At 39.6% G+C, this 72,089-nt stretch overlaps 3 protein-coding genes across 11 annotated transcripts in view; 2 read left to right on the top strand and 1 right to left on the bottom strand.

Annotated features, from left to right (window-relative positions):
- LOC109479705 overlaps positions 1–8,411 on the top strand; it is a 33,471-nt gene extending 25,060 nt beyond the window's left edge. The window contains 11 exon segments of the mRNA XM_019781696.1: positions 292–384; positions 1,220–1,282; positions 2,189–2,371; positions 2,846–2,927; positions 3,427–3,494; positions 4,066–4,320; positions 4,807–4,977; positions 5,545–5,637; positions 6,048–6,165; positions 7,066–7,291; positions 8,025–8,411. Coding sequence (XP_019637255.1) covers positions 292–384; positions 1,220–1,282; positions 2,189–2,371; positions 2,846–2,927; positions 3,427–3,494; positions 4,066–4,320; positions 4,807–4,977; positions 5,545–5,637; positions 6,048–6,165; positions 7,066–7,280 — 1,341 coding nt within the window. The 3' untranslated portion in view covers positions 7,281–7,291; positions 8,025–8,411.
- A 3,286-nt stretch (positions 8,412–11,697) lies between these two features.
- LOC109480017 (segment polarity protein dishevelled homolog DVL-3-like) lies at positions 11,698–68,031 on the bottom strand. Of its 8 annotated transcripts, none has more exons than XM_019782146.1 (19): positions 67,747–68,031; positions 65,148–65,217; positions 57,732–57,853; positions 56,879–56,961; positions 56,300–56,335; positions 42,299–42,428; positions 38,862–38,961; positions 33,835–33,864; positions 32,995–33,064; positions 30,949–31,027; positions 29,685–29,813; positions 28,917–28,984; positions 28,011–28,073; positions 25,682–25,777; positions 18,688–18,819; positions 17,925–18,101; positions 17,057–17,314; positions 15,355–15,410; positions 11,698–14,342 (listed from the first exon to the last, which is right to left on the bottom strand). In XM_019782146.1, the coding sequence occupies exons 1-19, from the start codon at positions 67,905–67,907 to the stop codon at positions 14,073–14,075; spliced, it is 2,130 nt and encodes a 709-aa protein (XP_019637705.1). In that variant the 5' UTR covers positions 67,908–68,031; the 3' UTR covers positions 11,698–14,072. The 8 variants fall into 8 exon arrangements, with proteins under 8 accessions (XP_019637705.1, XP_019637707.1, XP_019637709.1 ...); XM_019782148.1 differs by having other exon boundaries at positions 56,888–56,961; XM_019782147.1 differs by lacking the exon at positions 28,011–28,073 and adding an exon at positions 28,456–28,515 and having other exon boundaries at positions 11,714–14,342.
- Positions 68,032–70,387: 2,356 nt separating this feature from the next.
- LOC109480010 (E3 ubiquitin-protein ligase MIB2-like) overlaps positions 70,388–72,089 on the top strand; it is a 24,460-nt gene continuing 22,758 nt past the window's right edge. The window contains exons 1-2 of one of the 2 annotated variants that reach the window (XM_019782137.1): positions 70,388–70,552; positions 71,540–71,960. In XM_019782137.1, the coding sequence (XP_019637696.1) occupies positions 71,566–71,960 (395 nt within the window). In that variant the 5' untranslated portion in view covers positions 70,388–70,552; positions 71,540–71,565. The remainder of the gene's footprint in view (positions 70,553–71,539; positions 71,961–72,089) is intronic. The other variant, XM_019782135.1, reaches the window with a different exon arrangement.

The following is a 72,089-nucleotide window of genomic DNA, read 5'->3' as shown; positions in this document are numbered from 1 at the left end:
ATAGAAAACAGTCCATGATCAAACCATAAGAGTTTAACCATTCAAGTGTTACAACTGGCTAGATTAGACCCTGGCACATGACTGTCTTGAAGGGTTAAAAGTAGAATTAATGTTGTTGTTGTTGTCCTTGTTTAACGTCTAATATTTTGCTAGACATGGTCTCTTGCTGTTGGTTTACACTCGGTTCAGTTCAGAGTCAATTGTCTCTCTCTAGGTATTTAACACATTTAACACTAAATCAATCAAGAATTAATACTTAGGGTTTCTTTTCATTTTGGTTTGCCTCGATAGCGGTATGTGCCAGGTGCAGCTGGAGCATGGCAGCGGCAGCAGTGGCAGCCACAGGTGCAGGCGTTGCCAAGGCAACAGCTGCAGGTGCCGCAGGTGATGCAGCTGCCGACCATGACATACTTTTTTTCTCAGCTCCTTCATGTACAGCCTTGCAGACACTTAGTATTTAATGTTTTTCCTTGTGTGTAAAAATTCTTTTTTTTTTCAAACTCACCTGTCTTCATTCTTGTTTCAGTGTTATATCTAGGTAACAAGAGTTCAGTGTTATGCCAACCACTTTGGTTTAATACTCATATCAATATGACACAACAAGTGTCTGCAGGGCTGTGTTGTAGTATTAGCTGTCTCTAACAGCATGTATTCCAACAGCATGAGCTACTCAGCTAGTCAACGTGGAAAGTGATCTTCAAATGCACGGCTACAATGTAGATGATATCAGATATAGATAATGTACCACATTGAAAGGCTCTCTTTGTCAGATTTTGGCTGTAGAATCTTACAGCAACATTTTTGTATCAAAAAAAGTTTTGGAATTTCTCAAAACTTAATTATTTATCAAATATGTTACAAGTTTTGCCAGACATTCTATGCCACTTGAAACTTTCAATTTTTCTCTCTTTACTGTAAAATACAACAATATTTGACAATTACAAAGTACAACAATTGTCGATTTCATAGCCTGGTTACTAAACCTATTGTAGCTACTGATCGTCTTTGACTTTGCAGAAAGGAAAGCTAAAATTCGGGCCAAATTCGGTACTTGGTAACCAGGCTATCAATTTCAAACTATTCTAAATTACAATCTTACAAAATTGGCCTTTATATGAGTGTGGTAGGTTTGAAGTGTTATACACCTAATTCATGAATTGTGCAGTGCTTGTTTCACATTGACATGGACTGAAAGAGCGTTCTTGTATTGCGCTGGTAGAAGCATGTAGCAGCTCCGTACATGAGAAGGCAGCCGGTACGGAGGCAGCAGCTACTGCAGAAGGTAGGTGTGGCAGCAGAGCTGCATGTAAGGATGGCAGAACATTACACAACTAACACACTAACCCATAACTTTCCTCTACATTCAACAAGGTGTTAAATAACAGACATTTCATCTACTCTCTTCCTGGAACAAGCAATTCCGAGGGGCAATATGCCATTAAAAGTTATGGATCCTCTACTGAGACTTTTTGAAAATTTGTGCTTTTTGAAAAGTACATTCTATTTAAGTATAGACACTGTAGTTACTGCAGTGCTAGTTACATCAAAATAGAAAGGATAACTAATTTGATCATTGATTGTATAAACTCATAGTTTAACAGTGTTTCTAACACTTTAACACTTTTATTGTCTTACATAACTAACTATATTTTTTTTATCTTTCATACTAACCACTTTATGTCTTTCATGACTAACTAAATATTTTTTTCTTTCATACTAACCAATGATATTGTGACTGTACTAACCATAGTTCATTCTTTATGATAGTTTATCCCACACTATATGGCTCTTCTACAAAATTATCAGCGACGTAGACCAGATTAGCCCTATGGAGTTGTAGTTATGTACTACTACTAGATGCCATACTTGTTTGTAGTTGTGCAATAAAGTTTATCTGTATTTATCCCTCGACATAACACATAATCTAACACATGTTATATACTACTAGATGCCATACTTGTTTGTAGTTGTGCAATAAAGTTTATCTGTATTTATCCCTCGACATAACACATAATCTAACACATGTTATATACAATGTACTACTAGATGCCATACTTGTTTGTAGTTGTGCAATAAAGTTTATCTGTATTTGTCCCTCGGCATAACACATCATCTAACACATGTTATATACTACTAGATGCCATACTTGTGAATAGTTGTGCAATAAACTTTGTGTGTTCTGTTCCAGGAGACTGTGGACCTGCCAGGTGCGCAGCAGCCGTTGTTTGTGCAGGTGCCAGGTGCAGGTGGTGATGACACTGATCTGGGAGTGGGAGGGGGGCTCCACCCTGGTCTGGACGAGACACACAAACAACTGCTGGAGGCTCAGAAAAGACGACAGGAGCTACAGAACCAGTTTAGGGACGGCTTGGTAGGCGCTATTTCTTACTCAGTGTAGTTGTCCATAGCACATCGACAGAACGTACTACGCCTGCGCAAAACCCCCATTTTTCATGGTTTTCGTTGGATTTTTGGCCAACATTGCATCAAAATTTTGCCTGTTGCAGACGATATTTTTTTCGACATGGCATTTGGAAACTTCAGACAGGATGTTAACTTCATATGTAAGAATATGACCTTATATGAGACATTCTGTCAAAGTGCTATGCTGCAGGTGCAGTACGTTCTGCTGACGTGCTGTTGCATGCCCATGCCATACTTTAGAATCAAATTCTTTTGCTAATGATTGAATTTGGCCCATTATATAAAAGAGTGAATGGAAGATATTTGATTTTTAAGTAATAAATAATACAAAGTTTGTCACTGTCAGCTACATGTACTATAATTCATTATTGTTGCTGCAATAAACTTCAAACATTTCAAGTAATGTACCTTTGTTCTTTAGGGATTGCCAGATGAAAATGCCATCCAGAAAGACAAACTAGGAGACAAGAAAGACAAAGATGACAATCAAATTATACACCAAGGTTTGCCACTTTTCTTCCAGTGTGTTACATGATGCTCATATCTGTCATTGAATAATTATACGTCATTTACCTTTTTTATTGACTCTCCAGCTTCAAACTGTTGATCATGTACAGATAAATGCAACTACATTCTCAGGGGAGATAACCAATACAGTGTTCAAATAGGAAAATATATTAAAGAATGTTTTGATCTTAGAGAACACATGTTAGAGAATAGTTAACCTTTATTGTTACATCATACATATACTCTGTATGTAAGATGACGTTATCCACACATGTATTTACTAATTTAGCTTTGTTAGATCTTTAGTTAAGTTGTAGAAGACCATACAAAAGTCTCTGTACTTTTTTTGATGTGTCAATAAAGAATCTCTCTTTGTATGCAAACAGCAGCGGTGACAGAAACGTGTATGCTCTAATAACTTTTTGGCAACACCTCAGGTGTGAAGCGGATATATATTATAATATACATGTACTTACGCTGTACATTCCTTGCCAGATGCATGGCAGGTTGGAAAGGTGGGAAATGGAGATGGAAAAGACCTTGATGACCAGGACAGCATACAGGTTAGGCATCTCTCTTACTTTGGCATCAACAAACTAAAACTATGGGATGAATAGTTTCATCGGGTTGTTAAGTCACTGAACAAAATGTTTTTACACAACCAAGACTCAGTCTACTGAGGAAGACCAGAGTGACTGGTCGAAAGCTCTAGGTGAGAGAATTTTTTGTGTTGGAACAAAAGTTTTAACTTTAAACATGTAACTACCAACACAGATAAACTTTCATGATAGTACAACCAAGACTCGTTAGTGTTTTATTCAGGTGACGTTTCGGTGACCGTCTGTCACCTTCCTCAGGGCAATTCTGACTGGTCCACTGTGCACAATACATTGGTGTCACTGTACAATGTGCAACAAGTCTATTTTTGCTCTAAATAAAGACTAGGGGTGTTTAGAGAAAGCAAATGTTGTGTATCATGATTGTGTATAAATTATTATCATAAACATTTTTCGAATTAAAATGTTAACTGTGTTTAGTGTTGGCCTATCAGTCCAGTGATAACTTTTGTCTGTAACTATTTTTTCATCAGACTTTCTTAATATGATAATTTATTTTTCATATTTTTCATCATAGAATATGCGAGGACGATCAAACTTCATTGGTCAGCAGCTCGCAGGTGACAAGCAGGATGGAGCAGACCAACTGCTGGGAGGGGGGGACAGGTTACACCCACTTGGGGATGACCCAGACAAACAGCTGAATCTGCAGCTGCATCAGGTGGCCGGAGGGAACCAGGTGCAGCCAGATGACAACCTGCCTCACCCGCTGGATGCTGGGGATGAAGATGACACTCAGCACAAAGATGAGGATGCCCGAGTGTTAGATCAGGTATATAAAGCACGTCTGCAGAATGTAATGCGCCTGCCCAAAACCCTGATTTTTCATGATTTCTGTTGGATTTTTGGTCAGCGTTGCATCAGAATTTTTGCGCGTGAAGGACACCCTGAACAGGCATGGCCTTACACTAACAACGGCTTCCAGACTCGCCATCAGCCGCCAACTGTCCCTTCCACGACACCCCAGATGGTAGAAGTGGATGGATAAAGTAAAGCAAAGCAGACAACATCTTTTCTGACACTTAGGAACTACAGACGGGATGTTCTGTATGAAAAAAAACAAAACAAATCAAATCAACTTTATTGCTCAACAACTGTGACTGGTAAAACGTATGGCAAAGAAGAAATAACAAGGATAGATACATAAACTATACTAGGATACAATTTTAACAGAGCTAATTCTTAATGATTCTCGCAATACGAATTTACAATTTTACCAAAGCTAATCTATTGATTATGTCCCATTTCCGCCCCCCAGGATGACCTTGAGGCGCGGGGTCTGCAGCCGCTGGGTCAGGCCGGGGAGGAGGGTCAGGGTGGACAGGATGCCCAGCCTGGACATCAGGGGCCGTTTGCCCTGGGACAGGACATGGACCAGGAAGAACCAGAACAACAGGGGGCCGCACCCATCGGGATAGACCAACCACTGGTAGGGAGGGTCAAAAACCGGTTGATGGAAAGTTTCCGCCAATATGTAACGGGGGGTTTTAAGGTCCTGGACCTAACGGTTAGTGCGCAGGGGCCTTTTGCTCTGGGACAGGACATGGACCAGGACCAGCCAGAACAGCAGGGGGCTGCACCCTATCTATCGGGATAGACCAATCACTGGTAGGGAGGGTAGAAAACTAGTTGATGGCAAGTTTCTGTCAAAATGTACATGTATCAGTGGCGTTTAAAGTGCTACATACTGACTGTTCCTGGACCTTATGGCCTAACGGTTAACACACTGGGGTCATGGGAGCATCCTGGGAGTCTGGGTTTTCCTGTTTCTATTCGCCTCTAGTGTTTCAATATATAATTTTGTATCAAGTACATGTATGTGAATGCCCTTTTGCAGGCAGTTCCATTGATTGCCATATTCTGATTGAAATTTCCTGCCCCAAAATATTTGGGAAATAACAATGATACATGGGTTGGCTCAAAGTGACAGAGGTAAAAGGTGTGATACTAACATGTTCCTGTATGATGGAATAATTGTGTTTGTTGCTGTCTCCAGGTGAAACATGAGGTGGAAGTTCTGGTGCCTGGTGGTCAGGAAAGTGACCAACAGATGATGCAGGTGGAGAGGCCTGACCAGAACTTACCACAGGTCAGAACATCCATTCCATATCTCTGCTGCTTACTCTGTCAAAATAACTGCAAGTTGTGAGAGATTTGGAAATGACAACTGATGTCAAGCCTATAAAAACACTTAATGCATTGTTTCTTGTTGTTGCTTTGTACAATGTTCAAATTAGAAGACTGTGGTAAAACAAAAAATGTCTTTTATCCATTTTATGACAGTAATTCATCATCATCATCGTCATTACATATGATTATGATGAAGATGATGATTATACATGTACATGATTATGATGATGATTACAGTCTTCAACAGCAAATAGACTTTAGTCATTTCAGTCACAGCCTCGCAAAAACTCTTGCACCAAAAAATGGTTATACAACATGTGTGAGTGTAACTTTAACCAGATAGGCCTAATCTTATCCTGACATCATCAGGTGGCAGTTGACCATGAGGTGCAGGTGGACCACCCGTTGGCAGGTGGCGGGCAGGTGGCAGATAACAACATCCAGCCTGTGGTCCAGCTCCCCGACCTCATGCCAGTACACAACAGAGGTGAGTCTGTAGCTAACCCTGGAAGCCAGAGTACTGTGGGACTTGGATGGTTTCTACTCAGTCAGCTAGAACTATAGCCCAGCCGGTTGGGCACTGTCTGCTGGCCAGATTCGATTTTGGTCCTATAGCACTACCTGGCTGTTTAGAAATCAGTGAGGTCCAGTGGTACTCTGGCTTCAAGAGTAGTTTATAGACAGATTAAACTTTTATTGTACATTCATGCCCTACCGGGCTAAGGACAGGACAGATGAAAAGGTATATAAATGTTTGTAGTACAAACAGGACTACTGATACTAATCTTACTACACCAGCTCTAAAACTACTCAAATACAGAGGTTCTGCTTCTTCTTTTTTCTTTGTGATGTTAGAAATATAATTTAAAATGGGTTTGTTTAATACAGGATGATCAAAGCACATAAGCATAAGAAAGATGAATTTTTCAATATAAGTCAAGGATTGGAAGTATGGAAATGTAATATGTTTAAAAAGACTATTTCTATCATTACTATATAAACTACAATCTACGACAAAGTGGAGTTCATCTTCATCCACAAATTTTTTGCTCCAGAAGTGTGGGGTAATGTGCCTTCCTATTTCAAACACTTAGCCAAATTTCACACTGACATTTTTGTCTGCTACTTTAGCCTTAGATATACTAGTATTCAATTTTAGATCTTTCTGACAGTCTTGCTAATGTTGATTACATTTGAATATGCTAACGTACTCCTGGGAGATTCACAAGAAATAGAAAAATATAGCTGTATGTCCTGTACTGTGCATGCCACACCTACAGTACCCTGACTGTAATACCTTTTAGCAGGAATGATTGACAATGTTTAAGTCCTTTGCTTCACAATGCATGCTACATGTAATAACACTGTGCTCACACTGTACTGGCAGATGCCGATAACATGGCGGACCCGGTAAATGACGAGAACCACGGCATGCAAGACGTGGACAAGGACTTTGATGATGGTAACGAGGATCAGGCTAACGAAGATCAGGCTAACGAAGATCAGGCTAACGATCAGGAGGAGGGGGGGGTGTGGGTGACGGACATGGTGACGAGGATGATGATGATGATGATGATGATAGAGAGCCTGGTGATGGGATAGGCCAGGTCAAGGTGCACGGCTTTCTTAAACTGCAAACCTTAAAGCGATATTATGTAAGATTTTTGCACCAAAACTGTAAATTTAAGTAATTGAAATTTTCTCATCTCGATTGTCATTTTTAATAACTTTCAACATATTAGCGTCACTATTTCGCTTTTCTGGCGAATCAGCACAGCACGAGAATAAGTTGCACCAGGCCCGCTGTATTTTTAGGAGGCTCCTAAAAAGAATGTAAACAAACAGCTTTTTACGTTCGTTTATCTTTGGCAGCTTCCAACGCATTTTTGTGGCGCAATGACGTTGATCTTTTACTTCCTCAGTGTAGCGCAAGGAAACATGTAAAAAGTACTAAAACAATGATGTTCAAAATAGTGAAAATCTTACATAATATTGCTTTAAGTCTCTGGATAAAGTGCATGTCTGTGGAGGGAGACTTTGGTGGCTTTTTGTATTGTAATTTTGCCACTGCTCTTGTGGTTTTAGCCAAGGATTATGTATCTAGTTCCTTGGCATCTCTGATGTTCCCTGGTTGTTGTGTACATCTATCTTCCTTGCCAATCTGAATCATTCATTAACCACAGTAATAAACTAATGATAGTCTGGCAAAAAAGTTAGGATCTGTTTTCTTCTAAGTGTTTTCTGTAGTTTGTAGACCTGTATAACTTCCACTGTAGCGAAATTGTGAAATTGTTTGAACAGTAACGTTACATATAGTACAATTTTGGAATGTCTCTTTTTTTCCAGGCTGGCGGTGACATCAGGCAAAGAGAAAACCAAGTTGAGTTTCAAAACGACCAGGGATTTGGGAGGAGACAACCACTTTCACAACATCTTAACAGACATATGAGATGATGGCATTCCACCCAGTAGCCACTTCTTCTCCAATCACCCCTGTATCAAAAGTCTTTTAGTCCAAATCAGTCCATATTTGGTATAATTGGGTAGTAACCATTCTCTGCATAGGGGTTGCATTTTATAGAGTTATTAAGCATTCTAAGCATTAGAGATGCGTTAAATGCTGAGAGCATTATTGGGCATGGACAGTGCAACATCATGCTTGAAAAAACGTATAAAACATTCAACCAAAAAGAATGCAGTAGCAAAGCAACATACATGTATATTAATTAAGCTATGCACTAATCATCATTTTAAAAATTTCATCACATAATATACATTGAGCTTGTAAGTGTTACTACATGTACATGTTGGTATTGTTACAATCATGAAAATGTTCAAGACAAGACAATGTTGTAAATGTACATATGTTATAAGCTAGTAATAGTACTCTTAAATAGATGCTTGCCAATGGACAAGTCTGCTTACCCAATAGAAATTTCAGTTGATGGTGCTCATGAAGAAATTTTCAGTTCTGTGTCTTTATTAGTTTATTGTTTTAGGCCACACCGACTTAATTTTATGGATGACATCCTCTGAAGACACCCAAACTAGTGCGGGCGGGCGAAAAAAACGGCCAAAAATAAAAATGCTATTAAACCGCAAAGCTGTTATTGTGAATTTGTGGCATTACTTAGCGACGTATACGACAAGCCGGCACATGCAGGCTTTTTCGGAATTTATAAATCGGCACTGTACGTATGTACTGAGTTCTTCAGTCGTGGAGCTTGGGTGCCCGGCTCCCTATTGTCGCTAACTACCATGGACTGGCCTAGAGCCAGGCCAGAACCTCGGTGGACGTGATCTTTTTTTTTTTTTTGAGAACAGGCGAAAATCAACGCGCGCGCGGATGTCATCAATAAAATTAAGTCGGTGTGGCCTTACTTTCAAAGGATGTTTCAGACCCATGTGACCATCAGAATTAGCAGTGCAAGTTTAAATTTCTACCATCTTATTTGGCATTTTAAAGTTTTTGTTGAGGTATGTAGGGTTTAATATGGGATGGGTTGTATTGTTTCTCATAATTCCATGATCTGTTATAAGGACGGTGAATACTTAATGGACTTAGTGATGCTCACATGTAATTTTACACCTTATAGTTCCTATGGAACCCCTTGTTGTTTTTCGAGTGCAAGATACTTTGAAGAGGTGTAGGGGAGTGCAGTTGTGTAACAAAATTTCTAGCAGTATTCAATAGAGGGCCTTGTAAATGGATTATTGTAGATTACAGCAAAAAAAAATGAGAAAAAGTCTAGATGAATAAGCAATAGTATAAAGATGATAAAGTATTTAATCAATATAAATTGTCCAACTCAGAGGGATTCAGACTGATACAAAGTTGAAAGATTTCTCTATCATAATGTGTCTTGATTCTTCACTGTCTTCATCATTTAATTCTTTTATTTTATTTAGTATCAAGTTCTTGGCTCTTCTCTTGTTCATCTAATTTTAGTTGCATGCTACATGATGCATACATGTATATGTGATATCAGCATATCTGTGTAGTCTCCCTTTTTTCTGTCTCAACCGTTTTGTGTTATGAACTGTTTTTCTTAGCCACTAGTAGACTCTTTTTTTTGACTGGTTGTTCACTTTTCCCACTATGTTATCATGATATATATAATGCCGCTTCATGTAAAAGACTGAATCATTATACAGTATTCTCCAACATAGCACAATCTCAGAAAACATGCAACAAATGCTGCTTTGCAACATGACAAACATAAAATGCTGTACAGTATCAATTTAGGCTGTTAAGACAGGTTGTAGTATGATGTAAAATGTTGAAGATGACTCTGCAAAACATACTATCTCCTTGTGCAATGAACTATCCGTATCTGTATAGCCAGTATATAAATGGTTACCGCCTTTTGGTGTAACACACTGGCTCGTTACATTGTCAAAATGTACATAATCAGTATGCTCACATGATCTTGTCACAGTTAGCCCATGACAGCTATCATAAGAGATCTTTTGTGTAGTACTACTCAAAATATATACTCATTTAAGAGGTTGTGGTTATTATTAATTAAGAAAGGCACACTTTTCAGTTTTCAGTTAATGAGCTCTTGATGGTGTTTTTAAAGCAACTGGATTATTTGCTTTTACGTGTTCATTATCATTGCAATCATTGCTTTTTGTATTTTTGATTTTGCTGCATTATAACCAAAGCACCAGATTAGAAGATATTACAACATCCTTTCCTTTAGGCCACACCAATTTAATTTCTTGGTTAACGGATTCGCCCGCTTAATTTTTTTCTGATTTGCAAATAAAAATAAAAATTCAGAATCAACTGCAAAATGTTCATATTTTGCCCTGAACAGTTGAAAACAGTCCTTTCAATCCTAGTTGTTACAGTTATTCCATCTTTCAATGCAATGGTATCATTAAATTAAAAGTTCAAAATTCATTGTCTAAATTTTGACTACTATCGTACCATTTGGGGCCATAATAGGATGCCTAGGCCTGTTTTTTTTTCGCCCGCCCGCTCCATTATTTTTCTTGAAAAATCCTTTAACCAAGGAATTAAATTTGTGTGGCCTTAGAAGATATTACAACATCCTTTTCTTTAGTACTACTATAGAGTCTTTGGTCTTAAGACTGTTATTAATATAAGTTTAAAATTTCCTACTGTAAGGTTTATAGACCTACATTTTTGTGGATGAAAGTTTTCTAGGGGAGGTTATATGTACGTAATGTTGGGTATGAGTTGTGGAAATGCCACTAGTACATACATGGTACATACATGTAGGACAAACATGAAATAAACTGTTTACTTTCTGTGCCCGGTTATTTGAGTTCATTTGAGACAATAGACCAGATGTTACTTTACCTTAAATTTCGTCTTTTACACTGCAGTAACTGTAAATTTAGGGTCATTTATTGAAGCCTTTAATACTAGTACGCATTGTAAAGTGTATTAATACACACTTCAGTCAGTGGGGACCCCTAGCGATCCAAATTAGTTTTGCCCCTCATTGATTCATGGTTTCTTGCAATGAAATCTACCGCCGCTTGGTGGCGCCGTTTTTGGACAGTGTGCAGGATGCCCTTTCTTTCAGAGTAATTAGGGCTCCAAATAGATGTTTCATCCAAGTTGTACTGAACACAAAATCGTTATGATAGTAAAATGTATTCTAAGACACTGCTGTTACCATTTTTTGACATAAATAATGCCATGTTTGCTCATTTCGAAGCTGCTTTGTATGATATACAATATGGTGGCAATTTTTTGCAAAATTTTCTCCTGCTAGGAACGTCTTACAATGTATTTGACCAAATCCTAATTTTAATGAACAGAAGGAAAGGCATTGTCTGACTCCTGCTTATCTAGCACAACTAAACTACAAGTTCTCTTTTTTTTTCAACCTGTATTCAAATAAGCATCTCTTCGATAATTATATTCCTTGAGGTCCTAAACTAATAGGACATGTAACTAGCATTACTAAATCCACTGCTGAAAAACATACATTTGTAGACACAGAAGAAGCAAGACCACACACCTGAAGTATTCTGTGAGTTTTCCTTTTATTGTATTAATAAAGGCCTCACAGCATTGGAAAGGCATAAGGCAGATATGGTTGGAGTCCACTCCCCCCCTCCCCCATTACATTGCTAGGCTGGGTGTACAAATGCTTTACCTCTAACAAAGGTTGCAGACTATTTGTCCACTGAAGTCAAAGAGTGAAATAAAGTGGCAGTAAGAACAGCAATTACAAATGTGTGATTTGTTTTAAAGTTACAGGCTTGTTAAGTTGTTCTGTACATAATCTACAAGGAAGTATGAACATGTCTTGAACTTCAGGAAGAATAGTCTTACATGTCTTGTAAGAAAGTTGTGTAAGGTCTAGAGCAACGAAATGTCCTAAGAAGACAGTTTCATTACTTGTGCTACTACTTTACCTCAACTTTTCATTGAGACTGTGATAATGGTATGGGGAGGGCAAGGCAAAACAAAAACCCAGAAAACACTACCCTTGAAGGAGGGCCTGTCCTGCAAAAAATGGGTTTGACGAAATAACTACATGTTTGTACTGACATTCACTTTTCATCTACAAAGGAGACTTTCCAGAAATAATACTACAAATGAAGTCAAAATATACTAATAACAGTTACAGAATCTAAATGAGTGCAAATCTGAAGTGCATTATACATACAATTGCTAAAACAACTCTTGACAAAAACAAGACATATTGGAATCAATAATACAGTAAATTGGGAGAACTAGTCTCCCTGACATACGCTGAGGCATGTATTGTTGAGAAACAGTGGCCGTGCTACCATACACTACCAACAAATCATAGGCACAAACTGTACAGGTATAAACATAGGCTTCAAATGTGGCTTTCTCTTGGCGGCAAGAGAAGATACAAAGGTACCAAAAGAGAATTATGTCGACCACATATACATGTACAGGAACCAGACAGAAACATTTGTTACACAAAAAAAAATGTTGGCACTAACATTGGGGATCCTCCACTGGTAAAACACTGTCTGACCGTTACATGTCGACAGTGATAGTGTGGGCACGTCATGTACACGTCAAACATACCCACTCCCGAAACAACCGGGCTTGTCTTCTACAATATTACAACAGTTTACTACTGGTATTGCATGCCTGCTTACAAAAAGGCTCTGAGAGAAATGATAGAACACCACCCTTAACTCTTAGCACTCTAACTTACCGGCATTTTATCTTTTCGAGGTGAATGTAGAATGCTAAGAGTTAATACAACAGAATCGAGGTGGTGCCGTTTTGCCAAAGGATGCCACAGAGAAGAAGCAGTTGTATCATCCCCTACATATAGCACTGGTCATTTCACACTTAGGAGCCAATACTGATATTTTGGTAGCTCAAATGTTGACACTAAATTTGTTAAGATCTTAAATTGTCAGCATCTCTGTAAATGTAAAATGTCTAGTGCTACATCTTAGCATGACAAATATTGGCAAAACTTTACAAAAATCAAAAGTTTCTGAACAGAGCAGTGTGTAGCTGGCATTCATGGTTAAAACAAAACCATACAAACTCCTCTGTATTCCTAAAATCATCAATAACAAATAAATTGGCTGGTTTGAGAGAGATATACTAGCTAGTTACATAAATATTAATCTCTTGGTACAAAGGTGAATGGTGTTGCTGAATGCGCTCCTAACTTCACTGCTCTACATTGCTGTTGTGCACTTCTTTCAAGCCCAACAACATTTTAACTCTGAGCTCAAAAGTGCTCAACTTCACAAACTGCCACTACATAGATATCAATACAAAAATTTCTCTTAATTACATGATTTTTTTTTTGCAAAAAGGATTTCCTTTGTACAATAAGCACTGGACGTCTTGCAAGCACTGTTTAGGTAGAGGCTAGTGGCAAAGTCCTTTTCTTGTAAGTTGTAGGGCACACTGAGTAGTGCATAGAACCTACGGCAAATCACTCCTCCGCTTTCTCCATTCTTGACATCAAGAATATGTCTACAACTCCCCAGTCATTCTTGTTCCTATAAGTTCTGTGTATTAAGAAGTCTTGGTACCTCCCTGCTGACAACAAAGCACTTTCTTCTTGGCAATGGTGAATAAGAAACCCTGTTTAACCTTCTACCTGCTGAGACACCCAAACTCCAGTACAAGTTTGGTACCAAAAGGTTACTACAGCAGAGAGAAGGTTAACTGCACACTGGACGGTAAGATATTGTAGAATATGGAGTAAAACAGCCATTTTGCTGGCTTTCATGAAGAAGTAGTCGCAAAAAAGTATTACAGCGGGTGCATATTGTTTCTCAAAATTTTAAAACTTGTTCTTTTGTCAACAGAAAAATCAGGACTCACAGCCTTTTTGTAAGAAAGACTACCAGGTCCTTGTCAAAGATTCTCTACCATACAAAACGTCCAGTCTGGTTTCACATGACGTCCACGAAGAATTCACACGGGTTGCCCATGGCCATGCGGAAGGACTGTCTACTGCCGCTGAGGTCTGCCGGCATGGCCGCTAGCTGGCCAGGTTTTGGAGGGAGGGGGAGGGGGGAGCGGGGGGAGAGGGGGGAGGCTTCTTTCGCTGGGGGCTCGACTTCGCTTGCTGGTGCTGTCGGATTCACTTCCACTTCCGCCTGACTTGTTGCCTCCGTCTCCTTTTGTGCTTCTCTTTCCACTTCGGTTGGATCCGCTGCTTCCTGCGTACAACAACGACAAACGTTAATCCTCGCCACGGTCACGGCGCTGAGAGCAACCTGACACCAGAGATGAATCTTCACTTTTTTCTTAGTCTTAACAAACAGCAAACTCAGTTCTACTGTGACTCAAATCTACATTTAGTGAAACTAAAGACAGGTGCTGTGGTAACTACATATCCTACATTAGTAATAGTACCCAATGCTAGGTGACTTCTATACTAAGCACAGTACATTCTTTCTTTTCAGTGAGATTATTTTTTACTACAAGTTGTGTTTACTATTTGTGGTTTAAAGAGTGTATATGGATGCAAGTAATCATGATGCGTGCTTCGTCTAAAGGCAGCTGTTATGTGATACGAGAAAGTTGTAAGTGAGTCTGCGGCAGCTATGAACTCAGAGCAAAATTAGTTGAACACATGTAAATGTATTGAAAACATGAGAACTTCTATGCCACACAAAACAAAATGCCACTGGGAAAACAGGTCGACAGATGAAGCAAAGAAGCACTAGAAGTGGTAACAACACAATGGACAATTAAAAACAGGGTAAAAGGCAAGAAAACACAAAGAATGTTGCGTACAGAATGGTTGAAACATACAAAAGATGTAGAAACTAAGATTGAGACACACAAAGACACTGATTATGCAGAATGACAAGCATCACCTGACCACAAGACTACTGGGTCAAAGGCGACAATTTCTTAACAAATTCATCTCTGGCTCTTTTGCTTATCTCATTTAGACAGAACTGCCCAATTGTACAGATTTAAAAATTAAAAAAAAATTACGAAATAAAATCAAAGATATGGCTGCCAAGCCTTTTAACATACGGTTGCGTATTCAAAGAACCATCATGCATCAGACACACGATATATATATATATCGTTCAATATGCGAGCGGCCCAATGGTCAGGATACGCATACGTGCGGTCCACCATGCATTACTACTGACCGTGCCAAGCATGCATTAGACAAGGAAAGTGCAAACCATGCAAGTGAGGAAGTTTTCGTACATCATTAGGTTTGAAGGTAACGAAGGTGGGAGTGGGTCTCTTACAACACTGCTCCTCTATAGCATGGGTGCAGACAGAGAGAACAGACGTTATTGTCAGACAGTGCAAGACAAGCATGGTTCTCCCCTCGCTGGGCAAACTGCTGCAACACCCCTCCCTTCATCATGGAACGATCCAACAATGCATCAACTTTGACAACTGAGGTAAAATGGATAGTTCCAAAGTGGGGGTCATGACTACATTTGATTCTGAAAGATCATATTCCATGACCCCCCTTTGGTATACAATGTTGGTTGCATCCTCTGCATTAAATGTGGTACTGTTGGACTACTACACTGCTCCTGGAGGGGTGTGCAGGTCAGAATGCTCAGGTTGTAGGAGATAGTAAAAGATGAGAACAAGTACAAGGCAACAACGCATTCACAAGCGAAAAAAACACGCAACTCTGCGCCATGGAGTAACACAGTCCACACAGTAGTAAGGGGCACAGGGAATCATTCAGTATACTGACAACTTTTTTCTTAAGAGGCAACTTTTTTCAGAAGCTTTTGTAACATTCCATGTCATTTCCATCATATTTGGACTTGTGAATGTAAGCTGTTTATTGTGGAAAATGTTGGCTGCTTTTGTAAAATACGAGCCAGTTTTTGGCTACAAAATAGCAAGCTGACAAGATCTTGGCATGTGTAGACTCTAAATTTCTTTGCACTTTCAAACTCGTACTTGCAAACTTCACAAGGTTTGAATGTATGTCGAAGCACAGTTGGGTTAACTCCTTGTCAAGTCAGGATTTAACACACTGTTGTCATTTTTAAACAGTGTTATTTTGGACGCCCCCGTCACAGACCAACATTTTCCCACTCTGGATAAACAGCTGCAGTCGGCAAACATGCCAGATGCGTGGAGCAAGCGAAAAACGGGGGGAAAAAGAAGGAAGGATTTGCCTGGCAAATAGAGCGACCTGATTCTAGTGAGTGCGAGCCAGTGTCCACCGAGACGCATGTGTCTGTAAGAAACCGGACAAGCCGGGGAAGAGGTTGTCGTTAAAAAGAGAAAAAATCCTTGACAGTTTGCAGTCCCCAAGGCACGGCTGATCCAGGTAGCAATGTTTCCACCAGATGAAGGTTCAACTCACACGTATCGGATGGCCTTTTAAGGAAGGTGGTAGGCTGCTGACACGAAGGCAAGGGAGGCTGGTCAAGAAGGAGTAACATGCTGAGGCAGCTGCTTTATCTTTGAGGACGTAACCATGCTTTGTCATCGACGTCTGAAATTTGGATACCCCTACAGGAAAATTTTCTCTGTGAATGACTTGGGTTTCTACATTTCTTTCCCTCATAAAATGTCTAACACCATCCAGTTGTTGTTATTAGCAAAGCAGAGTGTTTTTGGTTAAAAAAAGGCCCAGCTCCATTAAAAAACCCTCTTCATGCAGTTTTCCTTGCCCTTGTGAGAGAACCACCACCTTCCTTTTAACAGCGCCACTGAAAACACTTCAACCAGAAACCTGGTCCTCTATTTTGCCAGAATAATTCTCAGAATATTTCAGTTTGAATATTTCTTTCAAACTTTAAACTTGCTGAGGAAATGATAGACTACAGCATTTTATTTCAAAGGTAAGAAATCACCATGGGCTTTCCCATACAACAATGCTAATCAAATTCAATGATTTGACACATTTTTCGCTACACCGAAGCCTTACCGGGACTGCCGCTATGCTGGCTTGTCGTTCCTTCCCTGTAGTTTGGAGCGTACGGAGGTGCGTCGATGGAGTACGGCCCGGGCGGGACTGCGTACCCCGCAGTTTTGGGCTGGTAGACACCTGTGTAAGGCAGGTGGCTGCCAGGGATGGGCATGTGGGGACCGACCAACGCCCAGGGTGCCCCGGGAAGGGGAGCCAGAGTGTCCTGGTCAGTTTCACTGCTTCCTTCCCGGTCCTCTAGTGACAAGTTGGCCATGTCTGAAAGGCAGAAATAAAATGAAACTTTCACCATGGTTTCATTCAAATGTATGAAAAAAAATAACTCTTGTTTCCACGATGATCCATACACAGCAACAGTTCTTTTTGTGATTCTTATATGCCTACTTTTATCTAGGAATACTTTGTCAAGTAAGTCACCTATTTCCTCTATGTATAGTTGAAGCTGATACGATGCATGTAGTTATTAGGTCCATCACACGTTTTATTCACAGACCAGGAAAAATCACAGCAAATAATTTTTTCCCAGCATTTCTTAGTACAGAAATGTAGAAAAAAAATAATGGCTGGGCTGAGATGGTCCTTTAACCATCAGCACACTGAAGTACCCATCTGACTAAGCACGTCGGCAGAACGTACTGCACCTGCACGAAACCCTGATTTTTCACGTTTTTTGTTGGATGTTTGGTCAACATAGCATTAGAATTTTTCCTGTTACAGACAATATTTTTCTGACATAACATTTGGAAACTACAGAGGGGATGTTAATGCATTACGGGTTCAAGCAGGTGCATTCTGCCGATGTGCCATCTGACTACAAATTCTCTCATTACGAGATTGAGAAGCAGGGAGAAGTTAACTCCAAACCTACCCCTGTTGACCTGCGAGAGGTCACCGAAGATGTAGTAGCACTGCTCTGAGAAGGTGATTTTGTTGACGGTGTGCCTGATGTAGCCTGCCTTCAGCATCTGAGAGGCATATCTCCTGGCCTCTCTCCGATCATTGAACCCTTCCACATGTGTGTGTAACCAGTCTACTACATCTGAACCTACAGACATACAAAAGTGGGGAAAAATTAATTCACAAAGGCATTTGAAGATGGTTACTACGTAACTGTAGAAGTAGCTTTTTACACAGAACAAATGAAGTGTTGCCAAATGAGGTGCTAGGTTTTACCTGGGTGTGCACAGGTATGGAAAGGAAATAAACATGTTAATCCTGTGCTACTACATGTATTTGTTTACTTCAGGTAGCACAAAGATTTCACATTTTCACACTGATAGAGTTAAAAGTTGCTACTACACATGTAGGGATTTTTTTTCAGAAGCCCAACCTACAAATTATTAAAGATTTCCCCACAAGAAAAGTGAGAGAAGATTGTCTCACCTATGAAGGCATTTGGTATGGTTATTTTCAGCCACATTCTAGAACCACACTCAAAGCTATTTTTTTCAAGTGCTCAACCTATTGTTGAATGTTTCCCCACAAGAAAAGTGAGAGAAGATTGTCTCACCTATGAAGGCGTTTGGTATGGTTATTTTCAGCCACATTTTGGAACCAAACTCAACATTTTTTCAGAAGCTCAACCTACAAACTTTAAAAGATTACCCAGAAGTGACAGAAGATTGTCTCACCTATGAAGGCGTTTGGTATGGTTATTTTCAGCCACATTCTGTCCCGGATGTCCAGTCCTGAGTCTGGCGAGGCCATGACCTTGACGATGGTGGACATGTCCGTGTTGATGGTCAGCGGCATCTCATCGTACCCTGCAGGGACAACAAGTTTTCACGTTAGACAGTCCAACCACACTCAACTCTTTTTTTCCGATTTTTAAAAAGAATTCCCGAATATTAACTCACCTATGAAGGCATTTGGTATTGGTATGGTTATTTTCAGCCACATTCTATTAAATATCATATTACCAGAGTTCTTATTTACATTCATTTTTTGAGGATTAGGCAGAAAATAAGAAGTTACTTCCCAAAGCCCCCTCCCCACACAATTTGACACAAATAAATTAACATCAACAAAAAACAAGGTACATTTGTAGTAACAACAATGAAGAGAAAAGAAAGAAGTACATAAAAAAAATGGTGTCACTAGAGTTGCACCATAAAGTTATACCAACATGGGTCAATAATACATTGCTTCATTTATGCTGCTTCCAAGCTGACCAGAGTAGACTTTCTACTGATGATAAACAACAACTTGTTGTTCCAGAGATATCTCAATGCCCCCCTCCCCATCCCTACCTCCAATGGTAGCCTCTGTAGTTTCCACTGAAAACTCAGCTCCCATTATCCAACCCTCAGTACCATTTCTGGAAACCCAGGCTTTGCCTTGCTCTCCTAATATGCTGCTGCACACTCATCTATGCACCCAAAGTTGCATTTGTAACAGCAGAAGTTGGCAGTACGAGGGTTAAAAATCTGCTCACGATCCAGTTTACAGACTATCCGAAGTACGATCATGGTGGTAAACTTTAGTCCATAGCTATCCAAGCCTGGTCCTTCTTCTCCTGCTTCTTTTTGGAGCTAAGACTTTTCAAGTGACAGCTCAAGAATGCCTGGAATGGGACGTGTTTGCTCGTTTGCTTAGAAGACTGCCAATCAACGCACGCGGGATGAACACTGTATGGAAGATCCCAAACCTTCTCGGGAAACCAGAATTACAACCTTCCTGCAACTTTTTCAGCCAAAATGACAGTACCTTGATACCAGTAATCAAAAATACGTCAGAATGTAGGAGACACTGGGTAGTTGGTTGCCTATCAGATTTTGGTTTCTTCACACCTGATTGAAGCCTTGTGAGAGTCCAAACCTTCTCGGAAAACCAGAATTAAAACCTTCTCGCAACTTCATTTGGTTTCAGCCAAAATGATGGTACGATCATACAAATATGTCAGAATATTATTAATGTAGAGAACACTGGGTAGTTGGTTGCTTGTAAGGTTCCGGTTACTTCACACCAGATCTAAGCCTTGTAAGAGTCCAAACCTTCTCGGAAAACCAAAATTGAAACCTTCCCACAACTTCTACATTTGGTTTCAGCTAAAATGACAGTACGATCATACAAATATGTCAGAATGTAGAGAACACTGGGTACTTGGTTGCCTGTAAGGATCCGGTTTCTTCACACCAGATCGAAGCCTTGTAAGAGTCCAAACATTCTCGGAAAACGAGAATTGAAACCTTCTTGCAACTTCATTTGGTTTCAGCCAAAATGACTGTACAATCGTCCAAATAAGAGAGAATGTAGAGAACACTGGGTAGTTGGTTGCCTGTAAGATTCTGGTTTCTTCACACCAGATCGAAGCCTTGTAAGAGTCCAAACCTTCTCGGAAAACCAAAATTGAAACCTTCTCACAAGTTCTTCAATTGGTTTCTGCCAAAATGATGGTACGATCATACAAATATGTCAGAATGTAGAGAACACTGGGTGGTTGGTTGCCTGTAAGATTCCGGTTTCTTCACACCAGATCTAAGCCTTGTGAGAGTCCATAAAAGTCCAGATTGTGGGATCGGCGACTTCCTGTGAAGAAGGCTTGAGTAACCACAGTGCTGGATCCCCTGCTAAGTTATGTGCAGCAAAGACAAACAGACATGACCCTAAGGAAACAACAGAGGTGAGGAACCTCCCTAAACACCAAGACGACACCACAAGAACGTCTTAGAGAGGATTGTCAGCTTGAAGTTCAAACTCAAGGAACAACATGCTAGATATCAATCTGGTAACACAACTTTCCCCTACATTAAAGTTGAATAGGCAATAGACATTACTCATCACCATCGTAACTGATTGTACAAAATTTCTTGGAAATGCTTTTACGTTTCACGAGGCTTGGATACCCTTTCCTTTCAAGAAAAATCGTGGACAAATATCTGGCTCTATTTTTCAACATAATACACACACATGGGCTTTAGGTCTTTAGTTGCAGTCAGTCATGTATAACCAATCTAATCCAAGACAATTCACTTGTAGACAAAGGGGCAACTCGTCAATTAGTTTTTCACACCTTTCCCAACAATTAACGATTCATTACAAGGTGCTAATAGTAATTTCCCCCACCCACTCCTGTATAAATGAGCCAAAGACAACACCTCAGAAAATGAGGTAGTCAGCGACAAAAGAAACTGCCCCTCCCCTCTCATTACGAGTGTACAATAGGGGCATATTTTCCTCTAAACTTGTATAAACTGTCTAGTGTGCAGGTATCTTCAATATACATTTTGACCCCTCCCAATGTCACAACTGATTGAATGTGGGTCTTGTGGACACCCAACAACACTGCTTGAAAACCTAGCTCTTCTTTTTCTGTTTAAAGTTAAACAATTATTCTGCCAATGCTAACTCAAACTCACTTCAATCGAACTTACAATGACCACAATAAAATTATTTGTGACCTAAAATTGTCAAAATCATATTTTAGAGACTGGAACTCCCCAAACATGACCAGCTTCTATACTGTAATTGTCAGACTGTTTATGTCACCGAAGACTGCACCAAAGAATGATCTCTATAAACACATCCACAGCTGCAGACATGGGCTGTGCCTAAGTACTTGCTTACACAGAAATAGGTTCTACCTCACTTGGTTTGTCCAGTAACTACTTAAACGTTACAACCCAAACACTAAACAACTACACATCAGACAGGAGTTTGGACAGAGGCCTACCTTTGCAAAGCATCTTCCCATGAAACCGTAACGCTTAGAGTAACCCGCGGGCGACCATCTGAGGAAGAGACTCCCAGCGATGCTCATTCATGTGCAAATTGACAAGTATTTGTCTAATCCTCCTGTACAAGACCACAGGGCCCCCGTGTATGGGAGAACAGTTTTCTTACCTTTGTGTGCGCCCCTTGTGAGGTGACCTGCTCGCCCCATGGGAACAAAACACCCCTATCAGGTGGGCACACGGATTATGGGGGAGGGGGGCAGGGCAACAGTGGGCCAGTCATGAGGGACCAGGTGTGGCCCTTTAAAAACCTAGATGTACAGCCCCACCATAGACTTTTGAAGTGGAGAGGGCACAGTACTGCTGCTAGTCAAGGGACTATGTGTGCTACTTTCAACTCTGATGCAGAACCTAACCACTGATTTCTGAGGAGTACAGAGAGTTATTTGCACAGGGCTCAAAATACTGGGTGCATATGCATTTCAATGCAGGTAAAATTGGAGCTGTGTAGGTACTTCTGATATCTACCTACACCTAACTGACACTGGTACTGAGTGGTACATGGGTTTATAGATACGTGTAGGTGTATTCTGAGTTTTATTTGCTGTACTGACTATTACCAACTACGAAATATAAAAGAAATGATTGCAAAGGTTTTGAACATTATTTTCAGTATGATCCATACTTCTCAAAGTCTGAGTGGTACAGATAAACTTGTCTGGTGCAGGTAATTATGGGTTCACCACAAAGTGGTGAAACCATATTGCTTTTTCTCATGATTCTCCTCCTTCTTCTTCTCCTCCTGCCATTTCTTTAAATGGATTCAGCTTCTTCATTTTAGGGCCTAAGGTCCTGAAATTTGGTATGGAGGTACAGTGGGCAAATACCCCTAGGCGTTTTTTAAATTTTTGTGATACAAGCTTTTACAATCGTTTTATTTGCTTTTTTAGCGGTCCCCATAGGAAAGTACTGTGCGGGGGCGTACGCGCGTGACGTAATAAGAAAGAAATTCGGCGGCATGCCCATATATGGGCATGCAAGCATGAACCTGACGCAGCCTAATCTTTTCTTCTTGCTGATTGGCTGTTGGATTTGATTGGATTAACTCAATTAACACCTGTTCAAAGCCATTCCATTTTGACAGTATGAACTCAAGTGTTTTGGTAGGTACAGCACAGGCCACGAAATACGCATCAATTTTCGAGGGACGTTCTGCGGGAGAGTGCAGGACGCTGTGCGGGACTTCCCTCGGGAGAGTGCGGGACGTCCTCCGGGAGAGTGCGATACGTTCTGCGGGAGAGTGCGGTACGTCCAGCGGGAGAGTGCGGTACGTTCTGCGGGAGCCAGACATTTTGCTCTTCTCTGTTGGAACAACGCAAGTTGGAGGTCAATGACCTGCGCCCGGCGTGTAAACAAGATTGGACAGGGAGCGGCTGTAATATCAAAGGAGCCGGCGGCTTCTGCTAGCCGGGTTGATAGTTAAGTAACATCAAGGTGGTTCAAAAGCAAACCTGATAAAGAAGGAAACCCCGTAGTTAATAGTTGAAAGTCTTGGTGGCTTGAGGCGATCGATACCGCCATGCTGTTTACTTTTTATGACATACAATGCAGTGAGTGATGTGTATCGCACCGAGTTAGCTCGGTTGGAAACGCGCAAGGCGGCAATCCCAGGCATTGCAAGTTCGAACCCAGTGCAGTCGGACATAAATATTTTTAGCAATTTAACATTTTTAACAATTTTATAATTTTTAACAATTTTATCAGTTTTAACGATTTTAACAATTCTGCATTTTAACAATTTCAACATTTTTTTTATTTTCGTTGTTTTGCTTTTAACATTCAAAAACTGATTGTTCTTACTCAAGAATGTCAATAACTTAGAATGTTAGTCTTTTGTGTTTTTCCAACATACAAACTAAAATCACTTTGATGTTGTCACAAAAGTATTGAGCTGACAAGAGAGAAGGAGTACGGTACTCTGCCAGTGTGAAGAATCTACAGAGGTATTACCAGTCACTAGTAGCAAGAGATAGACCACATTGAATAATGACGATGAGGACGAATCATATGAAGTACTATCATAGCTAGTACAGAAATTCTACTGCTTTACTTTACTTTCTTTCACTCTGTACATGCAATTAGCTCACTGGCATGATTTTAAAAATAAAGGTTATGATAATCATATTATATGTATAGCTTATTCAATGTATGGCTTCATAGTTTATGTGATTGTTAATAACACCTGCACAGAGCATTTCCATACTGACAGTATATGTCTTTATTCAAGTGTTTTGGTAGGTATTTTCAAGCTTTTCTGCTCCAGCATTGGAATGCGGGGCATTGAACGTTTTTTTTTTATTTTTAAAATCAACAGTTTGCATTATGCAATTAAAAATCCTAACCAATAAAGTAGGGAATAGCTATCCAACTGTTGTTTTAGTTGTATGTTACTTCATATTATAGTTATATCAATGTAAATCATTGTTTTCCCTTGTGTTTCTCATTCTTTCCCTGCCATGTCGTAAAATGTGGTGAACCCATCGCTGTATTTGCTCCAAAGCAAATATTGGCCTTTCTAGTTTTCAATGTTACCTGTACCAATGCAGAAAAAAAAAGTATTTTGAGCCCTGTCACATCAGCAGGTGTGAGCTGTTCAGAACTATACCACAGACTGCATGAGAGGCAGGCCCACGGCCCAGTGACAGGGCCAGGCAGTCTCACATCACTAGCAGCCTAGAAACTGTTTATTCCCAAGTACTTTGACCTGACCCTGAAGTGGCGCTAAGACTGGAGAAAAGAAGACTTTCTCCCGCTCTCACTGACAAAGGGTAACTCCACGGATTTCCCAGCACGCTGAGAATCAAAAACCACAAGGGCTGCTCAACAATCCAGCATTTAATAAGTCCACTCCTGCTGCGTTTAGCAACGTGAAAACTGGAGAAAAGCAGACTTTCTCCCACTCTTACTGACAAAGGGTAACTCCACGGATTTCCCAGCACGCTGAGAACTCAAAAACCACAAGGGCTGCCCTACAATCCAGCATTTAATAAGTCCACTCCTGCTGTGTTTTAAGAGCAAGGTGACAAAAAGACTATGGACAGCTAGTAGACTCTCATTCAGTTTTCCATGCACAACACTTGCTGATGGTTCTACAGTCAGACACCACAACACCACTTTTTTTGCTAAATATCGGTGGGAAGCTTAAGGATTTTGGTTGTGATGATCTAATTAAAAAAAAGCAGACTTAAAATATACATCCTTCTCATCTCTTTTGACAGCTCATTTTGTCAGCTCTTACTTTTTTTTAGACATCTCAATGTGGCATATAAAACAAAGCAATACTGCGAAAACATTTTAGCTCGAAGCTTCAAGTTGTAATATTTCGCATATGTGAATACTCTAGTTTGAGACTGTCAGGGATGTCAAATTAATTAAAATTTTTGTCTGACATGAGCAACATAATTCTCCCAACTGCCATAGGGTTGGGCAACGGAGGAAACTCTGATTCTAAACATTTGCTGGCATGACACAAGTCTTGAATTAGAGCAGTGTTCCAGCCAGCCTGAATTTTTTTCATGCTCCCCTAAGAAAGTTTTGAAATCTTGACCCTCTGAAATGCTATTTCCTGCATTTTGAGGGGCAAATTTTGCTGGACAGATAGATTTTAAGTTTAGTTTAATCATCTCTGTCTATATCTTCACACCCCGATTTTTGTCTGTTAAAGACAATGGATTGGGAAAAAGTTTTGTCCACCATGAGTGGCAAAGTCGAATCAAGGATGTTCTATAGGATGTCCTTGGTCGAATGTAGGGGCATGCCCCGGTGTGCAATGATCCAAATACTTATCTGATTATTCAGTACGGACTCCAGGAAGAGTAGTGTGAAATTCACACTAATGGAGATCTTAAACAAACAAACAAAAAAACAAACAAATGCCATCCTAAAGACTTACTTTCCGACTCCGGGATGGAAGAGGTGATGGAGGATGATGTTGATGTCATCGTGCTCATGGAGGGACTGATGGCAGGACGCCCACCCGGGTAGTCTTCTGTAGAAAACAACATGCAACAGGGTCATGTAGGGGAAATTTGTGGATGTGAAATTATTAGTGCAGTAAAGACACACTATCAGGGTTCTTGTTTAAGTCGATGAAGCTCCAATCAGTCAGACACTCACAGAAAAATATCATAGTATGATATAGAGTAGAAAAAAAGCCAGTTTTAACTTTATACTTACCATTTGTCAAAAATAATGTAGCATGAAAGGAGAACAAACGTTTTTTTTAAATATCAAGTTTAACAAGTTTTACATCTAATATCTGTGTCCATAATATCACCAGGGTCCATAATATCACCACCTTGAGAAATAGTGTGCTTAAAGATATTTTTACTGCGACACTATTTCTAAAGGTGGCGATATTATGGACCCTGGTGATATTATGGACACAGATGTTATGTCAAACACAATCATTAATCTTATGAACCTAGAGCCTAACCTTACAAAACCAAAAAAGATTGCCTCAATCCATATTTGTTTTCCATGATAACTTGTAAAAGACAAAATGAAATGAATGAAAGAAAAAAAAACAGTAAAATCTAAAGACCACTTTGGAGACACAGCATCATACACATCACAATTGCAAAACCAACAGAAGTTTAAATCTATCACCAAACATCTGCAGTCCTCACGCCTTCCTATCAGTACAAGTTCTTAGACTATCAAACAGTTAGGCAAAGGAGAGAAGTTAGGGAAAGATGACAAGACTGTTCTCAGAAAGTAGTATGATAAGGTCAGAGTTCCCCAGGGGTTCTGTTGTTAGAGAGGAGAAGACTGGCAAAGTTTCTGTGCGTACAAAGACGTAACTAAACAACACCCGTTTTTGTCTGCAATGTTTTGATCATAAGGGTGAGGCCACACCGACTTAATTTTATGGATGACATACTCAGAAGACTCCCAAACTAGTGCGCGCAGGCAAACAAAAAAAAATCCGGCCAAAAATAAAAATGCTACTAAACCACAGGAATACAAACCTGGTATTGTGAATTTGCGGCAGTACTTAGCGACGTATACGACAAGCCGGCATATGGGTCAATTTATGAATTGGCACTGAAGCTTCAGTATAGCCTGGGTGCCATCCTCAAGAGTATACCATCGACTCCGTATTGTCGCTAACTACCATGGACTACCCAGGCCTATAGCCTCAGAGCCTCGGAGGACGTGATCTTTTTTTTTTAAAAGAGGGGAAAATCAATGCGAGTGCAGATGTCATCCATAAAATTAAGTCAGTGTGGCCTGATGATAAATAATAGTGTAACCCTTGTATTGTTTTGGACTCTTCTACACACCACTTTGCAACTCAGGCCAACAGACACTTGGAAACTAGTAAGGGACTGCAGAGGTGAGTCCACCTCTATTTTGAGAATGGTATGTTCCATCTGAGTAGATTTGTGACATAATGGAACTCGCTATTCGTCATGTAGGGGTGGCTGTGAAAGAATCAGCCTCATTTGAATGTTTTGATAACACTCGAACATACTGTGACATATTTCAGTTGGTATACCACAGTTTGTATACGTCTTCTAACGCAGCCAATCTTTGCCCCAAATTGGGTGGTGGTGTGAAAGTTACGTCTCGTACGTACGTACCAGCCCGGCACGAGTCATACGTCAATGATCGATGGGGACCAATGCTGATTTGTGTGTGGCAACACAGACAGTTACACTGAGTCTGAAACAGGGCGGGCAACTGTTTTTGGACTTTAGGTGTACCGTAGTAACAGGAACCGGCTGGAAGAACAAGAGAAGGCAAGCAGAGAGGGGGGAGACATCGAAAAGTGAGATCTACAAAAAGTATCCTAATGGGATAGAGATGGATCAGGCACTAGTTTGAAGAACTACATGTACTTGGAAACAGAACAGCTTTGACTACCATGAAACTACTCAAGTCTTGATTGAAAGAATAGAAGTTAAAAATGTACATGGGGGAGGGGTACTATGGTTCGGCAAATGGTTTTAATGTAGCCAAGATATTGAGTCCAAACCACCACTTCACTACTCTGTATGACCACCCCCTCTGCCAAGTTCAGTTATCCAAAACTCTGGAATCTGTACTACAAATTGGAACAAACCACTCAAACTAGTTGGTAGGAACAGGCTTGTTTTTAGCTTTTGGTGTTTTACTACTTTCAAAGGGAGTAGCCACACGCTAGGTGACAAAAAAAAAAGATGAAGAAAAAGCTGCACCAACACACGGACATGGAGCTTGGGAATGAGAGTACTTACGCCTCATAGCAGCCGTATGAGACACCCATGCAGCAGGGTCTATCGGCCTTATGGGTTCCGCTGCTGGGAAAATGATAACGCGTGTAAAGCCACAGTTTTATATGAGTACTACATGTCAACTGGCAAGTCAACAGGCTGGCCACGGAACACTGCGCGCTGACAAGGATTGAATGTTTCTTTTGGCTTGAAGTTTTTTTGGCAACACCACAGGGGTGAGCCATTTTTCTTGTCTAATCAGTGGGTCAGAAATGTTCCATACAGGGTATAGAGGATTTATGAAGTGTGCCTTCTAGGCAGATGCGTTCCACATTTTGATAGTCTTTCATGTAGAGAATGTCAAAATGCTGGAACACATTTTTTAAACCTTTATTACAGCACACAAATGCACACAGCCTGCTCCATGGAGCCACTGACTTCCCTTGTTGTGAGTGTGTCCAAAACTTACGTGTCAAAGCTGCAGTGTGAGTAATCCAAGCGGCAGGGTCTAAAGGTCTGACTGGCTCCGCTACGGATTCAACGAAAACAACATGACCATCTGTACATGTCATCCCTGGCTGTAGATTTTCCCCACCAAGTTACAGTCACATTATTTTCCAAAAACTACAACAGCAAGATTTGAATTAGTCTTGGACAAGCATTGGTTTTGGAGATTGTTCAAATGTCAAGGATCAGTAACGTTATAGATTTCAAAGATTTGATTGGTTATCATTCAAATTCAATGATCATGCCATTTTCAAACTTTCAAGAATGGTCATTTCAAAATTCTAACTTCGCCATCTTTTAAAAATTCAGTGGGTCATCATTTTCTAAATTCTAAAGATTGATTTGTGAATTTGTGAATGTTAAAGATCAAGTTGTGTTGGAGCATTGATTGGTGGATGATGGTGACATGTGTGTAATACTTACATCTCGGTATTGTGAAGTATCCTCTTGGTTCAGGATTCCAACATTTGGCAACCACTAGTTTGATAGGACTGAAAAACAAAGTAACAACAATTTAATTCTTGAGGATTCTTTCGTAATTTTGTAAGATTGTGTACTTGGTATAAAGAAACATGTACACCAAAATTCATCCTGTCCTTTTCTCACCTTCTGTATTACATCACAGCAGCAAATGACAGACAGCAGAAAGAAAGTGAGATAGAAACAATTCATCACCTTAGAAATATGAACAATATAACAACTAGTAGCCTAGTTTGAATGAAAGCTCATCTGTGTTGGTAGAATCCATAGCTATAGAGTTCAAGCTTTGTTACAACACAAGAAGGAAACTCAACATAAATTTTTGGTCAATCTTGTCAACCTTCGTTACATTTTTTTTTTATTTTGTTGAAATTGCAACAACGCAATACACGCGGAGCAGAGGCAGCTGTTGCTGGTGTTTTGTCCCGCACATAGAAACGGATACCGGACAGACAATACTAATTTTCACTTGTATGGTGGGGAAAGTCGTGTTAAGTGCCTTTTTCCAAGGGCACAAGATCGGTGGCATGTCAGGACTCGAACCTGGACCTCTTGATTCCGAGTCGCGCACGCTGCCATTGCGCCACGCGACCCCACGACTTTTGTCAGAGGTATGATGCACTCATTGATTCTCCAGAATGAGTTTCCTTCTTGTGTTAGAACAAAGCCTAGTTTGATTTTCTCCTGTTGGAAACTCGAGGTTTGTCTTACCCTGGTTTATGTACAATCTCGCGTAATACCCTGACAGCGTCGTCGTTGCTCATGTTTTCAAAGTTGACGTCGTTGACCTGAAGAAGCATGTCTCCTGGCTCGATCCGCCCATCTAATGCAACAGCTCCTCTGCAAAAATCAAAGTCAAACTTTCATGACTTCCATCACAGAATGCAATAGCACGTCGGCAGAACATACTGCAACTGCATAAAAATTTTCATGGTTTTCGTTGGACGTTTGGTCAACGTTGTATCAAAATTTTGCCTGTTGCAGATGATATCTTATCCTAACATTTGAAAACTACAGACAAGACGTCAACCGTATATACGCAAATACGTCCTTATATGAGACGTTCTGCTGAAATGCTATGCACAATACACTATGATTTTCGCGCAGGTGCAGTATGTTCTGCCAACATGCTGAATGCAATGAGCATAAGCATACCTAGAACTACTCTGGGAAAGTACAAGCATCTGTAGTGCAAAAAAATGCCTTCCTTGCTGTATAAAAGTACAAGCGTGTACATGTACTTTAAGTACATCAACTTGCATGTACATGTAGTATATACCTAAATGTATAACTGAATGCAAGCATACTGGGGCCAACTGAAATTCATCTTTCATGGTACACATTAGAGATATTCAACTACAAGTGGAGAAAGCAACCAGCATGCATCGCAAACTACCAAACTGACAACTGCAAGGTCTCCTATTTCATGGCTTAATTGACACTGCACCCTAAAGTCTGTGTTTAGAGTATTGGGTGCCACTGCCTGTCAGCGGGCTTAACATTTATGTCAAGAGTCTCACCCTCAGGTATTAATCACTACATCTTAGGTTACAAGAATGCTCCCTGCAACTTGAGGGAAAGTGAGAAAAACAGACTGTAAGGAAAACAAATGGCAGGGCTCGAAATACATTTTTGGGAATAGGTGCACTGGTGCACCGAACCTAAAATATTATTAGGTGCACAAAAAGTTTTTTGGGTGCACCATATATATATTTAAAAAAAACTATTTACAGATCCTACTTCTCCTCTTCTGAGCTTGAATCTGAAATGGGAGCTAACTTCAAATTCTTACACAAGTAGTACAAGAAAGATTTGATTATTTTTCTGACACTTAGATGCCAAGAATATCCTGAATATACATTTATTATGTACCAAAATATCTGCAAAAAAAAATGGGTGCACAGCTCCAATTTTGGGTGCACTAAGGTGCACATGCACCCAGTATTTCGAGCCCTGAACGGCATCCCTTACTTACCCCTTCATGACCGAGCCGACATAAATTCCGCCGTCCTTGCCATCTCCCACTATACTGATACCCAGGAAATTTACATTATCTGTGGAGAGGGGAGAGAGAAGAGGGAGAAATTATGGTCAGCTGGCACGGCATACATCAAGACACAGGAAGCTGTAAAGACCGACCCGATATCCGGATGTCTGTCCACAGGACATTCGGAAATACTAGGAATTTGTGCATGACTTCTCACAATAAGCATTCAGAAAGACACTATTTTATGTGGACTTTTTTGTCGAATCCCCGTTTGTATAATTGAACGATACTTGGGTACGGTCAAATTTGACACTTCCGACAGGATTCGTTTTCATGTATCAAAGGCAAAAACGAAAAGACTTTAAACCCTTGCAGAGATTGTATCTTCATAAACAGATATCGAGTGATCTTGTTTTGAAGGAAAAGCAGATTTGGTAGTGATCACATCTGGTTTACTGCTTTTTACATTAAGGAACAGCAAACATTTTTTTTTGACATTCGACAAAGTCTGGTTAAAAAATCACATGATGTGACTTGGTTTGACACAAAAGCTTTTAAAATTGTTTATCATGCATAATTTCTACATCGCATTTGTCAAAACAGTGGCTTTTGTGTGATCTTGTACATGTCGGTACAGGGTATGGTAAACCATGTGCATTGACAGCTGGTTTCAAGGCAAAGCCAACATGTCTTGACTTTCAGAGCGAAGTTAAACCTTACATTCTGGCACACCAAGAATCCACAAGACAAACAAACAATCTGTCACGCCCAAGGTTGTTCAGTGATAACAAACCACTGAAAAATCATGGACACAAGAACATGCCAAGGACAAATACAGCGATGTTTCTTTCAACTGGGAACGACAACTGCAGACAAATGGCAAGAAATTTTACACTAATGGAATGTTTTACAGATTCTAATGAGTTCAATCACAGACAAGGATCATGATAGAATGAATTTCTTTTTTTTTTAGGTTTTATTGCAACAGATATTAACTCTAATGACAAATACGGCCATGTTTTTTTTTCAACTGGGAACGACAACTGCAGACAAATGGCAAGTAATTTTACACTGATGGGATGTTTTACAGATTCTGATGAGTTCAATCACAGACAAGGATCATGCTTGATAAATTGTTGCAAAATCTTTTTTTTCAGGTTTTATTGCAAAATATTAACTCCAACGACAAATATGGCCATGTTTTTTTTCAACTGGGAATGACAGACAAGGATCATGCTTGATAAATTGTTGCAACATCTTTTTTTTTTCAAGTCGTATTGCCACAGATATTTGGAAACAGCAGATACTACCACAGAAGCAATAGGTAAAGATGAAGGGAGCAAGAGAAATGAAATGAATGCTTCTAAGAGTGCTTACCTGACCCTGGAATAGGAGGATGCAATTAGATGAAGAAACAGCATTCAGAAAACTGTCTCAGAATGCAATGCTAACTACCCGAGTGGTACTCATAAATTAAACTTTCCTCAAAAAAGATGAAAGTTCCAACCAATGAATAAATAACGATTGAAATCTTTTGTAATTTTTGGTGCAAACTGCAGAAGTCAAATTGTTCGTAGATTGAGTTAAATTAAAATGATTGTACATGTATCTTTGTCAAGGAAAGTTCCCACTCAGATCTACCACGTACAAAGGAAGTATGAGAGTAAGAAGTAGGAATTCAGCTCAATTAGCTGTGACTACATGTAACGTCTGTGTCACCAGGGTCCATAATATCGCCACCTTGAGAAACAGTGTGCTTAAAGATATTTTTATTGCAACATACATTGTACTTTTGGTATGCACTCCTTCACACATCAAAAGTACATACCTAGGGTATGCTGCAGTAAAAATATCTTTAAGCACACTATTTCTCAAGGTGGCGATATTATGGACCCTGGTGATATTATGGACACAGATGTTACATATACTAGATGTACTAGCGCCAAACTTTCAGTTTCCACAGAAGTTAAATTGTTGTTAATCTTCAAGGCAAGAAGATAAAGTTGAAAGAGGCTATCATTAGTTGGTACTTACCCATATTTAAAGTTACTGTGATAATATTTAACGACATTGTGGAATCTGTTATACTGCTGAAGGAGGAAGACTGAAAAACACAAAAACAAGAAAACAGGTGTCATGGGCAATTCTACAATAAACATAATTTACATGTAATAAGCTGACAAAATCAAGTATTCTACACTATGTTTTAGAATGCCATGTATGAAATTAAAAGTCATAAAGAGTGCACTTTTTTTCTTGATATCAATTTGTTGTTAAGTATAATATCTATCTACAAATAAATACAAGACACAAGACAATTTATTAAAGGAGTAAGAAAAATATGGAAACCTGGAAATGAAACAACTAAAAGCCTACTACATATTGTGAGAAAGTGTAAGAATAATGCAGAAGGGCACAAAATCTTTTTTTAAAACAAACACTTATTAGAGGTGGACAAGAACTCACTGATTCCAGCAATGGCCAACCAGTCAAACCATTTTGTAACTTGTTTTATCATCAAATAACAGAAAAGCGTCCATGTAAAAAATTGCAAATTTGGCAAGATGATAATATGGCAGTTGTAATCATTTCATGCTACACAGTCAGTCACTTTCTTTGGTATTTTTTCGAAGCACAAACAGTAAGTATCTCCCCAAATTTTGACAAATACAAATTAAATTGCAGTTGTGAATAGCCTGGATGCCAGCCCACAGCACTGGGCTCAAACAAAGTTATCCAGTGTTTTTTGGCCTAGTGTGCTGTTGGTCTGGCATCCAGGCTAGGTTGTGAAGGAAAATAATTCGACTATGACTGGCTGGGCATGTGTTGGAATGAAGGACACACAAGTTGGCTACTGATAAAAAATGTAACCACCTCGGCTAGATCCACGTCCTGCGCTCCGTTCTGCAGTCATTAGTCATGTGGAAGAACACAGTTCTCAGTTAAAAAATCGTAGTACGCTTCTCAGTGGCAAATGTTTAGATCTTGGCACATTTCTCAGTTAAAAAATCATAGTACGCTTCTCAGTGGCAAATGTTTAGATCTTGGCACATTTCTCAGTTAAAAAATCGTAGTACGCTTCTCAGTGGCAAAAAAATGGCTTCACTTTATTTGCATATCAATCAATAGTTTGTGCTTATAAACCTGCATTTCTCCTCCGGTCTCTCAGTCACTGACAAAAGTTAGTGGATACTAACTAAAACGTCTGACATTTTCAAAATCATAATCCAGTTGCTTGAGTAACTGCTTTTTGGTGTATCGTATTACCTGGATGTCTAACCTTCATCCAGGTATCTCAGTGGCAAATGTTTAGACCTTGGCACATTGGCAACACCAAATCTGTCTGTTTCCTCATCACTATTTGGACGCAGTATCATTATGATTTGCTGAAAGGCCCAATGGGCACCACTACACCGAAAAGTGAGGAAAGTCGTGTAAAGCGCCTTTCCCAAGGGTACAACATTGGGCATGTCAGGGGATCGAACCCAGGACCTCTGGTTCTGAGCCGAAAACTTTGAGCATTACGCCACTCAATGCCACAGTTCTTAGGGCTGAAAATGGCACTTAAAAAATTAGGCAATCCCTGAGACAAAGCCAAAAACCCTGATGATATTCCAGAGTGTACTTATAGCTAATAATGTCCAAAGGTCATTTTTACTGGGAACATTTAGGCATGTTTTTATACTAAAGATTTCAAAACAAAGAGCTTTTACCGACAGTATTTTTTTGAGATACCAGGAAACTGTGCTATCTTGCATTTAAAACAGATCAGGTTTATATATTTGTTTAGCTTTTCCACTTATGGACTACTTTGTGTTTGTTTGTATGTATGCATTTCTGCTTGGCTTGCATCAGAACTGATGTACAAGGTTGTGGTGTATACCAAATTATTGCCCATTTATGAATCAAACAGGTAACTATGATTATGATTAGAAAGCTAAATTCTCCTAACATCACATCACTGAATGCACTTCAGTTTTCCTCAGTCAACTTTATGAGAATTGAGACTTTGATCTGATCTTACCACAGCTGCATTACCAGTGCTAAGATAATCCTTACAGCTGGCATCCCTGAAACAACTTCAGCCACCATTTTTTCTAGGCCAAGAGGGATTAAACATCTTGAAGTACATTTATTAAGTAAACTTGCACCGGAATGTCTTGAGTAGCATCTACTAAGGTGGGGCATGTTTTCCTAAGATATGATTTAAGCCCTACAAGTAATCAACCACTTCCTTAAAGAAATCCCTGGTCAAAGCTTTGAGAAAGATTTAACAAAGGAACGTCAGTCTAACTTGGTTTGTCTTAGATTTTTAGAAAGTCTTTGAATTCAGTTAACACAGAAACTACTGTTAGAATAAGGTAATAGCAACTAACGTGACATGAATACATATATTGTCATAAGGCCACACCAATTTAATTTCTTGGTTAACGGATTCGCCCGCTTCATTCTTTTCTGATTTGCAAATAAAAATAACAAGAAGCCATAGGTGACAATTCTCCGTGAAGTATTATATATTGCAACAAAAAGAAGTAGCCATTGGCGACAATTCTCTGTGAAGTGTGATAAATCGAACAAAGAAAAATTGTTTAAACGCGCGTCGGCTCAGTCATCTTAAGACGCAACAACCAATCAGAGATCCGAAATGCCGACACGTGACGCGGGATTTGCATACAGTCTAAACAACGGGGAAGGGCGCGCGATGCCCGAAATATTTTTGCGTAAATATTCAGCGCCGTGTTTCAAGAGATTAATACCGGGAAACAAATTCTTTTCTTGTTTTGAACGCATAAACATGCATTTACGCTAATCTAGTATGATTCAGGGTTTCCTTTTTTTACCTGCCATGGCCAGATTATCTAAAGATGTGTGTATTGTGTGTACAATCTACAGAAAGAGAAATGTACATCAGGTCCGATCATCCGATTTCACGTTTCGTTTTTGTGGACTCGGTTCATGAACGTATTTTGGTTTGGCTCCTGGAGTGTGCGAAAAAATGACTCCCAGGACTGTCTACAGGGAACACTCGCACATTTGCGGTGTATCAGGACAGCGCGACTGGTCGGCATTAGCGCAGTCCCTGTAATTAGTAACAGTTGCACATCAATCCGGCCGAAAGCATGATTGTGTAACACAGGCTACTTCTTCATATACCGGCTCATACTACAGAACGCCTTTACAACTAGGAAATCATAAAATTACCCGATCTACTAGTACTGTATGTGCGGTTTACCAGCCCCAGACCACATCCGACCACGAGGTAGAACACATTGATGGGTTGCTCAAAAATATTGTCCATGTTTACAAAGAGCTGCTCCACTAACACTATGGAGCGGCCCAACCCAAAAATATTGGCCATGTGTCGTTGCTAGGACGACCTGCCAGTTGCTACGTGACTAAATACACGCCGCCACTAGGTCGCCACACCCGACCAGTTTGAAATCGATAGGATTACGTCATCGGTATTAACATTTCCTAATGTTGACCTCTGACCACCCCACATTTCCGCCCCATCAGCCCCGCCGCGACTTACTACCGGTGACATAAACGGACGACAACATTTCAACGACATGGGGATGTTTCGAAAATAACCATTTACTCCAATATCAAAACAGCTACGGTAAAAATAAAAAGATGTGCATCATCCCGGACATAATGCAACACCACATGCGAAATTACACAAAAATGCGACGTACGGAAGAATGCGTTTTGGCTGCGAACATCTTCCAAAAAACTTGGCATCTCTTAACCATGGGCAAAAACATCTGGAACCACTTATAAAAACCACCCCGTATCTGCATGAACCTTTTACCCCCCCCCACTGCTATTCCAAACAACGCGTTTTTCTGGACCATTCCAATTCGCCTCGTAATTGTAGGGGGTGCGTCTGCGATATTACATTGACCGCGAAAGCAGCAACGGCAAAAATACACATTCGTGCATCAACACGGGCATGCCCGCAGACGGCGTATAAAATTGCGTGCCGATTACACAAAGAGAACCCAGTGTTTTGACTGCGAACATGAAAAATCAGCCGATTACAACACTCCGTCCGGAGGTCCTGACCTCCTTCATGGAGTAAAAATTCAGAATCAACTGCAAAATGCTCATATTTTGCCCTGAACAGTTGAAAACAGTCCTTTTCATCCTAGTTGTTGCAGTTATTCCATCTTTCAATGCAATGGTATCATTAAAACTTCAAAATTCATTGTTTAAATTTTGAACCAGCCTGGTGTGTTGACTTCATGGCTCCTATGGTACCATTTTGGGCCATAATAGGATGCCTAGGCCTGTTTTTATTTTTTCGCCCGCCCGCTCCATTATTTATCTAGAAAAATCCGTTAACCAAGAAATTAAATTGGTGTGGCCTAAGAATCCATAAAAATACAAGATCTTTTTAACAATTGTCTCCCACATTCTTCCTTTTCAGAGATCAGATGGACATGACATAATGTCAGATTGAGCTTAGTTTTTTTTTTCAAAACCTTAAAATTTATCTCCTGTAAGCATGCAGGTGCCACATGTGTCAGACACTTCATCTGTAGGTAAATATACACAGGATTTGCAAAAATGGAGTCTGACACATCCGATCTGGGGGATATCCTTTTACCATGACCTTTGAACCACCTGTCCTGTATCATATGACTGGTTGGTGTATTCTACAGGTCTAATTTTTTTAATATCATGGCTCAAAATTTATCTTTGGGAATAGGTGCACTGGTGCAACCAACCTAAAATATTAGGTGCACAAAACATTTTTTGGTGCACCATCAAAAACAAAAACTAATTTCAAATCTTACTGCTCCTCTTCTGAGCTTAAATTTGAAATGGGGGCAAACTTACAACAAAGATTTTATTATTTTCTTTACACTTGTATGCCAAGAATATCCTGCATACTATTATACATTTTATATGAACAAAACTACCTACAAAAAAATTTGGGTGCACTGGTGCACCCACATAAAAAAATTGGGTGCACAGCTCCAATTTTTGGTGCACTAAGGATGCACCCAGTATTTCGAGCCCTGAATATCAATAAATTCCTTCTTGGGTTTTTCTGTACAATTGAAACATGAAATTTGTATTAATGTTATGAATGGAAATGTCTGATGTGCCAGGTTGGTTTACCTCAGTCCACATGACCTTAGTTATCCTAGAAGGTAGGCTTAAATCCTGGACTAAACCTGTCCATGCAAGGCGTCCTTGATTTTGGTCTCTAAGGCTTCTAACAAAAACATGCGGGATGGATTTGAACTGGTACCAACATGGTGAATTGAATAGATTAGGGGGTTGAGGCAAAAGTAAAGATTTTCCATCATTTGTCGACCTACACATATAACATAATTTGAATAAAAAGTAACAAAACCTGTAACTATTTTATCTAAATCAGTCCGTTAATAGGGGGTTGATATGATATGTTTTCATACAATGAGAGTTTACTGATACAAACCACAATTGAATGTATAAAAATTATCAAGCTTGGCAGAAATGCAATAGATAGCCAGAAACCACCATTCAGTTCTCGGTACAGCCATTCAGGTTTGATTGGTTTAGATGGCTTTGGCCCTCAGCCAATCAGAATCCAGATAACAAAAGCCACATAAAAAGATTAGCAGTGATTGGTATTTGAAAATACAGGTTCCAAAGCCTCATTGGATAAGTTCACTGGACAACCTAATTCTTGAGCCAAGGTTGCCCAGTTACTGTATATGTGAAACACTCTCTCTCCCCCCCTCCTCTCTCTCTCTATCCAGTTAAACATCTTTTTTCCCCAAAACTGGGGGTTAGACATGCTTGCAACAACAGGTACTAAATTGTCAAATCAAACCAGAATGGCTGCATGTAAAAAACATGTTGCAATGTATATATTATAATAAAAGACTGCTGTCCAGCGTACGTACCCGTGCAACTCGTGGCATACGCGGTCGCCTTCTCCTCCGTCTATGCTTGGTGCCTCGCATCAATCTCGATGACGTGGTACACTCTGTCGTGCTGCTAAATCTGAAAACACGGCCAAGGTTTTACATTAAAAAAAACAGATACCTATCTACAGTCAAGTTTTACCTTACTGAAAAACTATCCTCCCTTTGGTCACGGCAAGGATAAATGCTATATACAGTCTGTACATGTTCGCTGTACCTGGGAAATTCTTCCTACTCTTTTAAGTGAGTACACGATCCTAGAAACTGGGACCCTGTCCAGATGATTCATGTCCAAACTAAAACAACATCTAGCCCTTTTCTTGAACAGTGGAAAAATAAAGCATGGGTAGAATAAATAACAATTTTAGATTGTCCATGGGTGGCCAACAACATATCAGGCTTTCATATCATTGTTCAAAGAGGCATTTTGTACAATTGCGTAATTTCTGTAATTATCATAATTTAGTCATGACACTAGTTAGGCTAAAGTAGAACTGGGTGTAGCAAGACTTTTGTGCAAACCGCTGAGTTTTCCAAAGAATGTCTTGAGTACAGAATGCTGTTTGTGGCATCTTTTTGTGTTTCTTGCATCATCACTTCAGGTAGATTAGCCTACCACTAATTATAGATGTTACCAAAGCTCACATGTGGGGCCTTTCTTGCAGTGAAAAGAAATCTTATCCTAAGAAATTTTCTTAAACTAGGCAAATATTGTTAACTTTTACTCCTTTTGTATGACATAGAAATTAATGAACTAAATCTCTAATAATCTGTCGGCTTTCGTTCATTCCTTTTGACATGTATATTCAGTGTTGTGATGGAAGATTGAATCTTTAACACCTGGTGAACCACGTTGGGGGGCCCTATTAGTGTAATGTAATATGTCAGATGAATGGGAAAAATGCGGTCGCTGAAAACCAGTTTCGGTGGTAATTTGCTGAAATCGTTTCCTTTTCCTGCACTGGCGACAGCATTGTATCCTCCGTAATCATCCGCACCTGGAGAATTTGGGACCATTATCTTCTTCTGAGCCTTCTGAATAAGCAGATTCTTATCTACTATGGGATACTAAGGTGAGGGTGGGAGGGGGGCATTTTTTTTAACAGAGTGGTTCAATGCAAGGCCTATACGACCGCAGTGAACTAGAAAGATAAGAGAAACATGGCTATGTCAAGAAATGGCAGTGAACGTTTGATTTGAAAGCCTGTAGATTGTAGGTTGGTGAGAAACACTTGTCAGGGAGGGAATTCCAAAGCTTGGCCGTACAGAGAAAGAAACTGTCACTGTAAAAAGATTTTGAACAAGGAATTCGGACGGTGAAGTTGTGGGAGCTAGTGGAGAACCTAGTGGAATGCTTAAAAGTTCTGAGTGGTGGAACTAGTTGGGTGAGTTCTGCAGAGCAATGACCATGACAATATCTGTAAAAGAGCAATAGAGAGGCAACATTTCGTCTATGGGAAAGGGGGTCTAGCTTGGAGGCCAGAGGATAGTTCTTTACCATGTGAGAAACAACAGAAAGTACTAGTTCTGAGACAAGTTCCTTTCACGTCAGTAGGTCAACGGCTCGTAAACAACACGCTTACTTGATGGTGATCAGGTTCAAGTCCAGTCAGCGCCTTAAATCGTGACTTGACAACCATTTCCGACTGTCGCTCTAAAAACCGCTTCATGGTAAAAAGTTCAAGTTTGGATTTAAATAGAACCCGAGGCCAATGCTGGCGCCAAGTGTTCTGTGTTTCCACTCCATGTTATGTTTATACTGGCTCTTCGGGGAAAAACGCAGGCCTGTTTGTAATCTTTGCCACCGAAGGTAATGACATTGCCCAAGGATATCCTACTGGTAAGGATCTTTAATGATTGAAAAAGTGTAAGCTAATATTTCGCCCCTAAAACTAGGAATTTAGATAAGCTTGTATAAGGTGAAGTGGGAGTCTTAAAAAACCAGGCTGTAAAAACTGGGTTGCCTGTCGGCTACCCTGCCGAGAGTCATGACCACTTTCTCAAGACAAATATACAGGCATCAGAGGTGATACTGATTCCATCTGGCTAAACATTGTCCTGCATGTGAGCCTTCATGTTTGGGACTGCTGGGTAGACTTGCTGACAAGTTGCCAAGGGCAAACCTAAGAGGAACCACAAGGTCACAAGGAACAGACCCTTGAAAACTGGTACAAACTGGTACTTTTTGGGGAACTGGAAATGTAAACTAAATGTGGATGATTCCATCTTTGTAATTCTAAAGGGGAGAACAAAAACCTGTTTAAAATTTTTTTCCACAGCTGCTTAAAAAAAAGTTTTCGTTGATAGCTATTAGTTTCATTTGTTCCTCAAGTCCTACCTGTAACAAAGGTAATTTCCTCACAAAATCCCCCCATCAATTTTAGAACTTGTCTTATTACAATGTACAATGCTTTTGTCATGTTTTCAAAAACACTCTTTCCTAGTGAGTGCTTTTTCATTTTTTTCAGACAGCATAGGTTTAACCAAAACATGTCTATAGTAATAACAGGCTTTACACACAATGGTTGAAGTGTTCTGAGCACCTATTCTAACTTTCCCAGGCATGTTAACACCCAATTGTTTGGTATGTTTGATACTGGAGGGATGTCTTCGTCACCTGCACAAGGCTTGTACCAACATGTCAACACACATAACTCAATTCCAACAAATATTTTTGTTCGTGTGCCACAGAATTAGTTTGTACTTTTCTCTTTTCTTCCTCCTGCTGTCATTTGATATCCTGTTTTGTTACTACAGTTAAAAATAACAAAATATGGTTCATTTCTTTTTGTCCCGAAAAAATGAGCAAGCAATAGAATTTCGTTGATGTTTTCTTGTTACAATTTCGCTAGACTCAGAGTTTATGTCAGGAGTCACTGTTTAGTCTATGTTTAGGTTCAGCCAAGCTGTAAGGGTGGAAATTGACCATAGCTATGGCACTCAGCTTGGAGATACCACCACTAAGCATCACCACTCATCAACCGAATTGTCTTCAAATAGAGGGTTACCAAGGATCGCCTCTTGGCGGAATTGTCGAACAAAGGGAAAAAAGCGGTTCCTTTGTCACGATGAGAGACACGTCATTACCAGTGTTTTCAAAACAGCATTCCTTACATGATGGGGAGAAGTTGAGACGGAAACTACAAGTCAAGCTGTCCACAGCCATTGTTGTTTTTAATGCCACAACTAGTGTATATAACACTGGTGGGTGCCAGTTCGGTCCCTGCCAAGAATGGCTTTGCATAATTTGGGAAAGGTGAGCTGGTACTTGAAAGCTGTTCCATCGAGTTTCATGTTATGTCGAAAGGAACCATGAAAGAAAAGTGTCTTTGTGACTAAATCTTTCAAACTTGCCGTGGATCACTTTGACAGCAAGCATGATGAGAAAAAGAAAGGTGTAGTAGTAAAGTTCTTACCTGCTATCATCGTCTGTGGAATCGAAGTAACTGGTCGTATCGATGTCGCTGCTCATCAACGTCGACGAGCTCTCGTAGCCATGGCCGCTGCGGTGGCGGTCGTGCTTGCTGTGACCGTTGATTCTTGTTACTGCAGCAACAAAAACAAGCAACAACGTTAGCTGTCATAGCATACACCTGCACTTAAAGGGGTTCAAGTAACTTGTTTTTCGTTATACACAGTGTGACAAAAAAGGTGTATGTGTGTGCGCATGTGTGTCTTTGTGTGTGTGTGTGTGTGTGTGTGTGTGTGTACGCGTGTGTGTGTACGCGTCTGTAAATGCTGAGACAAGAAGTGGTAATCAATTTAAAACTGACCTGAACCAATGGCTAACTATTCTCAAAAGAAAGTTAATACACTGCTGACACACAATAAAGAAAAAAACTTTGTAGCTCTGTAAATTTCTTTAGCATTGCACACCTACACAGCTTACTCACTGTAATTCACGGTTATACTGAAATGTAGACTTGGCCTTTTCACAATACAGGAAAAAATTTCAAGCTGGTGAAAATATTAGCCAGTCCTTCAGTTAACCTTTTTGCTCAGAAGTATTGGGATTTGAACGGAAGTGGACTTTTCCTTCCAGGACGACCCCTAGCTATTAGACTGGAACTGGAAACTGTACGGAGAAACCACAACATTCTAAAAGGCTGCAGTGTGTATGTCCTGTTTCACATCAACTAATAATATGACATGTCCAAGTACCAGTGTAACAAGAATCTGTACGCACAACTTCCTACCACACTTCCGTAATTTTTTAAAAGAAAAATTCCTTTTGACCAGAAGGCACCTTTCTTTTTGCAACTCCGATTACATAGCTCAGTACAGTGTTCTTTGTGTGTAAACCCCCCTCCCCCTTTTATGAAATGAAAATGAAATACCTTTATTGTACATTCATGCCACGACGGGCTAGGTACAGGTCAAGACTTAACAGACACATAAACAACGTTTATGTTCTAACCACTACTGTGTTAATCTCCAAGCAGATCATACGGTGGCAAGGCATTAGTGAGAGGAATACATCCACCAACCAAGTGGCTAATGGACACTCCTCTGGCCAATGGATACTGCCTTGTCACTGTATGATCTGCTTGGAGATTACACTGTGTTTCCTGAAAATGTTTCATGATTTTGCTTCATAGCTGTTTGAGCATAGAATCAAAGATTTCATTATTTTGTGACCCTAATGCTAATGTCACGGCCGGAAAATCAACAACATAATATCAATAATATACGCAAAAAGTTACCGTTATTTAATTTAAAAAAATTTTTTTTGTGCTTCATTGTCTTTTATATCATACTTACCTCAGCATTATTTCTATGGTTAAAGATAGGTAAATAACTGCTACATGTACTTGCTATACTGTTTTTGCTCAACGACATTTTAAGATCAAGTGCGTTCACACTTTCTGACGTTACGCCCCTGTACAGTCGACTGGGTTTCCTCCATTAGCAGTGTTTGGCATTGCACCAGGTAAACAGGAAATAAGCTGCTGACTCTGAACTTTAGATTTTCTGCACAGGGGATTTGGTCAGGAAGCTGGTATAGATTTGATATGGTGATCAAAACAAGCAAAAGAACCAAAACCAGGTCAGCTAGAAAAAAAACACATTTCCCCCAAGGCTAAATAGTTTCTCTTATAGGATTTAAATGCTTGTAATCTGTAATCTTAATTACTTTTTCCTTTGACCAAGGCCACGCCACAAGTAACCTACATTTTGCACCATGACAGGCATTCCCAGGAAAGAACACCGTTCAAACTTATCTGCTTGGAACTCATTCTAAAAATTCCTGGACTCGTATCAAGGTCTTACAAAAATTGATAATCTAATCACTTTAGCCAAGGCCTTTACTCTATTCATAGCTTCGTGAGTTATCCTGTTCATAGACACGTGGACTGCTCTCATAATACACACATGAAAAGGTAACCTTGTTGTAAAGCAGGGATAGTGAAGGAAAGGACATTCTTTGGTTTAGTATGATGGGAAAGGTAATCCATATGACCTGGGGGTCAAACTACAAAGTTAACCTGTCATCAGTTACAAGGACAATCAAGTTGTTTATGAGACCATCACTATTTGGAAAGGACGTTACAAAAAAGAAAAGATTACTGAAGTTTTAGTCAAAGCATGTCAATCATTCATTTACTGGTAGACCGCATTTGACCACACTGTACTTCTTTGATGTGAAGATCAAAGCACGTGTAAAAAATATCTCTGAGGGCCTGCAAGGGGGGGTCCCGACAACGCTCTACGCTGAATTCGAAAACCTCTCGATTACGCCTTACGATAAATTCCAAGAGGCTACAACATATTACGTAGAATTAAAACGCTGAATACCCTCTAAGCAAAAATATTAGAGCGGTCCGTCTACGCTCTACGTAGAATTAAAACGTCCCATTACGCTCTACGGAAAAGGGCTTGCGGGCCCCCATCTATCTTGAACGAAAAGGCTGATAAATTTACTATGCAGTTTTTAAACGTTAGGAATACACTACTGCATCCCCAAGTGAAGAGGTCCTTCCCATTACTTTGGTTGATCTGGACAATAATTCCAACATAATTACTCCAGACCTTGGAAATCCAAACAGTCTAATGGGTAATAATTACCTCATGGGGTCTGCTTCCTTGTAAAAGATAACTTTTATCTATCTTGATGTATGCCAAAACGCTGTTCAACTTCAAGATTGTTGAACACAATTTTAGTTGTGTTCATCAATCTTAAAATGTATTACTGTCTTCCACCAGAAACTATTTTGTTTGGTAAATAAATGCTCATGCTCAAAAAGGCAGGTAAAAATATATTTTCTGTGAACCATAAGCCACTTAGCCTGGAAACCATCTGAAACAGATTGACCCTCCCCCAGTTTCTCAAATCCCTCTCCCCTAACCAGGCTGGTACCCAGGCTATCCATGACTGTAACTGACCCAAGATATGTCATCTGCACACCTGGGCGCCTGATAAACATGACAATCAGGACACACTATCTGTCCCCTCCCCATATGGACCTTGTTACCCCTCCTGACAAGAAAAGATATTTCTAGCTCTAGTTTTTCCAAACCACTCTTTGCACCAGGACTCAATCAGAAAGGCGTAGACTCCATTTGGTAAGAGTTGCAATCTAACCTAGATTTAGGTTGTTTTCAGATGCCTCTACCAGTACTGGACTATGTTAGCTTGGTAAATTCTAAACCCCAAAATATCTGTGGCGAGAATCATGATGATGGAATTCTTCACCCTATCTCACCCTATCTAGGGTAATGTTTCCGCCATGTGTGTGATTCATAGCGATGGGCCTCTGGGGAGGACCAAGCATGGGGCACCTTTGCTACATTTTCAGGGGGAGGAACAATCAGCTATAAAACAAAATCAGAAAGACAGTTTTCAACAACAGGTAGCTCAGATACTGTACCACACAATTCACTGCAAAAATACAAACCATTACAAAAGCTAGCCAGGTATATACTATAGATATAGTAGTAGCAGCTTTTAAAAGAAACTTTAAGGAATAAGAAGCTGTGGTATTTCCTTCTATATCAGAACTCTTACATACCTGTCTGACTTGCTTTAGAATTACAGGTGCATATACAATCCAGTATTGGTACACTATTGGCAGTATGCACGATATTGTGTGGCCGTCTGTACTAGTTTTCAGTGATACTTCTCCCAAGTGTGGGAAAATGTTACCAGACCTGACGGTGTTCAAATTCCAAAGGCACATACGTGGTGCCTTCTCTATGCTGTAGCCTGCATGTTATGTCTCATTGCATTTCATACTTGAGATGTTAAATACCATGAAACAGCTGAGTCCCCCAAAGACAGCCTTGTCTGGCCTGTATCTTCTTCCACATTACTACTTCCACATTCCCTAACATGGGAAACTGGAGGTATCAAACAACAATCTAACATTGATGGAAAACATTAATAAAACATTCATACAGTAGTTTAGTTACAATTATATTATCAGGTGGAAAAATGAAAAGAATGGCCCTTGGCTTAATAATTTGCTTCTCAATTTCATATGGTAGCTTTTGAACCATTTTATTGTATTCAAATTTGTACAATGACGGTATACGTATCTGCTTTATAAATTTCTAATTTCTTCACAACTTCGAACTTACAATACCAAAAATTATTCTAAATTTAAAAATCATCATGCAGGGATATATGAAAATGATACCTTTTCTTATCATACTCTCATTTCATATGCATGTAATATTATCTGCATGGGTGGAAATGGTCAATCCTCCCCCCCACCCCAATGTTTATTTTTGCTTGCCCTCTTGCCCCCATTTTGTTTTTCTTACAACAGTCATCAAATACAAGAATTTAGAAGAATTTCAGTTCCCTCAAATTACACCCCTATACCAGCCAGAAACCACAAAATAAATGGATGAATTCCTAAATTTTTTTTCCTGCCCTCCCAGAATTGATCGGTCATGGCAATTTTTTCACCACCGGAACAGGATACAGAACAAATTGAAGCCAGAAGGTTGTAACAGAAAAATCTGTTGCAAAACAGTGTCTCATTGGTTGGTGAAAGATGGGAAAAGATGAGTAGAAGAGATAAGTGCAGATAGGAAATTGGGGTAGGAGGCATGACAATCGAAAAGTTCAGGAAGGTATTAGGTACAGCAGTGAAAACAAGACCAAACCAAAATGACCACAATTGATGCACTTAAGTACCATAAAAAATTATAAAACTGTGGCTAAGGCCTTACTTCAGTACCACAAAAACCACTGTGGTCACTATATGGTTTAGGTAATATCTAGTTTACAATGGAGGGAGGGGGATAGCAACTAAAATTATTCAAATCTAACCTTTTAACCTCTATTTCCTTTTCACTAATGTTTACACTTTTACAGGACTGATTTTTCAGCAGTGAGAGATACAAAAATTCCAATAATACTGTGCGGAAAAAATTTTGGGTAGAGAAAAAATGCTTTAAAGAAGGATAATAATTTAGAAAGGCATTTATGTGGTATTCAAGCATCCCAAACTGTTATCTTAATGGCTCTAAAAGGCTGCTCAGCCACCTAATTTTAACCCCAGCATATGGGAAAATCCACAGTGCTGGAGAAAAGAATGACAAGATAAAAAAGATGACACGAGTACCTGAAATACTTTCTCATCCATAACTGCATACAGCCCCTATTTTGGGGACCCGCCAAACAAGCAGACACTATTTGAAATATGGGCAGGAAAAACGGGAGAAATCTCGCGAGCGATCACAGCTAAATACTAGCTTGACTCTCCTTGCCCTGGGTGTTTTCCTTTGGCCCGGATATATAATCCCCACACACTTGTGAGATCAAAATAAATACCTGGCACCAAGACACTGTTGGTTTTCTTCAAAGAAAACATTTAACACCTTGTCATAGCTTCAGTGGTCTGTGACCCTAGGTCCAACCCACCCACCAATCACCACAGTGAGAAAACACAAGGAGATAAAAAGTTAGATTATATGCTAGCTGCTGCAAAGGAAAATATATGTTTAGCTGGATTGTACACAGACCATATGCTCTGAACAAATAAACTGCAACTTATCTGTGCAAAATTGTAGCAGTGTCAGTAAGTTATAGCCTTGTGCAAAACAGGTACACACAAAATGGAGTTGCTTACTTCTACGTGTTTGGGGTCCCTGGGAGTAACCTACGAGAATCCGGGGTCCCTGTTTCGCAGGGTGACACTTGAACGTCTTTTTCTGCTGCATGTGACAGGCTGCACACGGTGTGGGAAAGTACAGGCACATCTGGGAGCCCCCCTGCTCCTTCCAACACCACATCGTGTCCACTTCAGACCCCACTCTCCTCAAATCCTCCTCGCAAGATCTCAAGAAAACGGGAGGTAATCTGCCTGCCTCGCGCACATGTGGGCTGCAACCTTGGCGACACGCATGACCTCCTCTGCTCTCAAACCCTCTGCTCCTCTCTGTGGCACAAATACAACCCAAGGACTGCTACCACCTCTTATATTCCCTACACCGCCTTCCAACAGTACAGACGTCTGGCAAGTTTCAAGTCTTCCCTCCCCGAACACTGCGTCCCTGTGTAGAACTCCCGGGCTATTGTCAGTACTGTTTCCCTTTTCTTCAGGCAGCCAACAAATCCTCTAGTCAGTGTGAAAGAACTCTCTTGGGCTGAACCACTTCTGCAGGAGGGGTGTCAAGCATCACCGCATGCCAAAGTTTCTGTCTGAAGTTTACAGTAAGCAAGAAACCATTTAACTCTCTCAAGAAAAAGGCGGCCAAGGCCTTTTTAGAAGATATAAAACATCTTTTGGGTGCAGAAAGCTTGACACAGTTTCTAGTTTTGGGAGATGCCAGTGTTTCCCATGGGATAACTTGTTGCTAGACCAGTGGGCCAACATATGGGCACTGCATGGTCAGCAAGGGGCCAAACTGGTCTGAACAACTCTACCAAACCATAGTACGGTATATCACCACCTTTTCTGACCACTGGAACAAGTTTACACAAATAATCATTACTAGGAACAAATAAACAAAACCTGCTACCTGAAAAAAGAGAGAAACCCCTCCCACCTTTCTTCTTGTGTGTATGTACAAGGTATGTAAACACACCAACAGTAGTCACTTCAAAACTAACCAACAAATCACCTTGTGTACAACAACAAACACAAAGTGATCACTTCCTGGGTACGGTACTGACCAACCTGAACTACCCCTGTTTATTTACAGGATTTGCAGGCCACTTTCGAATAACTTACCCCGGCTAGAATTTCTGCTTGCTTGGAGCAAAAGTGTCACATGTAATCCTTACCATGCAACATTTGCTGAATGATTCTTGGAGAGAATTGGCATAATGGAGTCTGTTCTGTCTAAACAACCTCCTTGCTCTAAAATGCTCTGAGCTCCGCAAGGGATAGCAAAGCCTGGTTGCACTCAACTATAGGTGAATCATATGTCAATATGTTCTCAGCAACTTGTTCTTGCTAGATAGACAAAAAAACGAAACCTTACAGATTGAGTCTTCCTTATGTTCCCTTGATTTGGAAGCCCTTTTCCCCATTTTCCAGCTTGCATATACGCTACGTGTAGATGACACTTGGTTCTACCGAAGTACTGTAGCTCATTTTGTTCACTAATTTTGTACTTACAGATACAAATTTATCTCATTGTCCCCTCAAACCTATTTCGTGACACAACAAAAACCACACTTCTTCACTTTGAACTGTATAATGGTGCAATCTTAAGTCAATGACTTTCAATTCTGAAATCTTCTCTTGAATGGGATACAATTTAGGGATCAGTGCTAACAACTGCAAACTTTCTATGCAGGTGTATACAATGGGGTTCAAAACATGTCCGCCTCAATATCACAGAATACACTTAGAGGCTATACTAATAATGTTTACACCATCAAAGCTTCAAAGCAGCAGTCAATACAAGGTGTAACCCTATTGATGAGATTGTGACATATTAAACTGGAGCTGACACGACAACTGAAAGGGGGCCCGCAAGCCCTTTTCCGTAGAGCGTAATCGGCCGTTTTAATTCTACGTAGAGCGTAGACGGACCGCTCTAATTATTTCGCATAGAGCGTATTCGCCGTTTTAATTCTACGTACTGCGTTGTAGCCACTTGGAATTTATCGTAAAGCGTAATCGAGAGGTTTCCGAATTCAGCGTAGAGCGTTGTCGGGACCCCCCTTGCAGCCCCCCCCCTATTGATGAGATTGTGACATATTAAACTGGAGCTGACACGACAACTGAAATAGTGCATGGCCACGTTGCCAATCCAGTTTGCAAAGGAAGGAAAACGTTCCACACAACTGCAGCAACTGAAACTACCCTTCCACACCCTGCACTGAAGGAATTCTCCTACACCTACAAGCCAGCTCAATCAGAGGGTAGGATTTCATCTTTAAGAACAAAAGAGGAGATATAATTTCGAGGAGGGAGACAGGTCTAGCCCTACCTCTCCCATGAAGAATCCTGTGTGTATTGTCACAGGGTGCTGCATTTGCAAATTTGGAATCCACTTTATCCGGTACTTCACATAATGCTGATCACCCAATGAAACGTTTTGTTCCTGAATAAATTGTTATCATGTGCTCAGTAGTTATCTTTTTCAAAATCTTATGTCTAGTGTTCTTTTCAAGGATAATTTTGGGACCATAAGTCACCAAAAGGCATGCGTGTGTTTGACTAACTTATTTGTTAATGTAGTTACTAGCATGTAGCAAAGAATACGTTATGGTCTTGGCAATGCCAATATTTGTGCAGTGTCCTTTTGATGGTCCAGACGGGTCAGAACAAGGTCAAAAGTTTTTTTTTTCCTGGGAGGGGTTTCTGAGGTGTCCCCATAGATTTCCACTTGGCCTGATCTGATGAGAGATCAAATGCAGGGATCTTCAAACAATACAGATTACAATTAGGAAGCAATGTCTCGTGGGAGTGAAGTGACTACTGACACTAACCAAAACATAAACAGGGGGAAATATTACAAGGAAAAAATTATAACATGATTGTAGTTTAGGCATTGTCCAGTTTATCATTGTGATATTATAGGAGATAGGACCTGGTCTTTTTTGAAAAAAAAATACTTGAAACTGCACCTTAGAACAGACTGTAACTTTCTTTTTGTCAACATCCTAAGTACATGTATGTGACTTTGTAGGCAAGGTGGTACACTCTTTTAGCATGGTGGTCCTTCCATGGTTATGTAAGTATAGCGGTAGGAGAAACAGGGATATGTGCGGTCTCCCACGGTATGCCACCGCGAACACTGTCAGCGCACAAAGTTTTGACAGTCGGCCTCTCTGACACTATCACGGTAAATGGTTCGACTAAGTGGTCCTTCCATACAGAACATTACCTACACCTATAGGGTGCAGAAATCTAACTGTTATACAAAAGTCTGCACCTTTCTCTTGACGTTAAGTGCACTGTGCATCCAGTAAGCAAACAAGAAGGGAGCACAAAGAGGGTGGGAAAATTTTCCCAAGCCTTTTTAGTCTTGTCTGCTACTTGTTGGAGGTCGCCTTCCTATTTTCAGCTTTCTCATAACAGAGTTTGGTTTTTGTCCCTCACAGTTTATCCCATTGCCATGAGACTTCACAGCTGGTTTTCACCACCAACACTGCACCGGCAACACACTGGCTCCTGATATCACGTTAGGCCACAACAGGTGAATTTTATGGATGACATCCTCTGCAGACTCCAAATCTAATGCGAGCGGGCGGAAAAAAAAACAAGGCGGGCCGAAAAAAACAAGGTTCCTACATTTTAAAATTTTTACTCAATCATTGTACAAATGGTTTTGATTCTGTGGGAACATTACATATACACAGCCAGCATCACATATCACTGCATCAAAGTAAGAGACAAAACATTTAATCAGAGCCTTGTCTTGTCACTCTCTTCATAGTTATCTGCCATCCACCTTCCGACATGGCAACAGACATCTTCGGCATGTTGACCACTGTCAGAAGGCAACAAAATTTCTTTTTTTTTTTTCCAAAATCAGGCGAAAATTAATATGCGCGCTGATGTCATCCATAAAAATTACTTGCTATGGCCTAACCTGTTGTACTTATGGGTTGTGGGAGGGGGAAAAATCACCAACTGAACTTGGAACAATAAACAAGCCTTCTGATGTGCCAGTGCTTGGTATGTCTTACCAAAGATAACATGGCCATTTGGAACAGGATCGCCTTATAGTAAGACTTGAACTTGAAGTTTAAAAGACGTTGGACTGTTGAGTGAAGGCATGGTTGGAGGGGGGGCATTTTGCTTACATTGTACATGACTTTGTACCATTTCTTTCAAATTTACTTCCTTCACTTAAATTTTATGATATTTTATTGTAGACAAAACATACCTAAATTCAAAGGGTGGAAATTTTTGAGTAGTAGGAATATGGTACCATGTACATACATTCATAACCTGTGTAGATATGCATGTTTAAAAAATTAAATAAATACAGTGTAGAATTATATTAGTGCAATAAAAATATACAAGCAAACTTTGTCAAAAGGCAATTTAATGAACCAATTTTCACATGTCAGCATTTGAGCTATGTCAGCTGAGACATATTTAGCCGAGACATTGAAGGAACAGATTTTTCATTACCAAAAAGGTCAAAAATTGAGTAGATCCAAATGTTTTAATTGTTTGAGTTGGATTAAAACCCACACTTAGGGTAAACTGACCCAGTGCATTGATACCAACACAGGAAAGACTGTCTAAAAATAGTCATGTCTGGTAGAAATAAGATATTAGCTGGTCACAACAGGTTAGAGGGAAAATATCTGTTACTTCCTGTCACTTTTCTTCCATTGTGATGACCAATCAGGTGTTTGACTGATCACATGACTATACTGGAAAATCAGCAATAACTGACATTACATTTTGGGAGCACGTCGGCAGAACTTACTGCCCCTGCGCAGAACCCCGTATTCTCGCGTTTTTCGTTGGGTTTTTGGTCAACGTTGCATCAGAATTTTGCCTGTTGCAGAGGATATTCTTTCCGACACAACATCTGGAAACTACTGTCGAAATGCTAACCTTATATGAGCGAATACAAACTTATATGAGACATTCTGCCGAAATGCTATGGACAATTTACATTACGGGTTTCGCGCAGGTGCAGTACGTTCTGCCGACGTGCTCATTTTTGGGGGAATTACAGTATGGGCCAAATTTTACATTCATTTTGGGAATGGTCTCTAATATATTTATCATGTCATTTAGTGGTGTTGACAAGGGGATTCTGACTTCTCTGTTTTGGAAAGACGCCAACAACTCACTTGACCACCTGCAAGACTGAATTCTATGGCAATGCTAATAAAATCATTGAACCTTTACTTCACGAAAACAAAGACTGTTTCCAATACAAGACATAACGTAAAAACTATGGAAATTACACAGAGGGACTTTTAATTCTTGATTTTTAAGGGGAGGGATGGGAATTTTTACCAAGCTGCAAAGAGAAAGGGTTATAAACATTTTTTTTAAATAAAAGTTTGTGTCAAGGAGTTTCCCTCAACTGACTTCCCCTTGACTCTTGAGAAATTTCTAGCAATCCACTGCACTTTTTTAAGGGCCGAAAACCTGTGACCGAAAGACTGTGGTACAACAATGGTCCAAACATGTCCATTTCTGAGGAAGAAGACACAGTTCTGAATAGACAATAGCCTGTGCTTCCTCAGTGACAGTTTACACCATTTCAGCTGATAGTAAACAGCCACCTTTCACCACCCCCATCCCTCATTCAGTACACTCTCCTTCCCAGGGTAGCCTGGTAGACCACGTCTGTCAACAACAAGGTTCAGACTCTTTGAAGTCCTTCCATGTCTTTGCATGAATCTTTTTGGTCAACAAAGGACCCAAACTTTCAGTGTTGCGGGATGTATTGGGTTACATGAGTTCATGGAAAAGAGGAAGATTGGAGAGAAAATTCACACTGATGTTTTACTAAATTGATATTTTGTTATAGAAAACATTTCTTGATGCAGATATATTTAAAGCTGGAAGATTTTAAAAATTAAACTTTCATACATGCTTCCTTGTGCAAAACAGAATAGAGGTAGTCTGTTTGTTTAAGTAGATTTGTTTACACTGGAGCTAATTACACACATCAAGTCCTCTGTACTGGCTGACTTTGTCACAGGTGACTGAGGAAAACACCAATAACAAGTTGCCTCATACAGGCCTCAAAATGCTATTTTTTTTGCATACCTGCACCGGTGCAGGTAACATTGAAAATTACCTGCAGACAAGTTTTACCTGCACCACTCAGACTTTGAGAAGTATGGATCACATCAAAAACTGTTCAGAAACCATTGCTAGTATTATCATTCATACTTCATGGGTAGTAACAGTCAATGCAGCATATGAAAATCCATGCACATAGGTGTTACACCTATGTATATATAAACCCAGAACATGGACTGGTGCATGTAAGGTACAGGTAGACATCAGAACGACCTGCACAGCTCCAATTTTGCCTGCATAAACCTGCATATGCAGGTGATATTTTGAGCCCTTCTCATATTAAGTATTCCAGCAGAAACCCATCCAGCTACCTAACAACTTGGACAAAAAACATGAATAAAAGGCGGAAATGACTTGTGTAGATGATTGAAAGGCTAAAAGGAATTGACTCTGACAGAACAGAAAATCCCCTCCCCTAAATGCAGGCCAGACCTCAGACCTCACACACTGACAAGACACTCCAGGTAGCCAAATTATGAGCTGTCTCAGAGTCCCCGGAAATTACACAGGTGCGTGCAAGCATGGAATACAGCCAAACCACGAAATAAATGCTGCATACAATACTGCCAGTGGCATGGAAGACCTGGCACCGCGCGCCCCCCTCCCCCAATTTTCCGCCACAGACACACACAAAGGTTGTTATCTTCATGTGTTCCTCATAAAGGTAAGAACCTGTAACTCTAACACCTCTGGAGACCCGCATAATTTATTATCTCAATCCTCCCTCCCGACCAGGCTCTGGAAGACATTAGCTACTCGAGACAGGCTGAACACCAACTTCTCACATTCTTACCTCCCTGACTCACAGCCAAAATAATCAAAAAGAGACAGGACAAAAACCATCTGTGGTGACGCCTAACATTTCAATATGGACCTACGGGACTGGGCTTAGTTATCTTTGAAGATAAGGGAAAGAGATTCTGCATACTTTAGGAAAATACTGCTGTGTAGAATTGCAGCGTGATGTCAACAGGTTGATATAGTAAGACTTACCTTCAAGTTTGGAAGCCATCACAGATGAAGAAGTTTCAGATTAAGTATCAAATTTCTCAATAGCCTTCATGTAGGGTGTTCACCATTCAAATGTCAGCTCCCATAGCTTGGCGCTCAATTACATAACATGCACGAGACCGCGAAACGAAAGAGTAATACAGGGAAGGTTCCTGGTTATCCCACACTAGCGGAGCGAAAAACACTCTGATACCAGAGGTTGTTGTCGGCTACTCTGGTAGAGGTACGCCTACAAGGGTTACCTCTTTCGTGACAATGTCTGAAACTTCTAATTGTCTCAGCAGTGTTTGGGTGTGGTTTGCATTAGTTTAAATGGAACCCTGAATTAACTGTAAACCTGGAGTCCAATTGGAAGCAGCAAATGTTCAGCACGAGTTACTGTGCTGCTTCCAAGTGTGTAATGAGTAGTGTATACTGTATGCCAAAAAGCAGTTACTCAAGCAACGGGATATGATTTTGGAAATGTCATTTCCAAAATCAGTGATGTTCCAAAATCATATCCAGTTGCTTGAGTAACTGCTTTTTGGCGTATCATATTACCTGGATGTCTAACCTTCATCAACGTATGCAGTGTATGCAGTGTACTAACCAGCCTGAATTTTTTTTTCCAGTCATGTCAATTTTGTTTGATGTAACATGATGTCAAGCGGCAAAAGGGGTCCATCTTGAAAAATGCTGTATTCAGGGGAAATTTTTGCTGGTAGACTAAGTTTAGTTAAATGAGAACTCCTTCCATATCTTTACACATGGATTTTTATATGTCAAAGATGACAGATTGGCCAAAATTTTTGTCCGTTATGAGCATAAAAATACTGGCTAGAACACTGGGTGTATGCATATAGGTAATATTATATACAGGTTAGGCCACACCAATTTAATTTCTTGGTTAACGGATTTTTCTACAAAAATAACAGGCCTAGGCATCCTATTATGGCCCAAAATTGTACAATAGGAGCCATGAAGTCAACACGCCAGGCTGGTTCAAAATTTTAACAATGAATTTTGAACTTTTAATGATACCATTGTATTAAAAGATGGAATAACTGCAACAACTAGAATGAAAAGGACTGTTTTCAACTGTCCAGGGCAAAATTTTGCAGTTGATTCTGAATTTTTATTTTTATTTGCAAATCAGAAAAAAATGAAGCGGGCGAATCCGTTAACCAAGAAATTAAATTGGTGTGGCCTAAATCATATATCTGTGGCACATACCATCATCATGATGTCTGTCCCTTCTCCGGTGACGATCTGAAACATGATAGTGACAGTTTAAGTACAAGTTATCATGATGGACTCCATACTAAAATGTGGAGAACATCTTGTATTCATTCACTTTATTCTTCTTCTCCTTTTACTGTTGTACCTTGGCAATGTGCCCTGTACTCGTTCTGGATCTTATCCCATCAATTTGAAATGTCTTTCCCAATCAAAAAGCTCATCTATATAACTAACCTTTCCAAAATGCTACCAGCTTTAAAGCTCTACGTGTGCACGCATGCATAAACTCCCTGCCGTGTTTGACAAAGTCTGAGGATACTGACACTTACATGCAGTTTTTCTACCGACCACAAGGAGGCCTCACTGCACAACCACAGGAAAGCAGCTGGCAGTGCACCGAGGCCCCCTTGTGGTTGCTATCCACTAAACAACCACTAATTGCCTTTTGGTCTAGTGACCACTGTAAAGGGAAAATACATACTGTACTTGTATAGTAAAAATAACAAAAGGAATATCTACTGTTGTTTGTTTACTAATAAACATAAGTATAATCATAAACATAAACATACTAACCCAACGTACCTCTTCTATGTGAGAGGACTGATTCAGATTCTGTGTCTCTGTCTAGGTTGTCCCTGCTTTCTGCTGCGTTTGCACTGTGGAGACAGACAAAAACAATTAGTAAGGCCCATTGTGTCATTAAATCAAATTCATCAACATTTGCTTGTTCTCTTATGGCTTGCCCAGCAGTAATCTTCTGTATCCAATGATAAATTACCTGCTATTGTTGGTTAATTATCTTACATTTATTACTGGTACGGCAGCCAAATCTGTAATACAATGGGAAAGGTTTCAGAAACGAAACAGGTTGTCTGTTCTTTTTTTTTTTGACCAGGCTGTCATTCTCTATGGTTTGTATATGAGACTATGACTGCAAGGTAAATGGTCTATTGCACATGTATTGTATACGTGCCATTACTTAATTTGGCCTTTTGGTGGCATTGAATGGCCAAGTAGTGTTAGGCTAGCAGACACGATACCAAGAGGCCACCTAGCATCCCTGGCAAGACACTGTATCCTTGGGAAAGGCACAATACATGACTTTCCCTTCCTCCATCCAGGGATGGGCCCCACCTTCCAATACCGTGCCCTTGACACAGTGAACTAACAACCCACTGCCCCTATTATCTTATGTAAAATCCAGGGCTCTCCCCAAACAATGAAGCAGGGGTGCTCCCCCTCTCCCCAAAATCCTAGAACCTCTCCCAAAATGTTCGAATTAAGGGTTTTCTCTTTAATATTTTCATGAAAGTTTTCTGCTTTTCTTTCTTTTTGTGACGTTAGCTGATTAGGAAGCACATCCCCCCTAACAATTTCTGGGGGGACCCCCTTAATCTCATAAGTATAAATAGGCAGAATGACTTACTGGAAGGAGGGTGGCCTGGAGTCTCCGATGCCCCCTGTTCTCTCCAGGGCCGGCGGCATGTCTGTCTGAGGGTCGGTGCATTGTGACGAGGTGTCAGAGAGGGTGCCTTCTGCTGGAACCAACTGTACCGAAAACACGGAGGACAAGGCAATCAGAGATGGCAGACTTCACCCCCTTCAAAGTAGGTTAGAAATGCACACAAAAAACACACATACACTATTGACAAGACATACAGCTACACGAAAAATACAATTACTTAGGGTGAAGTAAAAATGATATGATAACTACATAAAACAACATTCAAGTGTGCGAGAGCCTTTACAATTTCTGGTTCAGGTCTGCACACTAAATTTCAAAAATTTCAAAAATTAAAAATGGACCTTAAAGTTTAACGCAATAATTTAGGATTTTACACATGATATTATACATGTATGATATGACAAATACATGTTTCTTTCATCTTGTTTATAGCAATGCCATAGCTCCAACTGGAGCTTTCCAAAGACATCGTCTTTTTATTAACCTTTACCACTCTAGGGATGACATTGGCCACCCAATTTGTATTGGTTACCAGGGGAGTTTGAGTAATAACTGTTAACACATCTTCTAGTCTTTGTTTGGTATACTTAATATGAACCAAATGATTTGGTACAGTATCAAGTTTCTATCCTTAGACATAACTGAATTCCTGGATTTCTAATATATTCTAACATCTCTGGTTGGGCTTCATATGACATGATATGTTTCAGTATCATCAACTAAAAATCTTAATTAAGTTACAACAGACACAACTTTTCTATGTCTAGCAGAAGCTTTGTTCTGTGTGCATTTATGATTTAAGTATTGAATGATGTAGTCTTTCCGATTAAAAAAAACATTGTGGCATTTTCATACCTTAAAAAGAACATCAATGTCAGCTAAGGCCACACCAATTTAATTTCTTGGTTAACGGATTCGCCCGCTTCATTTTTTTTCTGATTTGCAAATAAAAATAAAAACTCAGAATCAACTGCAAAATGCTCATATTTTGCCCCGAACAGTTGAAAACAGTCCTTTTCATCCTAGTTGTTACAGTTATTCCATCTTTCAATGCAATGGTATCATTAAAAGTTCAAAATTCCTTGTTTACATTTTGAACCAGCCTGGTGTGTTGACTTCGAGGCTCCTATCGTACCATTTTGGGCCATAATAGGATGCCTAGGCCTGTTTTTATTTTTTTTTTCGCCCGCCCACTCCATTATTTTTCTAGAAAAATCTGTTAACCAAGAAATTAAATTGGTGTGGCCTAAAGACATACTTGTATATTTCATCTCATTCTTTCATCTTTGGGTAAACCAAAGGCTTCACCACTGCTTTCAATTAGGGAAAGGTTGGAGAAAGAAGAACTTCAAAGGCAGGTCCTTCCAGAGAGGAAGGTACAGTAGGGTGGGCTTTCTAAACAACATCTGGGCAGCACATACCTACATATACATGACATACTTATCCCCTATCTATGAAAGACATGCCTATCTCTAGCTAATGAATACCAGGCTACCTGATTTAGGTCAATAATCATATATCAATTGGAAAAAGAACTAGACGAAAAATATACATATTTTGTAAGGTTGCTTTATGTATTATCTGTTACATGTATACAGACAGCCATAACAACTAAAGGTAGACTCTAAATTTACCATGTAAATGAGGACATCTATTTTTAACCTCTGTTCCCCTCATTTTGACACTACCAAAACATTCCTACTGAGAAGGGTCGGGAAGGGGTCAAATAGCATGACTTCTTTCAAATTTAAGGCACAAGGACTTCTTTATTCAAGGGGCTCAGAGATCAAACATCTTAGCATAGTATGTGAGACAAGATTTTCACTTACAAGAAAGAGTACCATCATGGAACCATTTTTAAATTCAAATTTTTGGGGTAAACAAAAATGTACCATAAAAAGATGATAAAGAATGTTTGCTTTTCTGAATGAATTTCCCCATGATAAATGACACAAGTCTGTTTTATATTTCTTAATCGAACTAGACATAATGAAGAATACCTTTTAAAAGGTATACAAAAAGAAGGTAGATAAGTTAGGCCATACCAATTTAATTTCTTGGTTAACGGATTCGCCCGCTTCATTTGTTTCTGATTTGCAAATAAAAATAAAAATTCAGAATCAACTGCAAAATGCTCATATTTTGCCCTGAACAGTTAAAAACAGTCCTTTACTTCCTAGTTATTACAGTTATTCATCTTTCAATGCATTGGTATCACTAAAAGTTCAAAATTCATTGCTTAAATTTTGAACTAGCCTGGTGTGTTGACTTCATGGCTCCTATCGTACCATTTTGGGCCATAGTACTATTATTAGTAGGATGCCTAGGCCTGTTTTTTTTTTCTTCGTCCGCCCGCTCCATTATTTTTCTAGAAAAATCCGTTAACCAAGAAATTAAATTGGTGTTGCCTTACCTGTGCAAGAAAAAACACAACCTAGCTGTTGTGATTATTGTATAGGACCTTGGCATACTACAGGGGATCATACATTCCAGCCCTACCACTGGACCATGCATCTATATTCCCTGGATCCGGAAGTGGAATAACTTACTCATGGTCACTACAGCCATATCTTGAAAGACGGCAAACTCGCATTCATCCAAAAGATTACTGTAATTCATTACTTTTTTATGGTCATCTTATATTTTTTATGGTTTTATGAACTTATCATTACCAAAATAATTTGCGAACTTTCCTTTTTCTGCACCTGCAGTACCCTGAACATACAATTCCACGAACACCTCCATTTTTCTCAGACTGCGAACTTTTGCTACCGAGAACATCAAGTGAATTACGCTATACCCCCCTCCCCCTACGTTCCTTGTTCTATAATCTATACTACCATAAGCTCTGCCAAAACGTTTGTCATTAGAAAGGCTTATACATCAATTCAAGGCTGCTGGCATCTTAGGATTAACAAGCAATAGATGTCCATTTCCATCACTGCAAGACAAAGACAGACTGTTTAAAACTAAGTATGTGTACAAGCCAAATACTAAGGGTAAATATCACAGCTAGATCTCTGTTGGTATTTTAGATCTAACGTGTAAAAACATGTTGTCTGGCCGACAGCTAGGCTTGGGGAACGGACTGACATGAAGTTGACAGAAAGGCTCAGACTTGTGGTTTCTGAATGTATTATTAGGACAGGTTTCAGGGTTCTAGCTAGCACAAAGTAGCGTAAGGGCCCCCTACGCTATAATTTTGACCCCCTACGCTATAATTTTGACCCCCTACACTAAACTCCCCCCCCACCCCCCCACCACACACACATACAGCATAGGGGCATTGTGACTGCATTTCTTTGTTCCAGGATCAAATGTGAAAAGTTACCAATCAAGGATACATTGTACATACTTACTTAGAAATAACATTTTTCCATTTGGGTATCCCTCAAATGGCCCTTTTTTTACTAATTTTAGCTCAAATTTTTAAAAGCTCCGCACCATGGAAGGAGGGCCCACCGAAAAGCAATCAGTACCACTACGCTAAAATTACATCCTAGCTAGAACCCTGGGTTTGTATGTATCAAATTAACCCACAAGTTAACTCATAACTTCTTTTAAAGGTAGGACTAAATATTGTCTTCAAATATAATCATTGGATAGATTGATTTTTTTAATCCTAGTGAAAATACTTTTGTATGTTTCTTAATATCATTTTCTTATCATTATGGCTAATTCGAAGATTTCTGTTATTTACATTTTGTTGCATAACACTCATTAATATGAAAATACATGTAAATTTAAAAATTTCACAGCGTTGCAAAAAATCACTACCCCTCCCAAGCAATACAAGAACAATGCAATTCTACAAGCTATGTGAAACTAAAAAAATCATTCTTCCCAAGTGCATATCAAAAAAAACCTCAGCAGCCCTTGTTATCATTGTTAAATAATAAAAAGAACTGTCAACAATATTAAGAATTTACAGCTGCTTTGGACAAATGTGGTGTTTCCCAAACGAGGGGCACAGGACCCACTATCTCACATGACAAGCATGCACAACACAGATTATGCCTTTGGAAGTCCGCTATGCTAACATTAGCCAAATATGGAGCTGACATATCATCCCAGGATTTATAATGTTGGTCTGTTATGAGCACCGGGAACCTTCTTTAGAATATGCATTATTTTAATTATACACTTGGTAAAGCCAATACAATGTTCACCATAGGCATTGAAATAGAAAAAAATACAAAATGATTATATTGTTAGATAAAACATGTCTTCATATGTACCAAGTAACCAAGGACTAGCAGGCTGTGGAACTCCTTACCAGCCTTGGTTTTCCCTGAGTGAGTAATATGACTAAGTTCAAGATTCTTGTTGAATTGCTTAGAGATTTCTATTTTATGACAATTATGTACGTTGCAATTATGTATAATGTATTTGACAGTTTGGATGGAATGCGCTGTGTACTTAAGCGAGGCGAATTGATGTAACATCATATTGAACCGAAAATCACTGATTGCACTGAATAGAAAAAAAAAATCACTCGACTTATGATATACCGAGGGTAGTGCTAAGTAAGTGCAAGCCTCATGTGTTATTCCAAATTTCCTTGTATCAGTTGCTGAATACAGACACAGAACATACATTATCATGATTATGTTTTTATCATTTATGTATCATACACATACAAATCTAGATCACCCATCTGTATTTTCAAGAAAAATTGAGAGACAGACAGACATTAAATGGCATGATAAAAATAAATGGAATCAACCTTCGATATAGGAATAGGAAGAGCCTTGTTTCTGCAAAAATATTTTCTCAACTAGCTGTGATGTGTATCCCAACTTTTCCGACATGGAAATAGAAGTGTCAGCAAACATGTAGGCACACCAGCTTCCATGTAGGAAAAGCTAACACTAGTTGTAGTTAGTGCTGCATACTTAAACCCACATTTAGGTTCAGGTCCGGATTCAAGTCCAGAGGTTTAGGTGCAGTTCCGGACTTGTAAGTCCGGACCTAAACCCACATTACCCATGGCGTATACAAAATTGCATGTTGGCAACCTTGCAATGTTGTCTGGGTGAAACTTTGGCCACATAACATGGAGGCCGGTACTTGACGATGCCCGATGGCAATGTTTTCTTCATTTTGCAGCAAAGATTTTGCAATCTACGGAAGGTTTTAGGTGGTTTGGAAAGGAAAGGGGTATGTGAAATTTTATGGTAATAAGTCCGGACTCAGTTCTTGACTTTTAGGTTTTTTTGGACTTGAACCTAAACAATCTTACAAGTCCAGATCCAAGTCCAGTGAACCGGTATGCAGCACTAGTTGTAGTAGTACAAAGAAAGCATGACAGCCATCTTTTGTAAGACGAAGTTGTAACACCAACACCAGCATGCCGGTATGTGACTCAATCATGATGACTCATAACCAGCAGCCAACATTGGACTATATTTGGGCTTGCAGAATTACATGTTTTTACTGAGGTACTTGCCTACAATTTTTGAGTTATATGTGGCTCTTTTGTGCCATGTTTATCTGTATTCAATGTAAGATATCAAAATGATGTTATTATGCTGTAAGCCTTGGAGTTTGACTTGCAAGCTCCTTCCCAATAGAGTCAAAGTTAACAGACTAGCTCTTGTCACTTGTGGTGAAAACTTACATCTAACAAATCTAGACAAAACACTGTACAAGGAAACTACATGTACTGAATTTGTATGAATTTTGAAACAAATGACCATACATTGTGCTGTACATGTTGGCAGTGGCCCTGTCATGAAAATTATGTTGATTGTCCAAGTAGGGGTTGAAATACTTTGTGTAACCTGCAATGTTGCAAGTGGTCTGATATTTTACTAACATATATTATTGGCATAAAACTTGTTAGTTGTTCTCCTTCAAACTGCTAAGGGGAGTATTTGGAGCACTGGCATAAAATTAAAAATAAAATAAAGGGTATTGATTGATTGACTGACATTTTTTCCATGCCCCCCTCCCACCCTCTTTATAGCATCAGTGTAATGGACCATGTTTCAATCAAGGCGAACAACTTTTAAGCAAGCAGTATGTATTTCACTGAGATTAATATCGATCAGTTATATTGCACAGTATGTATAAGCACAATACCCAGGCGGTATCTTTCGCTTGTGGAAAAATAAACAGTGATATAGTAGTAGATTGGCAGCTAGGTCTAGAACTATCACTCTTTTGGAATGTTTAACTTATTAAAAACATGCCTGACAAGTTGCAAGATAAAAATCGTTTCTTTAGAAATAATGTAGAAATTTAAGAATCCAATAGACAGTGCTTCATACTATCATAGTATCTTATTCGCATCCCTGTTTCATAGCGGCATAGCATATATCTGGAGTCAACACTGACAACAGTACTTCTTTCCCAGTGGACTATAGCCACAAAAATGCTTATTAGGAATCTTAAATACTGCAATAATTCTTCCCAAAAGAAATCCAGAGTACATATGACACTAAGCTAAATGAGCCGTCTGACGCCAACTGTCATTTCGCTGTGTTTAAGCCGGCAGACGATTGGCCAACAGAGTCACGTGACACCCTTCCTACACTGTCTGAGAATCGCCACACCACTTCCCCAAAGACTTATGGTACATAGCTGCACAGTTTCTACAACAGCTGCTCGGACCTGTTCAGTTTATTGGTATCATTTGAACACTGTTGAGTCTGACCTATGGTGCACTAGTTGTAAGTCCTGGTCTGGCTACCCCCCACCCACACAAAATAGCTTCCTACATCCTGTTTCTAGGTGGAAAATATTTTGTTGTCCTTCTAGTTGCCTTCAAAACTGTACACTATGATGCAAGAAAGTTTATTAGGAATTTGTTAAATGTCTTCAATGCCTGAAGATTATGCTATATATATAGCTATGAGTTTCTGAAAACTAAATTTTCATTTTAATGGTTTTGGCGATTGCAATGGCTGAGTTGGAATCGCATCTACCAAGACATTTTTTTCGGTCCTGAAAAGTGTTACCGTCATTGTATGGTGTAAATACACATGGACATCAGTTTCTATGTATGAAAAAGTCAGTCTTTAAAGTTAGCACAAAAAAACATTATGGTAGGAAGATTGTGATCTTAGTAATGTTTTGACTTTTGTTACAAGCGGAATTGTAACATCAGCATTACCATACAGGAACTGCAAAATTGCACGTCTCTGATAGTTCACCTGCTTTTTGTCTAAATTGCAGGTTGCAGGTAGAATGAAGCGCTGTGTGTTTTATCAATCATGACAGTTACTTATGCCTCATTCAAAACAGATACTGAAGGAGACATTTTATGGTCTGGCTAGACAACTGTCTGTGTCGGGAGAAATGCCATACACATAGTTCTGGGGTGACCAGACCTGTGCTTCATTTGTATCTCTTACAGAACTCTACAGTACTTACCCAAGACACAACACGTCCATTGAAGCAGGGTAGTCGCGTGGTCTCGTCTGTTATTTCTTCTTTAACAACCCTGGAAGAACACGAAGAAGCAACAATGGGCTCAGTAACAAATAAAAGTGGCTTTCTTGACTCTACGGATGTGTATAGTTTACCAGGAAGAGCATAAACAAGATAGCACACAAGTATTAGACATGCAATTCAACCGTAGCTTTTTCCCCAACAAAATTTTACAACTCTACAGTGTCATAATTCAAAGGTTACCATAAAGTATCGAAACGAATTACTGAACATCATACCACTGCACCAAAACAACTGGTTTCAAAGTAGAATCTTAGAAGACTAGAAGCACATCAATGTCTATCTATATCTACATCTATTTCCAAACTTTTAAGGCACTATAATATTTATGAGGATAATTTTCAGTAATTTACAGTACCACAATAATACAATATTCAAGACAGATTTATGAGTAGCATGATGCAATATATGTCATTGTTTATAAGTAGTTTACACGGCCACATGTTGTAACGTTACAATGTTGAGCAATAAAGTTGATTGATTGAATTGACTGTTTGAAGAGTATGAAAAAGTATTCTTCATTACCTGGAAAAATGTGAGCTGATTTCTAAGATTTGGTTATGAGTATGTTTGTAGTAACTGTTGCTGCAATTTTGGTCTTACAAGTTACATGTGAAGATAAAACTACTTCTTTGAGATGTTAGAAACATATTTCTTCCCAAACTGTCATTAATGTGCTTCAGTGCGAGGCCAGGAAGTGTAACAATAATCAAAAGAAATCCATAATTTAACACAACAGGAAATTCTGGAATATGTGTGCCAAGAGCAATAATGAGTATGAGTAAAGCCATCATAATTCACTACAACCCAACTTACAATGTATACAACAACACGCTGAAAACTGACTAAATCATCATAAATGGTGGATCATCACAGCATGGTTGAGTAGCCAATGAGTGAATGACTTTATTTTGACCTGCAAAAGTATCTATAATTTCAGTGCCTGTATGCAGATTGCATATTGCAGGTGTGCAAAAGCTTTTTAAAGGTGGAGAAAAAACGCCATGACAACAGACACCAAATAAATGGGCACACACTCCATAAACTTCGTATCTGTAAATTTAAACTCTATTGGGGAAAAACTTGAGTTGTTCTAAACCCTTAGCTGTGATGCATTTTCCACATGTACGTACTTCTATGGTACATCATTATACTGTATATCAAATGCAGGACCACACAAACACTCTACCAAGGATGTTTACACATACTTGTACTTTTGCCAGTGTATCTATCTGTACAACTACAATGCCTCTTTTCTTTGGTGACAAATTTATCAGCAAATCGATCAGGCTATGGCTTCCTTTTGTGTGAAAAGGCATTGCAATGTAAATTCGGCCAAGCTGCGAGGTGTCTTGAACTTTTTGTCTTTCCCCTCTCTTGATACACACCCTAAGAAGTCAAACCAACATATGATTGATTCACTTTGAACTCGTAAGACCCCACTCATATCCATTACTTCAACAAAAGGCTTGGGTTATAGCCTCTGAGGCCTTCGCCAATGCCTAGGGGATAATAATACTTTCTGAACCAAATTCTCATAAGCTTGTAAATGGCATGTGTGCAAGATTTGGTGTCCTGAACACATGCCGTAGTTATGAAGGAAGCTGGACTTTAAAAACAATCCTTGGATGCTTGAAAGGAGCCTTCTGTTGAGGTCATTTCTGATTCAAGATGGCTGCTGTCTGTGTTGGGAGTGAAAATTCAAGGGTCAGTAATCACCACAAATCAACACAACCACGCGTACAACCAGTTTCTGCCGTCTACTGCGAGCGTTTCTTTCTTTTTCCATCCCTTCCTGCCTTTCAGCTAACTCCTGAACGGGTGTAGTAAGAAAATTGCTCTTTTTTTAAAGCACGTTTTCGCACAATCCGTTGTGTTTATGCAAGAGACAGCTTTTCATGGCTAGGAAATCGACCTCATTTTGAAATCGACAACATTCCTGTGTGAAATTGACCCCAAGTGGTCTGCGAACCACGCTAAGATCGCAGCCACATTATCTACTCTGTATTTATACCACTTCTAGTGCGCTCTCGGCGATAAATGGACTAATTTCGGAGGTCAGAATCTCCAATATGTCTCTTTCAATCAAGCGCGATTGCGAATTGGTAAGCCAGCATGTCTGACACGACCGATGCTTGGAGAAACACATGCGTTTTGTTTCAAATCAGAGCCAGTTGCTGAGGGTTTATGTGGCCGTATAACCACCTTTGATTGCACCAAAATTGACGAATTGAGATCGAGTTAGTTTTCAGCAAAGAAACTGCATCAAAGATGCCATGAATTTTTCATGATCCCAGAACTACAAACTAAATAAACCAAGCTATCCCTAGCTGCTAGGTCGAGCCCAAAATGGAAAACTTCCTATGAACAAGACGGGAGGGGGAAGCTTGGGGAGGGCTGTAGCTCCCCGATCGACCACCCAAGGACTCTAAACCACACGCCAAACACCTGAAGTTTAACCACAGTGAGCAAATATCAAGGTTATCACACCAATCAGGGGCTAGCTGCCACAAAAACTTACCCGAAATCATCGTCCATAGACTTGAAGAAGAACTTATAGTTGGGCCGGTTGAGGACATTTTTGAAGTCGCCCAGTGTGACGCGATCGGCCGGGATTGGGAGCTTCACTAGGTACGGTGTGTCCTCGTCATCGATGTGGTAAATGATTTTCGTCTCCTCCATGGCCGGAGACGGCACCAGGGAGGGGAAACTGAGGGGATATTGGGCCAAAATAGCACCCGAAATGGCCGCAGTCTTCAGTCCGATTCCCAATATGCAAATGTGGCGACGTAATTCTGACACTTATTTGCGCTGTTCCATTCACGGCTGCTTCCCCCTACGGAGGACGTTGAACATAATGTATGGCAAGTCATATTTCCTTGACTTAATATTTTCCCTTCATATAATTTATCAAAGAAATTTTTTTAACATACGACAGCAATATAAAGAATAATATCAAGCAATACAGATGGAAAAATCACAATTTTGGGTATGAAATAAGCAAAAAGGCATCACGTTCACTTATGTGATGATTATGCGCATCATCTAGCAATCAGTTCTTATCCAAATTAACACAATTTTAAACTTTGATATGGGTTTTAAAAAATTGTCTCTTTGATCACCAAACCGACTAAACAATCGTTTTTACGAGTATACTTCACACTATTAAATAATTTCCGTTAGATAGGATTCTAAAGCTTGAACACTAACGTTAACGTTATATCTATAGTGTTCAAGTATTTACGCGAAAAGTCTATTAGCGTTATATGATACTTTTACTGGTATCTTACACACTCGAGTGCTACGTCTATCTTGTAAAATTTCACTGGTGCCGACAGACAAATCTCAGCAGTTTCCCGAGCGGGTAGCAGCGCTGAACGGAACAGCCGCCACTTCATTTGCCTAATAATGCCGCAGGGGTGTCAATCAAGAGGTCATCACGTGACTGCCGACAGCCACTGGAAACATTCCTTCTGGAGAGCGGGGCTTGTGTGTGCCCATATTTGGCGCATATAGAATATTGGACAACTATAAAAACATTCAGACAAAAGCAACTAGCCTCCACAGAGAGGTGCGTGTCCGCACGTTCTTTAAAGGTATTTTTGATGATCCACGGAGAAGCGTTCAATGAAACGCAACGCAGCGAAAAGACGAACAAAAACAATCCCAGACCACATACATCTGCTTGGATATACTAGCAACGTTACGTTATAACAACTGGTTATAACAATAACAAACTGAACCTCTAGAATATCGCATTAATGTTTATTGCGCATTATCACAACAAATAAATGATCAAATAAAAATGATTTCTACAAACAACCTGCTCTTTCATGCATTTGACTTCAAATAAAAGTTCCGCTGAAAGATGCGCAATAATATTTTAACAAATTTATAAAATGAATTTATTTCAGTTGTTCAGCGACCTTGACCCGAAAATATGGATGGAAGTTTCCTTTGGTGTCAGTTGGATCTTTTATCTTATTTTGAATAACGTTGGTAACATAAAACTTCATTACTTGGGTGGCCAATTTCACCTGATATCGAAAGTTGTCCCAGGTTCCAGTTTAGCCCTTTGGCTTTTCCTGTCATTTAGACAGGGTTGACCTTGAGCGCACTCACTTGGCCTTGAGCGGTAACGATGTTTTTCTTTTGTTTACATTAAGTTTTATCTATAGTTTTATCTTTTGCCGTTTCATCAAAGGACAAAATATTCATTCTATCTCTTCAGTAATTCTTATCAACTAAAAGAGCACACAACGTTAACGTTAGGTAAAAGAAAAGCGTCAACTGATTAACAAAAGGCCCTCATATTATAACTGTTACATGTTATACGTAATTGCCCTCAACAATAAACAATTTTACTTTTGTTTTCATACGTGATCAAGTGGAATTATTATGAGGTAGACTCGAGACAAATCTAATCCAATTCGGTGAAATAAAAGAAGAGCGAATAAGACTGAAAGGTCTTACCATGGCGATTTTAAAATTCCAATGAAAATACATTTGTATTTTGGGCGATTTCTTTGGAACTTGCATCTACAGAAAGCTTGTCACTTCACTGAGAACACTGTTCAAACACCGGGTTAAAATCATTTATTTGATTTCATCTTTTTTTTTAATTGGACAAAACAAGGAGGCCAACCTCCTTGGAAAAAAAGAATCTTTTTATCATCGGATAATCTTTCATGAACTCGTCACCAGAAATGGCAGAAATGTATTATGTTGCAGGTGCACCTTGGTGTAATAATCACTGAGAAAAAAATGTTCTCCACAGATTACAAGAACATCTGATGGAACTGCAACGGCTTTTTAATCACTATATCAATATTCAGTTTCAACAAGTGTATTTTGCGTCGGAGTTATGTGTATTTACGACAATAGATATGTGTATTTACGCTATCACGTCGTATGATCTAGACGCGCATGCGTAACAATTTACAGAATCCTCCACTGAAATAAAAGGGGGATAACATCCATAATTCAATCTAAAATCTTTAACAGTAGAACAAGCAAACTTAACAATTTTTACAACTACAAAATATAGACGAACACTGCAATGGCTTTCCGGCTCTGTGGCTTATGTATTGGAATTGACATAACAATATTTGATGAAATATAACTATAGTTACCTATATTTGGTCTTGAATGGACTCGTCCATAGCGACTGGCCCGGAAACGAGATGTCGTCCTACGAGGTTCTTGGAAGAATTGCACATTTTCCTCCTCAATTTTCGGTGTTTTAGGCCGCGTCAAGCTCCAACAAACGCTGCTGAACTCCAGGGAACAGTATTCGAAAAATGCTGCCTCATTTCTGGAGGCTGAAGGTTCGTTATACTATTTTTGGAAAGCATCAAAGTAGGTCGTTGGATCCTTTTCTTATGCAGTTCTTGGCAATCAATAGATCAGAGGGGTTTTGCCAGACATTTGAATCTAATCTGGAATATAGATTTTTGAAACGTTGGTTTTATGACAACAATTAAAAATGGTACATTTTTGTATGAAGACACAAATTTTGATATCAGGTGACAAAGCTTTTAATTCGTGACATGGAAAATCTTTCTACATATGTTTGTTCCAAATTTGTTGTTGTTTTGCAACATGTTGATAGTTTTCTTTCAGAATCTCTGCAGAGATAGAGGGGGTTTTGGAACGTTATGGTTCACAATCTGTTACAGTCTATTTTAGGATGTAAGGTGACGAGGTTGACTTACAGTTACAATTTGATATTAGTGTATAATTATAATTTAGAATCACAGAAATTTACATGTACAGAAATGGCGCCCAGAAATGGTATATTTATAAACAACTTATACTAGTTAGTAACTTGTATTTTCCTTTGAAGGAACTTGTACCATGAGCACAGTAAAGGGAAGGGTTAAAAATGGTTTGCAACAATGTTCATCTTGATAAATCAATGATAATATGCTGTAACATTCAATCATTTTAGGGCATAAAATAAGCACATGTATGCAACCAACAGGAAAATTTTGACTGCAAAAAAACATATGCAATAAAATAAATCGGGTTTGAAAAAATTAATTAAGCATGTAGGTATTAGGAATCAATTTGCAGAAAACAAAATATATTTCATAGCAACAAGCAATCATTTGCAAAGTAGATGCATGTTCCTATATACTAGTATGCTCAGGGAATGACACAAGGTCAAAAGTCCATTTAGATATATTCATGATTGAATTATTCCACCATCACTTAATCAAATGAAGTTAATCCAGTTATCAGGCTGTCCCCGCATTAAATAGAGGGGTGTGGAATCCATCAAATCTGTCACTTTGTGTAAATTGACCCGATAGGTCTATTTCCTGACAGAGTTAAGAAGATGGAGGTCGGGTTACGCGTCATCCGCGGTCCAGATTGGAAGTGGGCGAACCAGGACGATGGGGAAGGCCACATCGGTACGGTGGTGGAAATCGGCAGACCGGGGAGCACGGCGTCTCCGGATAAAACCGCGGTCGTCCAGTGGGACTCTGGAATGCGTACGAACTATCGTGTTGGCTACCAAGGGTCTTACGACCTCCTGGTCTATGACAATGCCCCCATCGGCGTGAAGCACCCGAATATCATCTGCGACGACTGCAAGCAGCACGGGATACGCGGCATCCGGTGGAAATGTACGGAGTGCCACGACTTCGACTTGTGCACCGTTTGTTACATGAACGACAAACACCTCACCACACACCAGTTTGAGAGATACGAGACTGCACAGTCGGCTGGGTAAGCTGTCAGTTCTAACAGGTCTACAATATGTGCATGACTGTAACATGCATATTTCAGGGGCAGGCATTATTACAGTGTGAAGCAACAATTCTCAAATTACCTCCCTCATTTTCTTCTTACTCCCTT

Source organism: Branchiostoma belcheri, unplaced genomic scaffold, assembly GCF_001625305.1.
Source record: "Branchiostoma belcheri isolate BF01 breed outbred unplaced genomic scaffold, Haploidv18h27 scaffold5, whole genome shotgun sequence".
Taxonomy (NCBI): domain Eukaryota; kingdom Metazoa; phylum Chordata; class Leptocardii; order Amphioxiformes; family Branchiostomatidae; genus Branchiostoma; species Branchiostoma belcheri.
This window is presented reverse-complemented; position numbering and strand designations above follow the sequence as displayed.

Excerpts from the sequence above, each read along its gene's own strand:
- LOC109480017 (XM_019782146.1), bottom strand. The coding sequence starts at position 67,907 with ATGGAGGAGACGAAAATCATTTACCACATCGATGACGAGGACACACCG. Across the intron at positions 29,814-30,948 it reads GTCGGCTCGGTCATGAAGGG|AGGAGCTGTTGCATTAGATG; the intron begins GTAAGTAAGGGA and ends TGATTTTTGCAG. Across the intron at positions 14,343-15,354 it reads TTACCTTCAAACCTAATGAT|GAAGCAGCGGATCCAACCGA; the intron begins GTACGAAAACTT and ends TGTTGTACGCAG.